Genomic DNA, 72,089 nt, shown 5'->3' on the forward strand with positions numbered 1-72,089 from the left:
ATTTTATTCAAAACATTGGAGACAAGATTGCTTCTGTCTACCGCTAAACTTAATAATGATGTTTACATTATTCGAATTCCTTCAAAACAATGGAATGATCGCAACATCAACCTAATATGATTATAATATCTTATTTAATTAGTTATCTAGAATTATAAATATTTAGTAATAATAGGAATCTAGTTAGAGTAGGTGTGAGAGTCCTATTCTTAATTAATTAGTTGGTTTGCAAAAAAAAAAAAAAAAAAAAAAAAAACTGTGTTGGTCCCAAGTAAGTAATAAAAATTTAGAGATGGTTAAATAGACTTTTAAAAACATTTATCTAAATAAAAAAAAAATTGATAAAAACTTGTGTGAGACCGCCTTATGTATCATTGTCACACTTTGTCCGTGTGACAGGTCAGTGTTAGACTTTAATATATATCACATGCATATAATATGTTATACAGGACCGACTAACCTCCAGTCATAGTTCTTGAGACGATCCGGACTGCTGCAGAGATAACACGAGTATCTTTTCTCTTACTTTACTCAGCTCTCTCAAGATAATGGTGTATGAGGTATGTAATGTGAGCAGTGAGAGGACTAATGACCTTATATAACCACTGGCCATCATTGTGGTTGTATGTCTTTAGGTCTCCTAAACCCTAACTAGACTTGTAATCATAATCGTAGTCTAGCTATTAGGTTATTAGTGTTGCTTATCCTAATGTTATAATAATAGTAACGGATAAAACGTTACAGTCAGGTCAAGATGAAGATGTAATACTTATACTGAAAAATGAAATACTTACACTGCATAGACTTTTAATGAGCAGTAGACTTTGCAACAAATTTTTAACAAGCACTAGATTTTGTAGTAGAGTTTTAACAAACAGTAGACTTTTGTTAAAACTCTTCTTCTAATTTAACAGAAGATCTTCCCAATCAAAATATATTTGTTCCAAACTTTTAAATAATATTTATAACACCACAACCCCAAATATTATTTATATTTCCTTTAAGAAAACATTTGAAAATTAATCACGATTACTATATGTTAGGAACAAGGCGCGACTTGTAGCTAAAGGCTATTGTCAAGAAGAAGGCATTGATTTTGATGAAACATTCGCTCCTGTTGCTAGGCTTGAAGCAATAAGAATGTTATTAGCCTATGCAGCTTATAAAGACTTCAAAGTATACCAGATGGACGTAAAAAGTGCATTCCTGAATGACCTTCTAGAAGAAGAAGTCTATGTGGAACAACTACCTGGTTTCGCCATAGATTGTGAGAATGAAAAGGTATATCATCTAAAGAAAGCTCTATATGGGCTTAAACAAGCTTCACGAGCCTGGTATGACACTCTATCATACTTTCTTATAAATTGTGGATTCACGAAAGGAGCTGTTGATAAAACACTCTTCCGAATCAAGAATGATGATCATGTGTTGCTTGTACAAATATATGTTGACGATATCATTTTTGGATGCACGAATCCAGATCTATGTGAAAAATTCACAAATCCCATGCAAGGGAAATTTGAAATGAGCATGATGGGAGAATTAAACTATTTCCTTGGATTACAAGTTAAACAGTGTCCCGATGGGATATTCATCAATCAAGCCAAATATACAAAAGACTTTGATTCGAAAGTTTGGGATTGATGGAAAATCCTCAGTTAAAATTCCTATGAGCACATCGCTACGAATGGAAATTGACAACGAAGGGAAGGATGCGGATCAAAAGAAATTCCGTGGAATAATTGGATCCTTCCTCTACCTAACAGCAAGTAGACCTGACATTTCTTTTGCTCTTGGGGTATGCGCAAGATTTCAGTCAAAACCGAAAGAAAGTCATTTGAGTGCTGCCAAAAAGATCCTAAGATACCTTAAAGGGACTCAAAGTGTAGGACTTTAGTACCCGAAAGGAGGTTCTTTTGATCTTGTTGGATATTCAGATGCTGATTTTGTTGGTTGCAGGATTGATCGAAAAAGTACCTCAGGAACCTGCCAGTTCCTAGGGGGAAGACTTGTATCATGGTTTAGCAAGAAACAAAATTCTATTGCAACTAGCACAGCTGAAGCCGAATACATTGCGGCTGGCAGCTGTTGTGCTCAGATTTTGTGGATGACACACTAATTGAGAGATTATGGTGTGATAGCACGAGAAGTGTGCATAAAATGTGACAACACAAGTGCTATAGCTATCCCACATAATCCGGTTCTACACTCTCGAACAAAACATATCGACACCAAGTATCACTTTATTCGTGATCACGTTGAGAAGAAGGACATCTCTCTTGAATATGTCAATACAGAAGATCAACTAGCCGATATACTCACCAAAGCACTATGTGAGAGTAGGTTTGCAACCCTACGTCATGAAATCGGAATGATCGAAATGATCTAGCACACAAGATTTATGTAAGGAATCCATCTGCAAGATTCCAAAAAGAAGATTTAGCACTTGAAGCTATAATCTTATGGAAACAACTTCACACCAACATTCATCTTTTTGCATCTATAAAAAGGTCCTCTTTCCAAACAAAAATTCACACTAACCCACTAAACATCTTCTAGTGTTTTATTAATTTTGATTGCAGGAATGAATCAAGATAGAGGGAAAGGGAAAATCGATGAAGCTGAGAGGCGTGCTGTTAGATGGGATCAACACCTAAAGGAAGCAAGCAAGTTGACGAAAGCTACTGTCATCAAGATAGTAGTAGTAGTAGTAGTAGTAGTAGTAGTAGTAGTAGTAGTAAGTACTACTACTACTACTACTACTACTACTACTACTAACTACTAAAAACTAGTATATATATATATATATATATATATATATATATATATATATATATATATATAGGCGAGTTCAGGTGCGGCAGTGTCTTACAGTGCGGCAACACCAATAGTTCAACAAATATGCACCATCAACGTTAGGAAAATACACCACAAAAAACAGAGTGAACAGAGCCCTGCATCACCAAACACACACCATTAGGTGTGAGTAAAAACACCATACACTGTTCAGAAATACACCATTGGGGGTGGTGAGTTATATGCTGTATTTTTTTGAGTTTGTTGTGTATTTTGTGATGTTTTATTGCATTTCATTGTGGTGTGTTTTTCTAATACTGTTGGTGCATATTGTTAACACTGTTGGTGTATTCTGGAATTCCGCCGCACCGCCGCACGGGAAGACCCCGCGGCATTTGAACTTTATTCTATATACTAGTTTTTTACGCGCATTGCGTGATTAGGATAATGCCCAATTCTTTTTTTTTTTAAATAACTACTTTAAAGTATATTCAGACAGGATTATATTGAAATTGTTCATGCATAGATAATTGAAGGTTGAATTTGCGTATTTAAATAGGTAATTCTTCTCCCAAAGGTTGAGTCCCCAACCCCAAGGGCCCCCCACACTCCGACCCGACAGAGCATTGTGTGAAGTTGTAAATCACGGTGACTCAATGGTTCAACAGACAGGGCCAAATGCTGTTACGCACAAGGAATCTGCCCACTTTGGACATAATTCCCGCACTGCCGCCGCCGAGGTTCAAACCTTCGTCTTTTCTCCCAAATACTACCCACTAAACCATTGAGCTAAGCCCGTGCGGGTTAAATAGGTAATTCTAAGTTTACAAATGCAAGATAATATAGTCAAGATTGATTATAATTGTCAATAAAATAATTATATAGGTATCGTTGAAACCAAATACGGGACATAAGGGAGAACAAATAAAAATTAGGACATAAAATATTAAATATATACTAATATTGTTTGAGGAGATTTCGACATTAGGATTTGTGATTAAGTTCTATTAAGACTTTAATATTAGAATTAGATTAATGGTGTAGTTATAATTCTATATTAGACTTTAATATTAGACTTAGACTAACGGTGAATTAACGGAAAAGTTAAATGGATAATCATATAATTAAGGATAAATTAGAAAATCTTAAAAGAAAAAATTAAAACCTGAACAATATGAACCATTCATTTGATTTAATAATTTGGCGGTCATTTTTCTACCCAATGTTAATAATTAAATAAATTCGCTGGTCAAATCCGCTAGTATAATCCGCTAACGTTAACCGCTAACTGCTGATTGTCAAACAAGGACATTGCGAGGTAGTTCTCACTTCAATTTGTTGTGTGATTTGAATACTCTCGTTGTCACAAAATCTCTCAAGTAGTTAATATGGTTGACTTTATTAATTATATTTTTTTAATTTTTTCATGGTATTAATAAAATACTTGGTAAATAAATATATATAGCATTATTTTCTATTATAACTTTGATATTTAATTATAAAAATAGTGCACAAAAAAGATAATAGATAATGTAGTGAATATAATCAATTGATGAATTTGAATGTAAAAATTTTTACATTTGAGAAAAATAAAGACAATATAACTAATGAAAATATTTCTTTTAATTAATTTATTGATAATTAATAAATTTTTTTTCACTGAATAAAGACATTGTAAGGATAATGTAGCGAATATAAACAATTAATAAATTTGAATATAAAGAATTTTTATATTGAAGAAAAAATAAAGACAATATAACTAATAAAATTATTTCTCTTATTTAATTGATTGATAATGAATAAATTTTTTTTTTTTGAATAAAGGCATTGTGGACACATAATTCTAAATTAAAGAAATGCATATGTATTATTTTTTTGTTGTAACTACTAAATTATTATTTATATGATTTAATAAGAGTAAAATAGAGTACTAATTATGCCAACTTTGATTGGGATGAGGTTCGAACCTAAGACATTTTTTTATTGAAATCAATAAGTAAGTTAACGGTGAACTAACGGCAATTCTTAAAATTTTAATGGCATGTTTGGTTCATGGAATAGGTCAGGAATGGAATAACATTCCTTGGAATAGACCTATTCCATCGTTTGGTTGGATCATTTTGCCAAGGGAATAGCATGCCTAGGAATGAGCTATTACCTTCGCAGGGGTAATAGCCATTCCTAGGGGGGGCCTTGGTATTAGCTATTCCCATGCCCTTGGGAATAGCTTTTATATCACAAATACCAAAAATACCCTTTGCACATTATATAATATTTATATTTATTTAATAAATATAGTGTATTATATAAATATATATATTTAATTAATTATAATTTTTATCCATCAATCCATCAATAAATATATATATATATATATATACACACACACACACACACACATTTTGTAGCGTTTGCAATGGGCATTTTGAGAAAAGAAAAATATTTTCTCAAAACACCGGCCTTGACAGTTTATATATATATATATATATATATATATATATATATATATATATGTAAATAAAAAAAATAACTGTATAAGACTCCTTAATTATGGAGCCTTGGCTCTTTTTTTTTTTGAATGCTACTAGCTCTATTACATTGTAGTATCTGTTCATATACTTTCTCAACCTACTGAAACACAAAGAGCTAATAACGCCTCCACTGAGGCTCGAACTTACAATCTTCCAAATGGAAGTCCAACCCGGGTACCATTAGACCACATAGTCCTGGTTGGAGCCTTGGCTCTTAAATTAAGTAGTCTGCTCATCTGCATGCCTAGCGGATGGGCATTGCAAGCTTACCTAGCGGATGAGCATTGCAATTGAAATTATGGAGCCTTGAGGCTCCTTTTATAGGAGCCTCAAGGCTCCATTCCTTACTTCTCCAACCGATGTGGGATAAGTGAGAAAATAAATATAAAAATAAATATGTATTTGTATAATAATAATAATAATAATAATAATAATAATAATTATTATTATTATTATTATTATTATTATTATTATTATTATGTATAAGGGTATTTATGTCTTTAAAACCTATTCCATTTCTATTCCTTTAACCAACCAAACACTGGAATACAATTACTAAAGTCTATTCCTTCAGCCAACCAAACAACAGAATACAATTCATATTCTATTCCTTACCTATTCCATCCCATGTGGAATAGCATTCCTATTCCCTCCAAATTCATTCCGTGAACCAAACGTGCTGTAACGGAATTAGTAACGGTGTGTGGGTATTTTAGGAAATTTTAGTGTAAAATTTAAATCTGATCAATCTTTTAATTAATCTGAGCCATTCATTTGATTAAAATCTGTGACCGCCATTTTTTCTACCCATTATAGGCCTAACTCTCTTGGGCTCTTATTAGTATATATATATATATAATATAATAGATATATATATATATATATATATATATATATATAAATAAAATTAAACGTATAGTATTCTATACTCATTATTCTTAGAAAAAAAAAAGAATAAAAAAAAAAAGGAGTATAAGGGAATTATATAGGTAGGTAGGGGAGAGTTGCCTAACACCACATCTATTGAACGCATTAGCTTTTATTTTGCTGTTCATGGAGATTGTTGGGATTTTTTGACGATTTTGATGGGATTAATAGGGACGAGAATCACCAAATTTTTTGTGCATTTTCAAAACTGAAAAGACGTTGATTAGAAATAGATGGCATGTCGTTTTGCACTAAGGGTTGCATTTTTATTTTTTATTTTTAATTACACGCAGCCGCTAAGCTACATTTATTTGTAGGTCATGACAAACAAACTAGGGGTCATATATAATATCAACAATTAGTTGAAGGTGAGGCTCATGTTGTTATGTGCCAACCTTAGTGGAGTTTGTCTGTTGTTGGGAGTTGATGTCTTTGAGATAGATCAGACAAACTTGCGTGTTTAAGCTTTTGTGTTGATGATGCTTTGTGGGATTATTGACTAGAGCTAGTTGCAGCTGCAGCAATTCAAGTTGATTTTCTTTTGCCTTAACCTATCTCAAGTGGGTTGACGGGTCTCATAATTATTGCTGTATTATATATATATATGAAGAAGCAAAAAATCTTGTGGTCAAGCGAGAGATTACAGATTCGAATTCCAATTAGGATATTGACTCTTTGTGCTTCAATATATAGGTGTGTCGAAATTCAAAATCATGTCATATGTAACCTAAAATAGGGTATCGAAAGTATGTCAAACTTTCTTCAGGAGTCAAACTTAGAGTCGTATATATACTCCGTAATTATTATCAAATTAATTGTGTGTCTCATTCGCTTGGGTTGCCCCAACCACACATGATATCTTGATAATATCTAATATCATCTAAAATAAGATCAGTAGAAGCTTAGTTAAAATGTTGTAAAAATCGCGCCTAGGCGCCGATTAATCGGCGCCTAGGCGCTAGGCGGTGGGAGGCCGCCGCGAGGAATGGCCTCGGCGGCCTCCTCCGCGGCTGGCCGCCTAGACAGCCTAACCGGCCGGTTCGGGGGATTTTTTTTTTTTTTTTTTTTTTGTTGAAAATGTGGGAAAAGTTTCGGAAGGTATAACTTTTGACTCGGTTGTCCGATTTGGACAAATTTTTTTTTCAAATTGCGTATTTCTTCGAGATCTATACACTGCCAAAGGCGGTTTGGTCCACTAATTTCTCAAAAAAAAATGCTTCTTTAGCTCTTAATTTTAGGGTTTTTTTTTTATGTATTTAGATGGTTTAAACAATCTTTTGAACAATTTTACAACCACTTTCGTAAATAGTTTCTAAGAAATAACACTGAAAACCTTATGTTTTATTACTAAATTTTAAAATTTTTTAATTTTTAATTTTATTTTTAATTAAAAAAAAAAAACAATCAACGCCTAGGCGCCCCCTTGTCGCCTAGGGGGCGCCTAACGTTTTTTGCCACATTGGTTAAATATCATCCCTTCTCTACCGTTAAATGCTGGAGCAAAGTCCATGTAGAATGTTTACCTTTCACCAAAAACCTGCTGTGCATAATATAAAAACTCGGTCGTTTTTTAATTTTTCAGTATTTGGTTATTTATTTAAAGAAAATAAAGCCAACAAAAAATGCACATGTTGGTCGACCTAGTTTTGACAGAGAATATATTTCGAATTTTTATTCGAAAGATATTTTCCTGATCTCTCTCTCTCAAGCTTAGCTCTGTCTCTCTCGTCTTTCTTTGAGTGGTGTTAAATAAATGGATCAATTAATTATTTGCCTAGTTATTATTTGGACTAAATCTCACTGGCCTAGTTAAATTCAAGCAGGTTGAGCCAACAAAACCAATATAATTGTCTTCCGCATTGTCTCAATATGTATCTCACAAAGGTTATCATAAAAACGCATAGAACAACTCATAGTCTTTGTTAATCGACTCACAGAAATCAAACAAAACTCAAACTTCGGCACACATAAAATGCCATGTAGAATAATATCATAAATTAATCATACTGAACTCATATGAAAGACTGGCATAATTCCCATTCGGTAATAAAACATGCATATCAGAAACTTCATGAAAATCCAAAAAATAATCAACACCATCAACAATATGATGAGTGGCACCAGTAAAATTACAATGACGGCAAATCGGTTTCCCCCCTACTTGCGATAAGATGAAATTGCCTTGCACACCCTCTCGCAAGAAAGGCACTCTTCCCCGTAGCCTCACTCTAACTAGTGCGCATGACCTCCTGTTCTTGTTGTTGCACTAAACACTACTGGAAATTTTGAAATTTCCGACCACCTGAAAATGATCTTAAATCACGTCAAAAAGCCTTGTTCTGACCACTTTTGGTATTCGGAAAAACCTTTGTTGCTATTTCCGACCACTTTTTACTTTCGAATTGATTTAAGATCACTTTCAGGTGGTCGGAAATTCCATAATTTCCAGCCGTGAAAGCACACGCTTTTCCAACGGTCGAGAGTGGTTTCATAAGCATGATTTGTGATTTTACAAAAGAATAACACTTGTTCAATCCTCTAAGGAAGGTAGTAACCTGCTCCATATGGTGATGCTCTTTTATTTTATCAAGGCATCCACAATTACAATTCGGATTGCACAGGCAATAAGGCAATGGTCTAAGTGTAAGTAACTCATCCTATAGATGTTTGGATTTTGTAAAATATTGACTAACAAACTGCTCGATACCCTGTTTAATACTTAAAATTTCTTGTTGAATACTAGTGATTCTAAATATATCACCATCATAAAAACGCTCCTTCAAGTCTTCCCATACATTATACGCGGTGTCAAGCCATAGCATGCTTTGGGCATTTTCAGGAACAACTGGCCGTAAAAGTCACGAAAGGACCATGTTTTCTGCCCTTTCCCACACCGTATAATGAGCTTCAGCTTTGTTAGGGACCTTAATGGTACCGTACACAAACCCAAGCTTATTTTTAGACAGCAACGCCATCTTCACTGCATGACTCCATGCATGGTAGTTTCCACCGTCTAATAGAGTCGAGACTAAAACCAAAGAGGGACTCTCCCCGGAGTGTACTTGTAGAAAATAAGGACTAGCCGATTCCGTTGCATCAATACGCGTAGGAGCTGCAGCTTGTAAGTTTCCTTCTTGTTGCTGTTATGAAGTTTGAGAACCTATTTCAGCCATTGTTTTAAGGGGGGACAGGAAGCAGTTTTAATGTTCTGATACCATATTAGAATTCTACAGGATAAAAAAATAGAAGAAGAAATAAATCTCTTATATTAACATGAAGAGAAGAACTGCTTCTAAAACATGAAAAAAGCTGAACATATATACTTGTCCAGCAAACAAAAAACACAACTAAAAATCTTGCATAATAAACTGAACCAAATAAATTCAAAATTAAAAAAAAAAAAGCTAAAATAATGTAACAACTACTACTTTGTCAACTTATGCGTTAATATAAAACATTTTCTATGTTGCCAAAGAAACTATTAGTCTCATTAATTTATGTGTCCTAAATTAACTTGTACCTAGATGAATGTTATAAGTGTATTGGTATATTTATTATACCATGATGTTGTATGTGTTAATATTGTCATACATATTGTTGAGCGAAGATTTAGAGGGTCAACTGTCAAATCTAGCATTCTACTATTAAAATATGGCATTGACAGTTATGCAATTATAAAAGAAATAAAATTACGTCTTCGTTACTAGTTCTAACTTTTAGCATAGTAGTAAAACATTTGATATTAATAATTGGTATATCAGAATAAAGAAAATTATATCTTCATTACTAGGTATAACTTTTGACATATTGGTAAGCGTTTAATTCTAATACTTATAGAGTTATAGTAATGAAAAACTTTCTTCTAAATTAAAAGCTAAAATGAAAATGGTAGAGGTATTAATTGGCAGTGACTAACTAGTCAAACTTATCGTAGAGATGTCAAGTAATAAAGTCAACCCCCAAGTACTACGTGTAATAAGATGAAACCATGTCTATACAAATTTCATTCAAATAGTAATACTCAATTATTAACTCACTAACGAGTAATTATTAAACCCCACTAACAATGGCTACAAAGCATTACATTCAAAACCAAAAGTCCAACCCTAAATTAAGTAAAACCATGCCCACTAAATACGAAACTTTTGTCCCAAAGGCCCCTCATCCTGATCTGATCAACAAGACGGTAGATGAGTACTTATGATAACTCAGCGGTTTCTTAAACAGGAGGACAAAGGGATCGTCACATTGTGTGTAATTCTCACAATGCAGCTGTTAAGTATTAATTTTACATCTTTGAATCTAATCTACCATTTAAGTATCAACGGAGTTGTCCGTACTGACAAATTACGCAAAACCTACTGATGATGGTGAAGAACTTGGACAAGTTTTGTCTGCATCGCCTACATAATTAATTAGTCATCGGTCAATCAAAGTGCCCTTTGTCTTGTGCGCGCGCCACTAACACATTACACTATAATCAGGAGGTTTAGTTTTATACTCCACAAATATTTACTTTGAACCGGCCTTAAGCACAATAATTCATAACACTTTTGTCCCGTAATGAATAGCAAACTAATTAGGTAAAACATAATTTTTATACTTAAATGTCAAAAGTTTGACTTTTTCCAACACCTTTTTAATCAAGCTCATCGCATGAGATCTTCCAAACACAGTTTAACTTTACAAAGAACCACACGAGGTACCTTTGCTGGCTAGGGTTTATCGTTAGGGTCACAAACAAGGACAGAGCCAAAGGGGGGCAGCTGCTCCCCTCACCCCACTCCCCCTCCATATATAATTTTTGTATGTATATATAGTATAGGTTTTAGTATTAGTGTAAAAAACTATTAAATGTCACAAGAGATGAGTTAGATTGGTTGGCAAGGCATATGTTTGACAATAACAAAGGTTAAGGCTTTGAATCCTTTGACATCAAAATAATTTTATAGTTTTTTTTAACTCCTTCCCCTATGGCTTCATAGCATTTTAAATGTAATATTTAACACACACACACAGACACACACACACATATTACTATATTTATAAAGTTTCGATGTATTTTAATTTTCGCTCATATCCAACAATATTTACAACTATATTTCTTAGGTAATTTATTACTTTTTCTTTTTAAATTATCACTTTTATTTTAATGTTTCACCTTTACTGGAAGGTAATTTATTACTTTTTTTTAAAAAAAAATTATCTCTTTTGTTTTAATGTTCGTTTTTACTGTCCGTCTGTACTTTTTCGCCCCCTCTCTCAATCGAATTTCTGACTCCATCACTGGTCACAAGATAAGATTTATCTCGTGTACACCCTTTAGTAATGACTACAAGCTTCCGATACCTCTCCACCAAAAAGAAAAATAAGGCATTATAAGTCATGGCATGGAAACGTTAGTGAGATTCGATGGAACAGCTAGCATGAAAACGGCCTTGGGAGATGAGGTTTGTTGTCCAGTGGTGGATGAGTTCGTACGATCCGAGGAAGTGAGAATTCTAGGACGAAGACACACGTAATATGGAGAGTGCATGCTTCACGGTCGGCACACATTCCTCCTACCATTGCACTGCTGATAGTGCACCAGTGCACCACATGCATGATAATATATGACAGTCAGCCGCGCATTACATACAACTCTTTCTTGTTTTAGAAAGCGACCTCAATTGCCTTTAATTTGCATTTTCATTTCGTTAATTATGTGTAGAACACACGTCGAACAAGACAAAATAACATATTTCTCGTGGAGAATATAGTTAATAAGCATATATGAAACAGGGATATGATGGACAAGCTAGCTAGCTACAACGTACTTTTGGTTATTAAAATAATGGTGTTTTGTAAATTTTAATTATTCCCTAAGTATGTTTGGAATTAGGTTTTTCACTTTTTCATAACTTTTGAGTGTAAATACGAAACTGGTTCAATGTATAATGGTCTAGTAACAATAATATGAGAAATAGTGAGATAAAATTAAGTATATATTATTGTTATGAGAAAATTAATGAGATACATAATCAACTCGGATGAATTTTTTTGAACCAAACCTACCATGAAACTTGGTATTTAAGGGTCAAATTAAAAGCAACATTGCCAAAAAATAAATAAATCAATCAATAAATAAATAAAAGGAATGTTGGGTTGTAGGCACGGTTGTAAAAATCGGCCTAGGCGGCGCCTAAGCGGCCACCTAGGCGCTAGGCACCCCTAGGCCGTTCCGCTTTCACTATTAGGAGTCCAAAAATCGACCGGACACCTAGGCAGTCGGCTAGGCGGTGAAATCAGTCAAAATCGGCCTAGTTGGTCAACTCGGCTGAGTCGGCCGATTTCGTCCGATGTCGTCTGGTCCAGCCGTCTGTAGACTAGTTTGATACTTTAAATCTTTGATGATTGAAGTATTTGAGTATTTTTATTTTTTAATATTATTTTGATGTTATGACTTATAAATTATCATTATTTCATTTATTTGGGTGTGTTATTAGATTGAATGTTGAAAATAGCCTCATTAAAATTGTCAAACTGCAAGTCTCCCACTATTTTTTTGGCGCCCGCCTAGCGCTGTCTAGATTCCGCCTAAACGCTAAGCGCTGCCCAGGCGCCCGACTAGCTCCTAGCGCCTACTGCAACCATGGTTGTAGGTGCTTTTGAATTTTATAACATACCTTCACGGGATTATTATATTGGACAATGTTTTCTTCTCAATATAATGGGTGTGTTTGGTTCGCACATAGGAATCAAAATCGGAATGGGTATCAAATACTTGGTAATGGTAATGGTAATGGGTTTTGGTGAAAGTACTTAACATGTTTGGTAGTATGGTGGAATGGAAATGGTTACTAATAGTAGTGCTTGAGAATGAATAAGGGAATGAAACCCTTATTTTATTTGGGTATGGGTTTTTCAATTGATGGGGTATTCGAAACCCATAGTAGTGTTCTATAAACCTATCAACCAAACAACAACAATCACTTTCATACCCATTCCTATGGGCAAAATCCACTGATGAAGGACTAAAATTAGTATAGAAGGACAATTTTGTAATTTCCTTTTCTTCTATTCTCTGGCAGTTATAACTGCTCTTTGCCTCTCTTGTCTATATGTACTGTTCTCTCTGCCTCTCTTCAATACAACAGTAACAACACTTCTTCTTCTCTTCGTTTTCCTTTCCATTAGAACCTCATGAACATACTTATCATCCAACCCTAGCTCAGCTCACTGATTCCTACATGGTATCAGAGCTTCCATTCAGCTACGCAGCCGCCGTAACTATGGATCGCAATGTCGCCGGAGGAAATCCTGCTGGCAGCACAGCAGGAGCAACAACTCCGATTAGTCAGATCCAAGCTAATCAGAGTCCAGTTTACAGAATAGATGAACTGGACGATCATTTGTATCTTCACGCAAAAGAGAATCCAAACACCATACTCGTCTCTCCTCCCCTCACTGAGAGCAATTATGCAACCTGGAGTAGGTCCATGAAGATAGCACTCGGCGTGAAGAACAAATTTGCCTTCGCCACTGGTACAATTCCTTGTCCAGCCCAATTAGATGCTAGATACGGGACTTGGAAGAGGTGCAATGATATTGTTTGCGCATGGATCTTACGTTCACTCAGTCCATCCATCGCTGAGAGCGTGCTATATTTTGAGATAGCAGAAGACATCTGGAGTGCTTTGAGGAAGAGGTATTCTCAGGCAGATCCACACAAGATCGCTGAGATTCAGAATGAGATCTACAGAAGTGTGCAAGGTAATCTATCAATTAATGAGTATTTCACCAAACGTAATGCTCTTTGGGAACAATTGAAAGCTGTTAGACCATTACCTGTCTGTGAGTGTACACCTAGATGCAATTGCACACTTTTGAGCAAAGTTAAAAAGGATAGGGATGATGATCAAGTGATTAGGTTTTTAGATGGCTTAAATGATGAATATGAAAGCATAAAATATGGTGCACTTGTTATGGATCCCTTGCCTAGTATGGAAAAAGCTCTTAATATGGCTTTGAAGCTGGAAAGAAAGCTCAATAGTTCCAGTAGCTACAAGGCCTCTGAAATTGTTCAATCTAATGCTGTTCAAAACCAAATTGGGGAGGATCAGAATGTTGTGGCAATGACCAGCTCAAATAATAATTAAGAAGAAATTTAATGGTTATGGAGGGAAAAATGTGCCTAAGTGTACATATTGTGGAATGAATGGCCATACCATAGATAAGTGCTTTAAGAAACATGGGTACCCCCCCTGGTTGGATACCTGGTTATAAATCTAAGTACAAGCAGAACCAAAACAATCAGGACAGTCAGCATGGTTTCAACCCCTCTGTGAATCAAGTTGCAGATGTAGGATTGTTTGCTGACCAGTTTCAGAAGCTGGTTTCTCTCTTGCAAAACCAGAACCAAGGAAGCCAAGTTAACCAAGCATCCACCAATGCTGCCATCACCATGAGTAAGACTGGAATGAGGCAAGAGTTCACCAATTCATCTGCTGATACAGAAGAAGGCAGGTTTACTCTAAAATTAGTATAGAAGGACAATTTTGTAATTTCCTTTTCTTCTATTCTCTGGCAGTTATAACTGCTCTTTGCCTCTCTTGTCTATATGTACTGTTCTCTCTGCCTCTCTCAATACAACAGTAACAACACTTCTTCTTCTCTTCGTTTTCAATTCCTTTCCATTAGAACCTTCATGAACATACTTATCATCCAACCCTAGCTCAGCTCACTGATTCCTACACCCACCAACTAAACACACCCAATATTTTATTGTATATTTTGCTAAAAATTTAAACTTTTAGTTTAAGTTAATCAACCACATCTTTTCAAAAAAAAAAAAAAAAAGTTAATCAACCACGTGTTTTTATACTTTAAATAAAAGATCAGAAATATGACGTCAAGAGAAAATGAGAACTTTTTGATGTTATTAAATGCAAAGACTTGAACATTTAGCATAATTATATTGTAGCACAATAAGTGCTGAAGTTTGATGCTGCATTTAATTTAATTTTCTAGCTTGTTTTATACAAAACTCCAACTACTATACAATATTATCTTAAGAACCATGCATTCTAGACACCTCTATATAATCCACTCCTTTACCATTAGTCACTCTCCGTTTTTATTAGATACGTAGAATTTATTATTAACTCAATTTTATTGTCAGTTAATTCACATGTAATCTATGACAATACAAAAATTTTCTTCTTCTCTTTTTTTTTTTTTAAAAAAAAAAAAAAATTAAAGAGTGACTACTGCTAGTAATAGGGAGTGGTAATTTTAGATTTGTAGCAATGAAAAGTATTACCCTCATCCCATACCAATTAATAAACATACAAATTATAAGTACAAGACAAAATAATGTTGATCACTCGAGTTGGTCGGATGATTAGCTTGATAATCGCAAGGTTCTAAGAGCATCTTTATCCGTGGGGAGAATGTAAGAGTGATTAGGAAAGAGAATGTGGGAGGGGAGAAAAAAAAAATAAAAATAAAAAAAATAATAAAAAAAAATTGAAGTTTATATATATATATATATATATATATATATATATATATATATATATATATATATATATATATATATATATAAGGTATGGTTAGGCGCGCCTAACGCGCCCGTGTGGGCGGCTGCTCTGCGCGAAACGCGCACAACAGCCAATGCTCTCTGATATTTTTCTTCCCTGGGAAGAGAAATATCTCAACAACTTGGAGACGAATTCTCTTTCAATTATCTCCTTCCCACATTATCTTTGCTCCTTATTGTTTGGGAAGAATTCATTCTGAACAATTTGGAATAATCTATTATAGTGGATGCTCTAATCTCCATTTGAATCGATTAAGTATGAACAATCTACGTTGATTTTGTGGTCCAGCACGCATCTTCGGGTTTACAGCAATTAAATAACAATATAGAAATATGCAACCATCCAGGTGTACCACCCGACATCAAATCAAAATATTCCAAAGCATACTACTATATATCGGCATCGAATAGAAATATGCCAAATTACGCCCAAAATTATTATTATCCAAAATCTTCAAAGATGGCACTTGACAAGTATCATATTTTATTTATTTTATCCAATGGACAAACGTCGCCATAATCTGTAGAAAATAAAAACCCTTACGAAATATATATACATATTATGTGCGACTAAAACTCAATCTCAGGAGTTGCCAATGATAATGACTACCACCTCACAGCACACAGCTTCAGAGAAAGTGACACAAAAACAAGTCAAAAAAGATGCATACAAACCTTTTTTTGGTCTGCAGAGAACCTTAACTTCACACCTAAGACTTTGACAGCTGTTGGAACAATGTTGCTGGACGCGTGTCCTCGTTGTTCGATTGTATTCTTGAAAAATGATAAGTATATTCACACCTTCGAAAGGTCAAGTTCATTGCCCTCTTAGACCCCGCTTTCTAACTTGAAGAATTGTAAATAAGTTGTTTGCTCGTGTTTAGCTCAATGGTTCAATAAACAATATTTGGAAGAAGAGATTAAGATTCGAATTTTGATAGTGAGAATATATAATTGTTATGCTGTGAGCATGTATTCATTTTGCATGGTGCACACGAATTTATATCCATAATTTCTATATTATAGATCCATAATTTCTATAATGTAGATTCATAATTTTTATACTGTAGATCCATAATTTCTATACTGTAGATTTATAATTTTTATACTGTAGATCCATAATTTCTATATTGTAGATTCATAATTTTTATACTGTAAATCCATAATTTCTACATTCTCGGTGAGCTAAAAGTTATACTTATTCATAATTTCTAAAACTGTAGGATCCATAATTTAAATACAGTAGATCCATAATTTCTATACTGCACTGATTTGTGAAAACATGGTTCAACAATTAGAATCTAAAGTATATATAAATTTAGCTCACCGAGATTCTAGAAATTATGGATCTACAGTATAGAAATTATGGATATAAATTCGTGCGCACCCTGTGCATGGTGAGCACGTGCTCACTGCATAATTTGCCGAGAGTATAGAGATTATGTTTAAAGTGAGCAAATCTGTGTGCACCAGCATTTGGCCCGGTCTGTTGAGCAATTCAGCCAATAAAATTTTATCATTTCATTATAAAATTTAAATTTACTAATATGAGTTAATTCAATTTTTGGTCCTGGATTTATAGGTGATAATTCACTTTTAGTCCTTTTTTATTAGAACAGCATCATTTAGTCTTATAGTATTATTGTGGCATGACCATTTTTAGTTCTCCTTCAACAAAATTGTTGAAATATCGATAAATACAAAGATATTTCAATCTTTTTTATACAAAGTAGGTTGAACATCTATATTTTTTATGTTTATTTATTTTAAATAATCTATAATTGAAGGACGAAATACCCTTGTATTTAACGATATTTAAACTGTTTTGTTGATAAATGACCAAAAATGATCATGTAACAATAATACTAGGACTAAAAGTAGATGTTCTAATAAAAAATGACTTAAATTTGATTGCCACCTGTAAATCTAGGACAAAAATGAAATTAACTCTTACTAATATTTATAACATCAATAACGCTCAAAATAAAAACAATGACAATAGCACCAACAAAGGGCATTTGGTCTAGTGGTATGATTCTCGCTTAGGGTGCGAGAGGTCCCGAGTTCAATTCTCGGAATGCCCCAAATATTTTATTTCATTTAAACTAGAATTTTATTTTCTATATAAAAAACGAAAGACTATAACAATCGTGGGCATTTGGTCTAGTGGTATGATTCTCGCTTTGGGTGCGAGAGGTCCCGAGTTCGATTCTCGGAATGCCCCTTTCCATGAATTTTGAACCTCTAGACAACCGGGACTATGGAGCATTGGGTTTCCCGTTTGGGGGAAGATTTATGGTAATTTATCAACCTATTTTAGAAGTAAGTAAATTCACGTTTATATACATTTCGAATTATACGAGTTGGTACTATTCGAATAGATCTGTTAACTTTTTTTTTCTTTGTATTCTTTTTTTTTTTTAGAAAGGAATTTTTTTTTAGTTTTACAATAAAATAAGTTATAAATTACATAAAATTTATAATGATATTAGGTTAATATAAATATAAATTCTAGCTTCATATTAGTATGAGTAATATAATTATTGTTGTTGTTGTTATTTAACAGCTTAAATGTCCTTTCAAAAAAAAAAAAAAACAGCTTATATGTATTAATTAAAAGTTTTTATTAATTATTAAAAGTTTAAAAGGTTATTTGATAAATACAAAGTAAAAATTTTAGTTTTTAATAATATGAATAATTTCTAGTCTACTACGGCAAATTACCATTACACCATGGACTATGGTCTATTTTACATTGTGGATCCTAATCCAAAACGATATTCAAGTTATATACATACTTACAGTTTACATATTATATACATTTAGTTAATAGATTATTTATCTGTAAATAAACTAAATGTACATAATATGTTATATGCATGTACATAATCTAAATGACATTTTGTACCAGAAACCCTAGTCCATGGTATAACAATTGGTCTACTACTGATATAACTATTAGTATTACTCAATATTTAGATATAGACAATAATTTTAACATAGTTAAATAATTCTATAAATGTCCTAATGGGCACCATAAAACTAAACTGAGCTTGAACACGTTATTATCATTTTCGATGTAAAAAATTGACATATCTAAATTTGTAATGCCTCAAATTAAAAAACATTAATTAATGATATAACAAACTAATTACTCATGCTTATCACTAGTCAGCGTATCTTATAAATTTTTAATGACAAGACTTTCCTTTGCTTTTCCTTTTCCTTTTTCCTTTTACTTTTATATATTTTTAAAATCACTACAAATACCGAGTCCAATTTACTATTTCTTGTGTTATCTGTGCACCCGACAACTATATTCGTGATAAATATAAACTTATAAATAATCATTAAAGAAATATTTATATTGTTTAGAGTTCAATAATTATGGTAGATCTTTTGAATTGAAATTTTTATAGTTTAATATCAAAATTTAAAACCTTAGTATAAAGTTTAGTCCATTTTAAAAATTCATTCAAATAATTTACAGTTCAATTTGAATTGACATACAATTTCGTACAGAATTGATCAAATTCATTAAAATATCTCATTTACTTCTATATTGTCAAGATCTAACACTTATTGCCCACACGGGTTTAGCTCATTGATTCAGTAGACAGAATTTGAGAGAAGAGATCAAACAAAGATTTGAACTTCGGCAACAGCAGTATGAGATTTGTCCAAAGTACGAAATTTTCAATCATTTAATTGAAATTTTTGGATTTTCAATTCTGAACTAATAAATCAATCATTTTCACTTATATTTTAATTGAAATTTTTGGATTTTGTTTTCGAAAAATTGTATCAATCTTTAAATCTGAATACGAAATCTTTTAAAATTTAATATTAAATTATCAAAGTTTAAAGATATATCTATAATTGTCAGAACACTCGAAGGTTTCAACTTTTACACAAACAAGAAAATGCCAATAAAATGTATATTTTTACAGCATAATAATTCAAACGTTTAATAATGATAAAACATGGATTTTAATATATAATTAAAAAATAAAAAAAATTACATTTGCATTTCACCGTCATGTATATCATGTTTTGCCAGCTTTTTTTAATAGTTATCCCATGAAAGAATGGAGAAAAGGCAGCTTTCCGTGATTGAAAATTACTTAGAAAGAGGAGAGTGGACTTGGGATAATTTATTATATTTCACCATCATATGATGGGTAAAGGTAATTAATCGCTACCTCAATACACACTCTAAAATAATAATTGTGTCTACGTCATCTTAAAAAAATGTACTCTGTAATTAATTACTTATACCTTGCAGTTACTATTTGCACTGACAAATTCTGCTCCTATATAATTGTAGAGGTAAATTGCTCTAATGAAGACCCTGTGTAATAAAATTGAATTGGTAAAAATCAAATTCGTAACTTTTTAGTATAAAATTATGTGCAACTCACTCATACATTCCTTTCAGGGTGGAGTTTTTAAATCTTTAACATGCTCAATCATGTCACATACAAACAAGATAACAAAGTAAGTGTATGTATATAGTTTATACATTCCTAGTTACATTGAGAAAGGTATCTACAGGTCAGCCTTACGCTGTAGTTTGGAATAACTTTTTTTACATGGAATCAAAGCACTCTCAATTATGGTAATATATAACTTCCTTACATTAAAATTGTCGGAAGAATTTGAACTTTTCTTATTACTAAACTGTCCTTAGATCAGAAATTTTTGTATATCATTTTTTACTCAATGTCTAAGGTAAACAATGATGGATGAAAATGATAAATTTATGAGTAACCAACGAACAAGACTTGGACCTCGCTCTCAAATTAGTTAATAATAACATGATAAATAAAAAAAATTCATACAATTTTGGATAAAATCTTTTGTGAATCAAATTGATAAAGGTTCCCATAAATTAAGTACATAAAAGATAATTAAGAAGGCGCAAATTATGCTGTGCAACCGTGTGTACCATGTATGGTGCACACAGTTGCAAAAACGACGTCATTTTGATTAAAAACGCGCGTCTCACTTTAAAAAAAAAAAAAAATTAGGTTCAATTTCCGGTAATAGTATTTTTTTTTTTTTTGTGCATAATTTGAATTATATATCCACAAATTCATAACTATATATTCACAAATTCATAACTATATATCCACAGTGAATGAATAACACAAAATCCAGAATGAATGAACTAAATACCCACAATGAATGAACTAAATATCCACAATGAATGAACTGAATATCCATAAATTCATAACTATATATCCACAAATTCATAACTATATATCCACAATAATGCTGTTAAGGAGAATCGAAACTGAAATTTTTTTTTTAAATAGGATGCGCGTTTTTAGTCAAAACGACATCGTTTTGCAACCGTGTGCACCATACATGGTGCACACGGTTGCACAGCATAACTATTGTTAAGAAGGTGTCCCTTAATTGGGCCAGCCCAATGCGATAGGGATTAATCTGATTATGGTACGGGGTTAAAGGTGTCTCCTACAGTTAGGGCCTGCTCAGGACACCTCCAATAGTTATTGGTCCACACAGATGTGTGGATCACGGTCTAAAAACGATGTTTAATTTTATTTTTTTGCGCGCCCAGTTACGCTATACATTTTTATAATTCATAATTTACATTATTCTAAAATATAATGTACATTATTCTAAAGCATAACATACATTATTTTAAAACATAATGTACATTATATTACTCCAAATGTTTCATTATTCTAACACGTAATGTATATTATCTAACACATAATGTACATTATTCTAATTGGTAATGTATATTATTTTACACATAATACACATTATTTTTACTCATAACATTTACGACGATATTTTTAGACTGTGATTCACACAGTTATGTGTACTATCGTCCACACAATAAATAGCCGGACACCTTATGGCATGAGAAAAAAAAAAAAAGATAATTAAGAAGGTGGAAGAATTCTTTTGCAGACAAATGGAGCCCACTGCCCACGTGCTGATTTGAAACCCCTCATAGTTTATGTTATTTTAATTATTTTTTTGAGAAAATGTTATTTGAATTATAATCCTTCGAGAAGCATTGATATGTATGACACTAAGGCATTTCCATGTTTAGGTAGTATGCGTATCTTAAACTTTCCAAATAAGAACACACAAACTTCATTACGTGTTCGGCAAAGGGAAAAGTTTAAGGTTTTCGGGTTAGATTTGTTCTAGAGACTAGCTACCTTTCCCTTACTATACCAAAACCAAGTGTAATTCCTTTTAAAAGAGGCGGATTCGATTAGCTAGTAAGAAATTAAAGTGAATTTAGTGTTTATTTCTTGAAGAGCAGGTCTTGCCAGAACCATTCATTGATCTTTTAACTTCATATTAAGATTAGGACAATTGTCCCAAAAGAGGTGGGTGAATGGATTGAACATGAGTCTTGTATATAATGGTTACGAGTTTGATTTTTACAAATATCTTCTCGATTGAGTTTGTTGCACATGATCTTTCTAGTGTGATTTGTCTCTTCTGTGTAATTTGCGGACTAATATACAAAAAAGAGTTTACTTAGTGCACACTCTCGAATAATAGTTGTATATTTCTCTCATAAAAAAAATGTTTTTTTTCTTTTTTTTTTTTTTTTTTTCGCTCATGGCCTAGTCTATCTTCTTCCTATTTTATATTCTAGTCTTCCTTTAGCTTTCTTTTTATTTCATTTTAAAAAGAAAATGACACTTTAGTCTTTTTTTTTTGGGAGGTAGGGAAGGGGTTACTTAACAAGACTAGCGTCGCGCTCTATCGACACCCTTTTGGAGTGCCACCATCGCTCTATCAACCTCAAGTTATCTCATAATTTTCATCGGAGCTGAGGGTCTTGAAACTCAATCCAACCACAATTCCTTCGATGAGCCACCTTAGCAAGCCTATCAGCCACTACATTAAGGTTACGGGAAATAATGTGGTTGACGGTTAAGTTATAAGGAAATAGCTAACATAGTCATTAAGTTATTGGTGTCAAAACTTTTAATTCTTAAGTTTTTCTCAAAGTGATACTTTTGAAATATAATGATATGAAATTACAATTTTAGTTAATTGTCTAGTTAAGAAGACTATTTGATAAAAACTTAATTAATGGATAAGTAAAAGTGACAACACACTAAAACCTAAAGTCCGGCGAACTAGAACAATCGGTGAACACTCCGTACAATTTACGAAAATGTTGACAAAATTTTCTTTGTAATGAAAGAGTTGAGAGAAGAGAGGAAAACAGAGATTTTGCAAGTTCAAAATCAGCAGCAAAACATTCTGCCCCACACCAAGCTTTTATAGGAGATGAAGAAATTAATAGCATAATCCACGGCATTAACATCTGAAATAAATCAGATATGTAACCCCCATAACGTGCAACTTTAATCTGGAATTCAATTCTAAAAAATAATTTGGAATTAACTCATAATTAATTCCTAACGGATCAGAATTAACACTGCCAGAACGGTACTCTGAGCAGTACCCACGAATAGTTGTCTGAAGGTTACGAGTGGTCAACCATTCAACATAACTGAGCCGTCCGAATGTAAACTAAGTTTACTCTTCAGATTTACTACTCAGACAGTGGCTCTGAGTTGGAAAAAATTATACAAAAATTTGGCATAACATAACTCATAAGGCCGCTCTTCGGATTTACTACTCAGATAGTGGCTCTGAGTTGGAAAAAATTATACGAAAATTTGGCATAACATAGCTCATAAGGCCAGCCAAACCTTTTCTGACTCATTTTGAGATTTGATTTGCACACCCTCTGTGCGCGAGAGAGAACATCTATGCTATACAATTCAATTTGCCTTTAAAAGACTCTATATATATAGGGGTGCAAACCTACTTCCCAAACTAATGTGGGACAGGTGCTTTTACAAAACCTTTCCACTTTCATTTTCCAACTCAAATGAGTCTACTTTGAGAATAAATTTCTTATTCACTCATTACCCATTTTGAGCGTACAATATATCAATCTCTTCGTCTCGCTCCAAAGAACCGGCCTAAATCCACTATGATCCGACCCAAATTAGAAGTGGACCCCACATATATTTGTACCACAAAATAGCCACTTAAATGTCAATGTCTTCCCAGATCGATAGATATGGTCAATTCTCAGTATTCTATTGGGCACCAATACTCACTTAAACATGCTCATATGTGTGGTTGTGTGTATTGTTATAATTCCATCTCAATTTCGTTAAAAAAAAATGAGTTAATACTCAAGAAATAGGGTCCTAATGGTATTACTCCAATGAAGTTGATTTGGGTACAAAGATTAACATTTTTTTGTGGATCTTAATAAGGGGAAGAAGAATAAGGAACCATCCCAAATGGGATGAAGGATGAGAAATTACCATTACGATCCTATTTCTAATAGTCAACTAACATAATTTTTAACAAATGACTAAATGGTGTAAAATCATCAAAATCAATGACTAAATTGAGCACAAAAAGTCATTTAAGACTAAATTGAGTAAAACCAGTATAATCGAGGACTATATTAAGTATTAACTCAAAATATATATATATATATATATATATATATATATATATATATATATATATATATATATATATATATATAAAACGACACTTAAACTTAAAAGATTCTCTCGCTTAATAAGTCAATCTTTTGGTTGAGTTGGTACATAGTAGAGATATGGTACCTAGAAGAGGCAAACCCAATTACATCAAGTTTTTAAAGAATGGTCAATGTAACGATTCTAAACAAAAATTGTGAAAGCTAAGATATTTTCTTACTCTAATATTGAACTTATCTTGATTTGAAAATTGAATTGTCGATCCAAATGGCCACCATTCATTTCATGTTGGGCATGCAAAGGCAGGCAGACATGCATGTCCTTGATTCTATAACAGATATTGGGGAAACAATTGGAATTGAATGTCGTGCGTGTAATTATAAGTGATGAGATTTACAAGGCACATCAATATGAATGTTGTGGGTGGGTTGTTTGTGATTTGAAGCTGTGCATTTCCGAGGAATTAAGGTGTGTTTGGTTCGTACATGGAAATCAGAATCGTAATGAGAATAAAATACTTAGTAATGGTAATGGTAATAGGTTTTGGTAAAAGTATTTTGCATATTTGGTTATCAATATTGTTGTTTGTTTATGTATGATCCTATCATGAGAATAAAAGTTTTAAAAATACAAGAACAAAAAAATCAAGACAATTTATTCTAGGAATAAGGTTCAAATTGGCCACTGAACGTAACCTGAAAATGCAATTAGGCCACTGAAAGAAAAAAAGTGCAATTAGGCCACTGAACACTCCAAAAACGTGTAATTAAGCCACTAAACACTCCAAATGTATGCAATTTCACCGGATAGCAGGTTACCTGCTTAAGTGGCAGCTGAGGTGGCATTTTTAATAATTTTTAAATAATTTTTAATAAATTTTAATAATAAATTTAAAAATAATAATAATAAATAAACCCCGTCGTTTTTTTTTTTTAAAAATTATTATTAAAATTTATTAAAAATTATTTAAAATGCCAACTCATCTGCCACGTAAGCAAGTAACCTGCTAAAATTGATGGTAACTTGCTATTAAGTGAAATTGTATACATTTGGAGTGCTCAGTGGCCTAATTGCACTTTTTTTTTTCATTCAGTGGCCTAATTGCATTTTCAGGTTACGTTCAGTGGTCAATTTGAATCTTATTCCTTTATTCTAATATAAAGACATCCAAAGAACCAATATGAACAAAAATAAAAATAAAAACAAAAATTTAAAAGCATTAATTCAAACTAAAAAATCAAATTACTCATTAGGAGGGAGAATAATGGAATGAAATCTAATAGATTTTCTAATTAAGGAAGTAATTAAATATCATGGTAGTGCTCTAGAAACCTGTAAATCAAACAATAACAATGACTTTGATTCTCATTTCTGATAGCTATATACCCATGAACGACCAAACACATCCTAAGAGTTTTCTTTCCTTTTTGATCATCTGCTCTTCCAATGTTTCCCACTTGTTTCCTAGGATCTTTCCGATATTTCTTCTCTCTTTAATGTAAGAATATGGTTTCGTGGCTGTTTTGGGCAAATCAGTAGCTATTAACATATCACAAGTTTTGGTATGCTTCATTCCACTTGCGTATTTGACTCTAAAAACTTAATTAAATTGCATATTGTTCTAAGGATTATCGGATGAAATGTTTACTATTCCACCAAAAATTATAATTACTAGTGAATATACAATTTTATTTTTTTTTATATTTGCAGAGCTGTTAACATCACATTTCAATAGCAAAATCAAGCATTTATTGCTATGCGGCAAAAAATTATAACTAGTAGCAAATGTGTAATTTTATTTCTTTACAATTGTGTAACAACCACTACAACGTTTTGATATCATGATGTTGGACTTGATCCTCTAAATCAATGCTCAATAATAATTAAATTAATTATGTTTCAATAGGTTGAGAAAATATGTTTAAACAGATACTACAATTAATAGAGTCAATAGTATTTAAAAAAAAATTAATAATTGAATTTAATTAAGACAAATTCAAGCATTATATCAACCTCGTTTTGGAAACAAGTTGAGGTTCGGAGAGACTTTAATGTCTTTATATGTATGTATAAAAGCAATCACAGGTAAAGTATCTTCAATTTTTACTCGGTACAAGGATCGGAATTGGTCAGGTAGTTAGTTTGGTAACCATAATGTTTTAAGTTTGACTTATAGTGAGAGCTGTGTTTATTTATTAGGACTATTAGGACTCTATTATCCATATTAGACTAGGACTATATTATTCGTGTTAGACTAGGATTCTATCTAGCATCTCTATATATTCGCTCCCTGTACTCTCAGACATTATTATTGAATACAACACAATTATATTCTCATCTGGTATCAGTTAGTCAGGGTTTTCTTTTCCAACATCCATGTTCCTCACTTCGTAGCAGTAGCCGATGGCATCAAACCAAGATACACCGTATCAGAAGCAGTCCGGTCAACGACGTGACGTTGATGATCCGTGTCAAATTTGTAAAGGTTCCGGCCACACGGGAGCCAATTGTGTATGGCGTTATGATGATCCGTGTCAAATTTGTAACCGTTTTGGTCACGCGGGAGCCAATTGTTTTTGGCGCTATGATGATCCGTGTCAAATTTGTAACCGTTTTGGTCACACGAGAGCCAACTGTTTTCGGCGTTATTTAGGGGCTCCGGGTTTTCAAGCTAATGTGGTCGTCTCTGGTGATAATGGTGATTCCAACGGTCCTCATCAGTGGTTCCCTGACACTGGTGCTACAAATCATGCTACGCCTGATTCTTCTTTGATGACTTCTGCGACAAGTTATGATGGCCCGGAGACTCTGCGAGTCGGCAATGGTACAGGTTTGCCTATTGTTAATGTTGGTTCTGCTTCGTTAGCCACTGATTCTATGTCTTTTAAGTTACATGATGTTTTGCATGTCCCTGGTCTCTCTTCTTCTCTATTATCTGTCCAGCGTTTTGCAAAGGACAATAATGTTTTCTTTGAGTTCCACCCTCTTTGTTTCTATGTGAAAGACATTTTGACCAAGAAGGTTCTTTTTAAGGGACATGCGTCTAGGGGTCTCTACACATGGCTTGCGTCTTCTGCTTCCCCTGCTGCATTTGTTACTGCACGGTCCTCTTACGTTTGGCACATGCGGTTGGGGCATCCTCATTCTCGAGTCTTACGTAAAATTCTAGCGTCTTCGTCTGTTGGTACATTTAATTCTAGTGATCTTCCCAATGTCTGTTCCTCTTGTCAATTAGGAAAATCTTCTCGTTTTCCTTTGTCTCGTGTCGAAACTACTAGTACGCATCCTTTGGAATTAATTTATTCAGATATTTGGGGGCACTGCGCCATTACTTTCTGCGTCTGGCTTTAAACATTTTGTGTTGTTTGTGGATGATTACACTCGTTATATGTGGTATTATCCCATGCGTGCTAAATCTGATTTGTATGCTATATTTGATAAGTTTCGGTCACTAGTTGAACGTTCCTTTTCTCGCAAGATTATTTCTTTTCAATCTGATTTAGGGGGAGAATATAAAAAGCTTGGTTCCGCTCTTGCGTCCTTAGGTATTCGTCACAGGCAATCATGTGCGTATACTCATGAACAAAATGGCAGGGTAGAACGTAAGCATAGGCATGTTGTTGAAACGGGACTAGCATTAATGGCTCAATCCTCTGTTCCGTCTCGTTTTTGAGATTATGCTTTTGAAACTGCGGTTTATCTAATCAATAAAATGCCCACTCCTGTCTTATCTGATAAATCTCCTCATTATCTTTTGCATCGGTCTCCTCCATCTTATTCATATATGCGTGTTTTTGGGTGTTTATGCTTTCCAAATCTGCGTCCCTATAATCGCAACAAACTACAGTTTCGGTCATCCCCTTGTGTCTTTCTAGGATATCCTCCGTCTTTTCGTGGCTATCGTTGTTTAGACACTAACACTAACAAGGTTTTTATCTGTCGCCATGTAAGATTCGATGAGGCTGTCTTTCCTTTTGTTGCTTCTGTGGATTCGCAGGTTCCAAAACCACGCCCGGAGCCGTGGGGTGTTGCACCAATTGTTTCTGGTGGTGATCCGACTATTGTCATGGCTCGTGACCCTCCTGCCGCGCCCATAGCCGCTTCTGACCATCACCGCCAGCAGCCTGCTACTGCCGAGCCCGTGACCGAGTCCGAGCGGACAGTCACGGACCAGCCGGCTCCTCGGCCAAGAGGCCGGCCTCGTGGTCGGTCTCGTCCCGCGCCCTCACCCGTTCGCTCTCATGGAATGAATACGAGAAGTTCGGGACCACATGATCATGTTGCTTTATCTGCTGCTGCTGTTACTCCTAAACCTACATGTTTTACTCAAGCGGTTAAATTTCCTGAATGGCGGGATGCAATGGATTTGGAATTTAATGCCTTGGTGCACAACAATACATGGAGGCTTATTCCCTTTAAATCAGGTATGAATGTAGTTGGATGTTAGTGGGTGTTTAGAACCAAGAGAAAGGCTGATGGTTTGATTGAGCGTTACAAGGCTCAGTTAGTTGCCAAGGGATTCAATCAGATTGCCGGCGAGGATTTCTTTGAGACCTTTAGTCCCGTTGTTAAACCGACTACGGTACGTCTTCTTTTATCCTTAGCTATTTCTCGTGGATGGACTATTCGACAGTTGGACATACACAATGCTTTTCTAAATGGCAATCTCGCTGAGACGGTTTATATGCGCCAGCCCCCTGGTTATGAAGACAAACGATGCCCGGGCACGTTTGTCTCCTTCAACGTTCTTTATATGGGCTTAAGCAAGCTCCCCGTGCTTGGTTCACTCGTTTGCATGATTTTCTGGTTTCTGCTGGTTTCTCACCTTCCAAGACGGATGTCTCTCTATTTATATATTCACATGGCAATACTCGTCTATATTTTCTGGTTTATGTGGATGATATTTTGGTTATGGGATCTGATCCAGCTCATGTGACTGCTCTTATAGACAAGTTGGCTCTTGAGTTTAAAGTTCGTGATATGGGTGTGCCCTCGTTCTTTCTGGGTATTGAGACCATTCCGTTGCCTGATGGCATACTTCTGTCTCAACAACGGTACATGAAGGATATTCTAAAACGAGCAGGTATGGTTGATTGCAAGCCCGTGGCTACTCCGGTTTCAACCACGAAGGCCGAGACTGATGCCGTGGTACCATACGCTGATCCCACTCAGTATCGCAGCTTTGCAGGTGCTCTGCAATATCTTACGGTAACTCGGCCTGATCTTTCCTATGCAGTCAATCGTTTGTGTCAACACATGCACTCTCCCTCTACTCCGGATTGGGCGGCTCTCAAGAGGGTGTTACGGTATGTAAATGGGACACTACATCTTGGTCTTAAGATTACGTCTTCTCCTTCTCTAGATATTCATGCATATTCTGATTCGGATTGGGCTGGCAATCCTGATGATCGCAAATCTACTAGTGGTTTTGCTGTATTTTTGGGGACCAATCTTGTCTCATGGGTTTGTCGAAAACAACGTACTGTGGCTCGTTAATCAACTGAGGCTGAATACAAAGGACTGGCTGATGTCTCTGCAGAGGTTACCTGGCTCGTCTCTTTGATGAAGGAAATCGGGTTTGCGCCACCTTCTGTGCCCAAACTCTGGTGTGACAATCTGGGAGCTACTTATCTGTGTGCTAATCCGGTGTTTCATGCTCGCACCAAGCACATTGAGATCGACTACCACTTTGTTCGTGATAAAGTCGCGAAGAAGGAATTACAAGTCAATTTTATTTCTACCAAAGATCAGATAGCGGATATTTTTACTAAGTCTCTTTCGTCTGTACGTTTTAATTTACTCCGTTGCAAGCTCAATGTTTTGGCTGACCAACCTTGTGCTTGAGGGGGAGTATTAGGACTATTAGGACTCTATTATCCATATTAGACTAAGACTATATTATTCGTGTTAGACTAGGATTCTATCTAGCATCTCTATATATTCGCTCCCTGTACTCTCAGACATTATTATTAAATACAACACAATTATATTTTCATCCTATTAACCTTCTCAGTTTGAATCGACAAATTATGAACAACTTAAGTTAATTTACTTCTTTATAATTATTTATCTACTAATATTACAAAATGAACTTTACTTATAGCGCACATTCAAATAAAACATCTTATCCTTAATTAGTGAGCTTTTTGTCACACCAGTTACCCTAGATTTTGAGATCTCAAAATCCACCCCACCAAGAAGTCAACAGCCTCGAATAATCAACTATTAATTTGTAGACATAGAGTCTAGTAATTTGGTTCATATATATAGACTCTGTTTGGCTGAGCTTATAATTTATTTTAACCTACTAATAATTTATAAGCTCTGTTTGGTAATGTTCTCAAAATAGAGTTTATTTTGAAGCTTCATAATTTTTTTTCCATCTTTATTTTTATTATTTTAAATAAATGACATTTCTTACCCTTCCCAATTAAAACCCTTTTGACCTTTTTCATTCTCCTATATTTTTACTCATCATCTTCCGCAACTCTTCCTTAAAGTTCTAACTCCCATCGTCAGTTCATAAATAAATGACATCATTTACCCTTACCAATTAGCATCTTATATTTTCTTCTTCTTTTTTTTTTAAAAAAAAATTTAATATATATCTCATATATATTAACAAAACAATTTTTTTTATAAATTAAATATATCTCATATATTTAATAATATAATTTTACCAAACACTTTTAAGCATAATCAACTAGTTAATAACTTTTCAGTTTTCAGCTTCTAAATTATAGTTTTTCAGCTTCTAACTTATAGTTTTTCAACTTTCAGCTACCTATTCAGCTAGGTTTGCCAAACATAGCCATAAGTACATGTTGAAGTTAGAACAAGTTCTCAGGTAAAAGGTGTAAGTATAGTTAATTTTATCCGTCAATCAAAAATGATCAAGCGTTAAAATTTAAGGAAAAAATGTTGTGGTCTTTCCGTAATTGTTGCGTGCATTTAGAATCACTTGATAGTGCATTTACAAATAATAGACAGTACACTCAGTTATCCATGATACACAAACAAGCATTTCTCAATCTATTATAATAATTATGAAAATGTCATCGCGTTTTATCCCATTTTTTTCTTATTTTCTAACTGTTGATCAACCTATATAGATGGATGAGATTAATCCTTTTAGTTAAGAACTGAGCTTGTCTCATATAATCATGGCCCTATATATTTAACATTCTTGCTTATCGGTCCTCTGCAAAAAATATATGAATAAATCTTATCCATTTCCCACAAAATAATGAATGGATAAAATCTATACTTAAAAAATAATAGAAAATGCGGTGACATTTTTTAAAAAATATGAAAAGCTTTCATTAAATCATTTAGTTGTAAAACAACATCACTTTGGGGTCAAACAGGCAACAATTTGGGAAAACTAGCATTGTTTTGAAAAGATCTTATAAAAGTATATAGAAATTTAAACAAAAGGTAGAATGAATTTTTTTGTAAACATGCAAATTTTGACACATATATGTGCGTGTGTGTGCAGATGACAGAGATTTTGGTGCAAAAGATTTCTAGTATGAAAATGCGTAAATATACATAAAATTAGTAGACTCTATCCTCTGATTATTTTAGGAATAAGCGTTAAATCTCAGATTATCTTCGATCGTTTTTTCAGAGAAGGCGTCAGAGACTCTCCAGATCTGACAGGTTTTCTATCATCTTTTCTATTTATTTTGTTTTCTTTTGGGTCTATGTTATCCCTTTATTCCTTTGACTAGTTTATTTTCTCTCGTCTCTCTGCGAGTGTTTCCATCTCGTTTCTTTGGCGAGTTTTCCTCTCGTTTCTTTGGCGAGTTCTCCTCATAAGCGTGGAATGATAAAATGGTCACATCAGAATCAGGCTTGGCTATGTTTGACCAGATCTGTGAAGAAGCGCCAAGTTCATCCAACAACTTCAGCTTCAAATTTATAAAACAGTCCGCGATCCAAGTTTTCTATAACATTGCTAGAAAATTTGTTTCTATGTCTGACTGTAAAGAATGCACTGTCATTCTAACGATCTGTATTGTAAACATTTCTGTTTATGATTAATGAATTAGCCTTTTATTTTCAAAAAAAAAAAAATGCGTAAATATACTTTACATCAATGTACTTACACTTTTACGTGATAAAATTATACTCTTTAATACTAAACTTTTATCGTTAACAACAACAAACAAACAAACAAACAACAAAAACAACAACAATAATAATATATTTTTTTTGAGTACTACTTACTCTGTTACAATGTAGTATATATTTTCGATGGTGTGAGATATCACCCATCAAAGGTTCCCCAGCCAATCGATCATGTACTTATGATGGCGGTGTGTTATGCCTTCCCGCCAACTGAGTGATGACAGGCCGACCTGGTATGGGTGACGACAGGCCCTGTGTTGGGAATGACAGGCCCTGCATTGAGAACGACAGTTTGTTATGCCTTGGCCAAACTAGGGGACGACAGAACCTGCTATGGGTGATGACAAGCCCTGTGTTGGGGGGAACAACAGGCCCTGTGTTGGGGAAGACAGTCTGTCGTCGCCCATAGCAGGTTATGTCGTCCCCTAGTTGGGCCAAGGCATAGCACACCGTTGTTCTCAAGACAGGGCATGTTGTTCCCAACGCAGGGCCGGAAGTCGGGTTACGATGCAGTGCCCAATTGCGTGCTAACCTAGATCCCACAAAGGGTGTTGGTCGATTAAGACAGCAGGATGGTGGTCATGGAAGTCGAAATCCACTAAGGAGTGTGTAACAACTCACTTGCCGAATGAACTAGCCCCGAAAATGGATGACGCTTAAGCGCTCAACCTATACTCGGTCGTCAGGGTAAGAGCTAGCTTGCTTTGAGCACTTTAATTTCTTCAAAGTAACAACGCCGGAGGCACAACTGGCAATGCGCCCTGGTCGGATGTGGAACGGTAACATTATTCAGTATATATAATTTTCGGTCTCCACGACCTTACAGCGACACCGTTTTGTCTATTCACTTATCCATTTCCTATTTACATTATTTATCAGATTAATTGATTCGGTCTATCCGGATTAATTAAATCCTATCTATTATCATATATTGTTATTGTTATTATATTGTTATTATTATTATTATCATTATTATCATCATCATCAATGATTCATTTATTCATTCATTCATTCTCTCTCTATGCACTCACTGACCAACGTAGATGATGACGTTTTCATAACAAGAATCAGTAGATGATACTGTGCCACATGTCACCAAATAAGTAATATAGTATAGCATTTTTGAATAGTATATATATATATATATATATATATATATATATATATATATATATATACATTTGCCAAAATATCAAAACTTTGACCCAATATTAAATCAAAGATTAGAGATTACCTCAAATTTATAATAAACGTATTACAATTTTATTCCATTAAAAATATAAAAAATATTTTTTTTCTTCTCCATATTTTGGTAATGATGACACAAAGTGAGGAACTCCATACTCTCCAAACTATTAAAGTATTAATAATAATTAATAATAACTCCATTATATCAATGCTTTGCTGTCACTAAAAGGTTCACAGTTCTTTTAATTAATTATTATATAATTTATTTATCAAAATAATTAAAAGATCATTAATTATTTCCACAAGTTATTAAAGAATCACATTCCAATACTATATATAGGCATAGATTATTCGAATCCCGTTAAAGCCATTGGTGCACCAACTTTAGGCATGAAGTAGTTGTCAATGATTTTTTTTTAAGGGGAAAAAGTTAAGATTAATTTTTTTTAATTATAAATTTTTTAAAATTGAGGTCAAAAACTCAATTATTAATAAATAAATAAATAAGCTTATAACTATAATGTTATAAGTTTAACTCGCAAAGAGAACGGTCTATTGACCTTCTTAGTTTGATTGTTTGAATCGACAAGCTATGAGTAGCCTACACTGATTTACCTTATTATAATTATTTGCTAGCTAGGTTTATAAGACGAGATTTTCAATATACACTCTAAAATAATAATTACAAATTTTTCTTGTTACTCAACAAATAATAATAAACAATTAATTAAATAAATAATAGTCCCATCCTCCCATACTCCTATCATCAATGGAAGGGAAGAAATTAAAGAGAAGCATGATGTAGCAAAGCTTAAAAACAAAGCATTATTATTTACACTTGTCAGTCAGATAGCCATAACACCACACCACTAGCTACTTTTTTTGTTACTTTTATTTATTTATTTATTTTTTGGTGGGTGCTTGAAATTATCGAACCCACTGTCTCGTGGCACACGGACAAAGATATTCTTTAATTTTGAATTTTCCGAATTTATGTTTAAGCTAAGCATCCAAGGTTTATTCTTTCTTTCTTTCGTTTCTTTAAGGATGATGTTACATACATGTATTCAAACGAGTTTAAATATTATTATTCTAGGGAAAATAAGCTAGGTTCCGTCCTTGTATTTATAGAAATTACGATTTTAATGCTTCAATTAATGACGTCAATATTATAAATAATTTTAATTTTTCATAAGGTGCCAGATTTTTATTCCTTTCACCTGCAAATTAAACCACATAGCTAGGGGGAAGTAAACCGCGCTAAAAAGATTCTATCTAACAGGTCTGATCGAGAAAATTTTAATAATAATTGAATTCGTAATTTTCTAGTACAAGAATTATACCCTACCCACTCAGTCACCCCTTTTGAAAAAATGGTCTGTCACATTTCATTACAAGTGTGGAGATCGTCAGTTGAGATTGGGACAAAACTATAATGGATAATTATAAATCATTAAAGTTTCAATTAATGAGTCGATGAACCAAAATCGTTACAACGTGCTACTATCTTGTGAAACAGACAGAAACACAGAGTGAAGTGCAGTGCTTTGCCACCTTTTAAAGTCGTACCCGGCATAAACATTATTAGTTTTAGTGTACATGTGGGGTCCCTCACTGAGGAAAACCGGTTGTTTGGCCCAAAAAAGAAAAATTATAAAAAACTTCAATAATTTTTTGGTGATACACTGATACTCTTGTCAAATTGGATTATGAAAGATGAGGATAACCCTTGCTTGTGTGTAACAAGTATTTCTTAATTTTTGAAGAATATGCTAAATATAGCAAATAAGTTGGCCAAATAATGTTGTAAAATTATAAGATGTGGCAAAAAGTTGAGGATACACAATCATAGACTATATTATTTAGAATAAATTTTTTTGGTCATGTTAAACTTTCTTTAAAAAAATAAAAATAAATTTAACATATAAGGTAATTGATTGGTGCAATGGGTGGATTCTGGTTCAATGTATGCTAATTAAGGTCATCATTCATTCATTTGGTATATAAATTGTTTCAAAATATCTCTTTTGTGCATCTAGAATAAGAAAAATTCGGAGAACTTTTACCTAGAATCTTATTATTATTATTATTATTATTATTATTATTATTATTAGGGAAAATGACACTTTTTCCCACTGTGTTGTTTACTAATAGCACATTTTCTCCCTGTGTTGTTTATGTAACCACTTTATCCCCCTTAATTGTTTTTGAAGTGGCTATTTTCCCCCCTCTCCGTTAAGTAAGTGTTAGGGCGGTTAAATATGAGGGTAAAAATGACATTTCACTTATTATTATTATTATTATTATTATTATTATTATTATTATTATTATTATTATTATTATTATTACTATTATTACTATTATTACTACTACTATTATTATTATTATTATTATTATAATAATAATAATAAATAAATAAATAAATAAATAAAATAAAATAAGATAGCACCACATCACCTCGCAATGTCCTTGTTTAGAGTATAATTATAACAATTATAACAATACAGATAAAAATAAATGTAAGATGGTAAATCATGAATTTAACCTAAGAAAAGTCAAGGGTTTGAACCTCATCTTCTATTGTGTCCCATAATTTTGTTATGAATACTTTTTGTGAAGTTTTGATGTATTTTATTTTTCACCCATATTCAACCATTATCCTTCTTTTATATATTAATAAACTAGATAACTAGATGTGTGATTTATAATGTGTTTTATATTCAAATTATTTTATTAAAATAATTATGTTTCATATTTTGTTATGAATATTTTTATAAAATTTTGATGTATTTTATTTTTTCGTTCATTAAAACAATATTTATGGCTATGCTTCCTAAGTACGTGTTTCATTTTTTGTTTCAAACTATCTCTTTTGTTTTACTATATTTGTCTCCACTTGAAAAATTTCTAAGTCTAACCCTATATATATATATATATATACACCAAGATTATGTGGTCTAATGGTATTTGGGTTGGACTTCTATTTGGAAGGTTGTGAGTTTAAGTCTCAGTGGAGGTGTTATTTTGGGTTCTTTGTGTTTTAGTAGGTTGTATATGAACAGATACTACATTGTAATAGAGAGGGATCAGGTGCGGGAATAGATTCCACATAACAAAGCACCTTAAAACACAAACCACGCACCTAAGGTTTTAAAAATGGTTTACTTTTAAGTTTCACATAACTGATGCACCTTAAGCATACAAATCACGCACCTTAAGGATGAAAACAACGCACATTAAGAAGGAAATTCACGCGCCTAAGTTTTAGCAACTACTCACATTAAACACAAACCCACGAACCTTAAGTATAAAACTCAAGCACCTTAAGCACAAAACTCATGCATCTTAAGCACAAAACCCACGCATCTTAAGCACAAAACTCAAGTATCTTAAGTTTCATCAACTACTACCATTAAGTACACAACCCACGAATCTTAAGCACAAATCTCACGCACCTTAAACACAAACTCACGCACCTTACTCACAAAAATCATGCACCTTTCATTGACCTAAATGCAAAAAATTATCAAAATGCCACCGCATTTTTTTTTTTTTAAATTTTGGTAATCTAAACGTTGATTTAAGCAAAATTAATGGTTCTCTTTTCACCGCACAACTGCACCTGCTAGCACCCTCAACCGCACAGGAACCCATATATATATATATATATATATATATATATATATATATATATATATATATATATATATATATATATATATATATATATATATATATATATATATATATATATATATATATATATAGACTTGCACTCGGGTGCGAACGGCTCGCCCAGGCGCGAAATAGGAATGGATTCTGTTCGTCCACGTGTCCAGATCTAATGGATGAGAAACACTGATTTTTTAAAAAAACGCGGTGGCATTTTCGTAAATAATTGAACATCGAGGTGCAAGTAAAATGTATTACAAGTGCATGTAAAATGTATCATAGGTGCAAGTAAAAATTTACACTGAGCATCAATACTTAGTTGCACTTATAGTTCTAAGTAGTTGCACCCCAATAGTTCTAAGTAGTTGCACACATAGGTATAAGTAGTTGCATCTAGGTGTATGAATGTTTGTGAGTGGTTTTCAAGAGTATTACTACCCGCGAACTCAGATCAATGAATGTTAACAAGGCAAAATTAAATGCACTTATAGGTGAAAGTAGGTGCACATACAGTTATATGTAGTTGCACCTATAGTTATAAATAGTTGCACATATAGTTATAAGCACACCCAGGTGCATGAATGTTTGCGGGAAGTGAATGCTAACAAGGCAAAATTACATGCACTTATAGGTGAAAGTAGGTGCACTTATAAGAGGTTTTACTTGCACTTCGATGTTCAATTATTTACGAAAATGCCACCGCGTTTTTTTTTTAAGTTATTAGATCTGGACACGTGTCCCGCGCTGATTCGTTCGCATTTCCTTCCTGGGCACTTATTCGCACCTGAGTGCGTCCCTATATATATATATATATATATATATATATATATATATATATATAGGGTTGAGTTCAGATGAGGACAACAATATATAGAGGACTGTGAGGACAAATAATAGGCACACAACAAATTAATACCAGGCACACAACTTAATACATAATGGCACACAAGAATAAATATAAACATCGGGTTTCGAACCCAGGCTCTATAAATTAACAAATCTAGCACGCGGCATACAAACTGTGGCACACGACTACATTCAGCCATGCACACAACATACCGGCTAATGGCACACACTACATCTGTCCTCACAGTCCTCTATAATATACTTGTCCTCATTCGAATACACATCTATATATATATATATATATATATATATATATATATATATATATATATATATATATATATATATATATATATAAATGGAAGTTTAATTTAGAAGTTTTTGTCGTATGAAAGATGGAGTAAACGATTTTATTGTTTCATATTTAAATAATTTGTGCTAAGTTAACTATTATAATTAGATTTAATTGTTACAAGATACAAAATTTTATACTCCGTATTAAATTCTCAAATTTTAAAAGTTTGAATATAACTATAATATGACACAAACGTTTAATATTATGTTGCTAAAACTTAGAGGTTTTGATGTCATTATCATAGGATATGAATATTTTAACTTTTTTTTTTTTTATCACCATTAAGCATTTATGAAATTGTTTCAAAATGTCTCTTTAATTACTCTCATTTCTTTGAAAAGTAAAATAAATGAAAATAAAAATAAAAGAGAGGATATTTTAGTCATTTTCACTAGGTTGAAAATAATAGGTAAAGTGGTATATGACAAAAAATGTTCCCTACTTTTTTTTTTTTTTTTTGAGAAAGACATTAATTAAAGTAAAATAAAATTAAAATTAAGAAGTTATCTATATATTGAAAAAAGTTGTTTTTCCTTCTAGAAATTAATTTCAATTCTAATGTTTACCTTGTAACACTAATAAAACTCTTTATATCTATTAATTGGTTGATCCCATGATGCATAAAAAATAAATTTCATTAAAATGAAATTTAAAAAAAAAATCATTCGAATAATACCATATAGAAAGTGAATGGTAAGGCATGAATTCAAAAGGTAAATGTAAAATAACTCTCATATATTCATGTTGTGATTTAAAAATTTGCACCTTATAATGGGAATGTTTTACAATTAACGAATAATTGATAACTAATTGTGTTACTTAACTATTTTGATCACTTATAGTATTAACATTTATAGACAATTATTTGATAAGTTTTTACTATTAATATGTATGGAGTAATATGTAAGGATGACTTATAAGCATACGAGTTTATTGTTTTATTTATTGAATTAATCTTAAATTATTTTTAATTTTAAGTCTAATTTTTATTAAAAATATATTAATAATTATTATTAGTATTGTTGCTTGTTGTTTACTAAAATAATTATTATCACTGATGATGCAATAACCCTGAAAAAAGGAGGCAAGCAGGCAACCCCCTTTCGAGGATATATGGTGATTACAGCAAACTTTTATATATATATATATATATATATATATATATATAAATTATTTAGTAAATAACAACACAATCTTAATCTCATCTATCCACCATTTTTGGCTTATGGAATGGGCATTTGCCACATAGAAAGGCACGAAGAAGCAGCACTTTGCCAACCTTTTATTTTTCTCCCTCCCTCATAATAGCCATGAAATAAAGGAGAGATACTAAATTAAAGCCACTGTATTGCACCTCTGTCATCACGTACCCATAAAGCTACAACAAAAGAAAGAGGGGAAAAAGACCCAAAAATGGGGACGATAATCATCCATTTTAATCCAACTTATGATTAGTTGTTTATATATATATATATATATATATATATATATATATATATATATATATATATATATATATATATATATATATATATATATATATATATAATTGCACTCAGGTGCGAATGAAGTGCCCAGGAAGGAATATGCGAACGAATCAACGCGCGACACGTGTCCAGATCTAATGGATTAAAAAAAATGCGGTGGCATTTTCGTAAATAATTGAACATCGAAGTGCAAGTAAAATGTATTACAAGTGCATGTAAAATATATTATAGGTGCAAGTAAAATTTACATTGAGCATCAATACTAAGTGCACCTATAGTTACAAGTAGTTGCACGTATAGTTATAACTTATAAGTAGGTACCAAGTGGCTTGTGGTCCACTGGTATCGGATTGCTCCCCTATGTGGGAGGTCTAGGTTTTAAGCCTCAAAGTAGGTGTAGATTGTATGGGTATCCCCTTCCTTAAATAACTTATAAGTGAATGTTTGCAGGAAGTGAATCTTAACAAGACAAAATTACATGCACTTATAGGTGAAAGTAGTTGCACCTATAGTTATAAGTAGGTGCATGAATGTTAACAAGGCAAAATTACATGCACTTGTAAGTGATTTTACTTGCACTTCGATGTTCAATTATTTACGAAAATGCCACCGTGTTTTTTTTTTAAGTTATTAGATCTGGACACGTGTCGCGCGCTGATTCGTTCGCATTTCCTTCCTGGGCACTTATTCGCACCTGAGTGCATCCCTATATGTGTGTGTATATATATATATATATATATATATATATACACACATATAGGGATGCACTCAGGTGCGAATAAGTGCCCAGGAGGGAATATGCGAACGAATCAGTGCGCGACACGTGTCCAGATCTAATAGATTAAAAAAACGCGGTAGCATTTTCATAAATAATTGAACATCGAAGTGCAAGTAAAATCTCTTATAAGTGCACCTATTTTCACCTATAAGTGCATGTAATTTTGCCTTGTTAGCATTCACTTTCCGCAACCATTCATGCACCTGGGTGTGCTTATAACTATATATGCAACTATTTATAACTATAGGTGCAACTACTTATAACTATAGGTGCAACTACTTATAACTATAGGTGCAACTACTTATAACTATATATATAAAAGTGCGCGCTTAGGTGAGAAAAGGAGTCCCGGAGAGAACTAAGAACCAATCGCAGCCGTCCATGTGTCTAGATTCAACGAATCATATATAATATTTAAAAACGGTGCGGTGGTATTTTCGTAAATAACTCAAACTTGTCTCTATACATACATAATTACGATCAAATGAGAACTAGTATCTATGTGAAACATGTGGATTAAATTTGTGCGTTCTTTTTTTTTTGTCTTTTTTTTTTGGATGGCCTAGATTTGATTTCACAAGATCACACAAATTGATTTTTTTTTTTTTTTTAACATATTGATTTGTTTTAAAGTAGTAGTGTAAAGTATACGTGAATGAATGATTATTATTGAGCTTTGAGTGCAAATATATAGTACATCAGAGGAGAAGATCACATATGAAATAGCATGCAGTTACAACAAAAAGAAGACCTACTCTAAAGGAACCACAAATAGTTAGAGAATAATTGAAGTAATTAACTAAATATTAAACTACTGCCTTAATATGCCCCCGCAAGATAGAGGATCCATTGGAGACACCAATCTTGGAACGAAAGAACAAAAACATAGCTCGACCAAGTGGCTTGTGAGGACATCAGCAACCTGCTCCTTCGAGCTGATATGGCACACACGAAGTTCACCAGCGGCAACGCGTTCACAAACAAAAAAGTAATCTGACGCTAGGTGCTTCATGCGGGAGTGGAACACTGGATTCTTACAAACGGGTACGTTGCACTCAGATTGTCACAAAACAACGTAGGACATTGGCGCAAACCAGCACGCAGCTCCCGTAGTAATCCTTGTATCCACATAACCTCAGCTGCTACATTCGCCAAGGCTCGATACTCAACTTCTATTGATGAACGAGAAACTGACTTCTGCCTAACAGACTTCCAAGACACGACATTCGAGCAAAAATAAACAACATATGCGGTTGTGGACCGTCCACCATCTCTAGCACCTCCCTAATCAGAATCTGAAAAAGCAATCAAACTAAGAGGCGTGCCACCCTTAAGAAATAAACCATGGTGAATCGTGCCTTTTAAGTAACGCAAAACACGTTTGGCAGCTTTCCATTGAGAGTCAGTAGGGGCATGCATGGAGTGAGACAACCGGTTTATAGCAAAAGCAACATCAGGGCGAGTGATTGTGAGATACGGAGCATACCAACCAACTGGCGATAACTCGTTGCATCAACAATAGCCGAAGAAACAGACAACATTTCCGGCACAGAGCTCATTGGCGTGGAAACCACCTTAGCACCATCCATTTTGTATTGACTCAAAATATTAGTAATATATTGAGCCTATGATAAAAACAAACCAGAACCTGTAGAAATCAGCTCAACACCCAAAAAATGATGCAAGGGCCCTAAATCCTTTAACGCAAACAATTGTGCCAAGAGCATCACAAAATGATCCAAAAAACAAGAGTCAGACCCGGTTAAAATAACATCGTCCACGTAAACTAGAAAATATGCAATAACACCATTCAAAGAGTAAACAAATAAAGAGGTATCATGTTGTGTTTGTCTCATATAAGGATTAGGAATATGAGTTTGTCTCATATAAGGAATAGGAGTGAAAGGGAGATTATATGCCTATAAATATAATCAATGTATCTCATCACAGGGATCACCATCACAAATAATAAGAGAATACTTTCACTCCCGTGGATGTAGGCACATTGCCGAACCACGTAAATCTTGTCTTCTTTACCTTTTTGTCATTATTATTTTTCTTGTTCTTGTTAATCTCAACAAATTGGTATCAGAGCTCTGTTGAGATGACCAGTTCAAGTACAAAATTCGAGGTATCAAAATTTGATGGTACAGGGAATTTTGGGTTATGGCAATCTAGGGTAAAGGATTTGTTGGCACAACAGGGTCTTCTGAAAACTTTGAAGGCGGATAAGCCAGCTAATCTGGAAGAGGAAGATTGGGAAGATTTGAAGGAGCGTGCGGCAGGGACCATTCGGTTATGCCTAGACGATGGAATTGTGTATCACGTTATGGCCCTGGAAGCCCCAAAAGAAATTTGGGATAAATTGGAAACTCAGTTCATGGAAAAATCTCTAACGAACAAACTGTATCTAAAGCAAAGGCTTTATGGGCTTAAGATGGAGGAGGGTTCAGACTTGGTGCATCATATTAATGTCTTCAACCAGATAATCTCAGATCTGGCCAGGCTTGATGTCAAGATTGAAGATGAAGACAAGGCGATGATCTTGCTATGTTCATTACCTTTTTCCTTTGAACATCTAGTGACTACTCTAACATACGGGAAAACCACGATTAAATACAGCGAGATCTCTGCGGCCCTGCAGGCTCATAATAAGCGCTTGCAGAGTGGATCGTCTGTTGGTGAAAGTTTGTATGCTAGAGAGGGTCAGGATCGTGGAAGGAAACAAGAGAAGGGTAATTCTGGGAGGAGAAATCTAGGTCTAAATCCAGAAATAGCAGGAAAATCCGGTGCTACAAGTGTTATGAGATTGGGCACATAAAGAGAGATTGTCCAAAGTTGAAAAAACAACAAGAGGCGGCGAACGTGGTGCATGCTGATGACTCAGATTATAGTGAAGGTGATGTTCTAGCAGTTTCATCGAGTAAGTTGTCAGATGCTTGGATTCTAGATTCAGGATGCTCTTATCATATTACACCTAACAGGGAGTGGTTCACAACCTATAAGTCAGGTACTTTCGGTTCTGTTTTTCTGGGTGATGATAGATGTCATAATATCATAGGTATTGGTGATGTTAACATCCAGATGTATGATGGTATTGTCAGAACTTTGCATGATGTTAGACATATACCGGGATTAACTAAGAACCTGATTTCTCTTGGCAGTTTGCATGCTAATGGTTTTATTCATAAGTCTGAGAGTGATAAGGAAACCATTAAAATTAGTAAGGGTGCTTTAACTGTGATGAAAGGGAAAAAGGACCACAGGGAACATTTATAGGTTGTTGGGTAGTACTGTTGTAGGTGGAGCACATTCTGTTGAGTCTAGTGATGATACTACTAGGTTGTGGCATTTACGTTTGGGTCACCTTGGTGAACGTGGTCTGTCTGATTTGCACAAAAGGAATTTGTTAAAAGGAGTTAAATGTTGTAAGCTAGATTTCTGTGAGTTCTGTGTCCTTGGGAAACAGACTAGAGTCAGTTTTTCTACTGGGCAGCATAAAACTAAAGGGATTATGGATTATGTGCATTCTGATGTTTGGGGACCTACCAGGGAACCTTCAATGGGTGGCTCTCGATATTATGTTACATTTACTGACGATTTTTCTAGGAAAGTCTGGGTGTATTTCTTGAAACATAAATCTGAAGTGTTTGAGAAATTTAAGTTGTGGAAAGCCGAGGTTGAGAACCAGACTGGAAGAAAAATCAAGTACCTGAGGTCTGACAACGAGACAGAATATACTGAGAAAGAATTTCAGAAATTCTGTGCAGAACATGGAATTCAAAGGCACTATACAGTGCGTAAGACACCACAACAGAATGGTGTTGCTGAGCGACTGAATAGAACCATTGCTGAGAGAGCAAGGTGTCTCAGATTGAATGCTGGGCTCTCTAAGTGTTTTTGGGCAGAAGCAGTGAACATGGCATGTTACTTGATCAATAGATCGCCACGGACATCACTTGGTGGCAAGGTTCCTGAGGAGGTTTGGTTAGGTAATCCTGTAAGTTTTGATCACTTACGAGTTTTTGGTTGTCCTAGCTATGTTCTTATTCCAGGTGATGAGAGATCAAAGTTGGATCCCAAGTCGAAGAAGTGCATCTTTTTGGGTTACAAGAAAGGTGTAAAAGGATATAAGTTTTGGGATCCTACAACCAAAAAGGTGGTGATTAGCAGAGATGCAGTGTTTGATGAGAATTTCATGTTCCAACCAAAGAAAGAAGATACACTAGTTGATGGTTCTAGCACAGTAGAAGTGGATATGGATCGTGTACCTTTGAGTGAGAAAGTAGTTAATCCACCTACGGTTGAGACTCAAGAAGTTGCAGATTCTACATCTGCAGCAGGTTCGGGTTCAGAAAATTTACAAGATTACAGTTTGGCTAGAGATAGACCGAGACGCACCAATGTCAAACCACCTAGTAGGTATGGGTTTGAGGATATGGTTTCTTTTGCACTTCTTGTTTCTAATAATGATCCAGTTACCTTTCAAGAGGCTATTTCTAGCCAGGAGAAAGATAAATTGATGGCAGGTATGATTGAGGAGATGGAGTCTTTACATCATAATCATACTTGGGAGTTAGCTCAACTTCCTCAAGGAAAGAAGGCTATAGGGTGCAAGTGGGTCTATAGAAAGAAGCCACCAGTATCAGAAAAAGAAGGGGAAAGGTTTAAGGCTAGGTTAGTTGCGAAGGGGTTTTCTCAACAGAAGGGGATAGATTATGATGAGGTTTTCTCTCCTGTTGTTAGACATACTTCTATCAGATTAGTACTTGCTTTGGTAGCCATTTGGGATTTGCATTTGGAACAAATGGATGTGAAAACTGTTTTTTTACATGGTGATCTAGATGAGCAAATTTACATGAAGCAACCTGAAGGGTTTGTTAAACCCGGAAGTGAGCATCTGGTTTGTCGACTCAAGAGGTCTTTGTATGGGCTGAAACAGGCTCCACGGCAGTGGTACAAGCGGTTCGATGCTTACATGATTCAAATTGGCTATACACGTTGTGAGTATGATTGTTGTGTCTATGTTAAAAGCTTTGGTGATGGTTCTTTTATTTTTCTGTTACTGTATGTGGATGATATGTTGATTGCTGCTAAGAGTATGAATGATATTACTGCATTGAAAGTGTTGTTGGGTCAGGAATTTGATATGAAAGACTTAGGAGTTGCACAGAAAATTCTTGGCATGGAAATTCACAGGGATAGAGGTGCAAGAAAGTTGTGGCTAACTCAACAGAGTTATATAGAGAAAATTCTTGACAGGTTTGGGATGAGTAAGTCTAAACCGGTTAGTACCCCTTTGGCTAATCATTTTAAACTCTCATCCAGTCAGTGTCCCCAAACAGTTAGTGAGATTGAAAATATGGCAAAGGTTCCTTATGCTAGTGCAGTTGGCTGTTTAATGTATGCAATGGTTTGTACTCGACCTGATTTGGCTCATGCTGTTAGCCAAGTTAGTAAGTACATGTCTAAACCTGGGAAGCAGCATTGGGAAGCAGTTAAATGGATTCTCCGGTACTTAAGGGGCACTATGGAGCATGGTATTGTATTTGGGAGTCAACAGAATGAGCATGTACTCATGGGATATGTGGATTTTGATTATGCTGGTGACATGGATAATAGACGTTTTACAACAGGGTATGTTTTTACTCTTGGGGGTGGTCCTATTTGCTGGAGATCATCAGTTCAGTCTATTGTAGCTTTGTCTACAACTGAAGCAGAATACATGGCTGTGACTGAGGCAGCTAAAGAGGCTTTGTGGCTTTCAGGTTTGATTAAAGAGCTGGGTATTGAGCAAGATGGAGTTCAATTACACTGTGACAATCAAAGTGCCATTTTCTTAGCTAAAAATCAAGTATACCATGCCAGAACCAAACATATTGATGTAAGGTTTCATAAGGTCAGAGAGTTGGTTGCTTCTGGTGAGATTTTGTTGCAGAAAATTCATACAAGTGAGAATGCAGCAGACATGTTGACAAAGGCAGTTACTAGTGACAAGTTCAAACATTGTTTGGACTTGTTGGGTGTTTCCAGATGTTAAATGAACATGGTGGTCCTAATCCAGGGAGACTATGAGATGAGTTTGTTTTCTCCTAAAGGGCTTATTTGCGAAGGTGGAGATGGTTAGATAAGTATTTTCTCCTGAAGGGCTTATTCGCCAAGGTGGAGATTTGTTGAGTTATCTTTTCTCCTAGAGAGCATATTCGCCAAGGTGGAGATTTGTTGTGTTTGTCTCATATAAGGATTAGGAATATGAGTTTGTCTTATATAAGGAATAGGAGTGAAAGGGAGATTATATGCCTATAAATATAATCAATGTATCTCATCACCGGGATCACCATCACAAATAATAAGAGAATACTTTCACTCCCGTGGATGTAGGCACATTGCCGAACCACGTAAATCTTGTCTTCTTTACCTTTTTGTCATTATTATTTTTCTTGTTCTTGTTAATCTCAACATATCAGCCACCGACTTCTGGAAACCAAAATCTAGTAGAAAATGAGATAGCTCCAAATACCAAGTCCGGGGAGCTTGTTTAAGGCCATATAAGGCCTTCTGTAACCGACAGACATGAGATGATCATTGCTGATCAACATACCCTGGAGGCTGCTCCATGTAAACCTCTTCACGTAACATGCCATTTAAAAACGGGTTATTCACATCTAACTGCCTCAAATACCACTTTTGACTCAACGCAATGGTAAGAACAATGCGAATGGTAACAGGTTTCATTATGGGACTAAACGTTTCAAAATAATCCCGACCATGTTCTTGTAGATATCCTTTCGTTATAAGCCAGGCTTTATACCGCTCCACTGTCCCATCAGATTTTCGTTTGATGCGATAAATCCATCTACAACCTACAGTAGTGTGACCTTGTCTTGGAACAAGCTCCCACGTATTATTATTTTTAAGCGTTGTAAACTCTTCATCCATAGCTCGACGCCACAAGGGATCCTTAAGAGCTTGAGCAACGATTGCAGGTTCAAGGGTAGACAGTATAGGGTGATTGGTTGTACAGTTAATGTATGCATCCCCAAAATACTTAGGATTGGGGCGGCGAGTCCGAGTAGGACGGATAGGAGGTGCTTGACACTGTTCTGATAATGGCGGTGGCTGTGGAGGAGAGGATAAAGGCTTAGGAGATATTACAGGTGAGGAGGTCGCAGATTGAGGTGAACCGGAATACTGGTAAGGTTGAGTAGTATATGGATTGGAATTGCATGTGGAGAGTGGAGGTGTGTGAGTAGAAGAAATAGGATGTTGAGGAGGATTTGTGATAGCATAGTCTGAATTTGCATTTTGGTGAGAAGCCTGAGGTGTTTATGAAGGAGATAATGGTGAAGGGTGATTGTGAGTTGCTGTACGTGAAGACACATGCGTAACCTGAGAGGGAAAATAATTAATTAATTAATGCAGAGGATGGCCACCAGATGATGCATGGGAGACTCCTTTGGATGTATGATTTTTATCAAACACGGGAAATGTGAACTCGTGCTCGACAAAGCGAACATGACGAGACAAATATAAATGATTATTAGCAACATCTAGACACTTATAAGCTGATTGGGACGCAGAGTAGCCTAGAAAAATACATGGAATATACCTTGGCTGTAACTTTGACGTTGTATAAGGACGGAGCCACGGATAACAGAGACATCCGAAATGTTTGAGCTTTTTGTAGTTGGGAAGTTTATTAAACAAAACTTGAAATGGTGATCGGTTACCCAAAACTGGTTTCGGCAGTCAGTTTATTAAATAGACAGCTGTCAGAAAAGAATAAGACCAATAAGAGTTAGGTAACGACGCAGAATGTAGCAAAGCTAGACCAAATTTTACAACGTGCCTGTGACGCCGTTCAACTGTACCATTATGTTCAGGGGTATGGGGTGGAGAAGTAAAATGAGAAATAAAGAAAGGAATAAGTTTATGAAATTCCCCCCATTGTCTAAAAAGATAGAGATAATTTTATGACCAAAATATTTTTCCACCAATCGTTTAAACTGTGTGAAAATAACAAAAACATTAGACTTCTTTCGCAGCGGATATAGCCATATATATATTTAGAGAAAAAAATCAACAAAGATAACATAACATAAATACCCATCAATAGATTGGTGTTTGGTGCCCCAAACATTAGTATATATTAGCTCTAGTGGTTTGTGACTAACTATGGTATTGTCTGAAAAAGGTAATTTATGGATTTTATTAATATTACAAGAAGAACAATGGAAACTGCGAAGAGAGGACAACCCAGTTGAGACATTATTTTGACGTAGGAGATCACCCAAGATTTTATTTGATGGGTGTCCTAACCGATGATGCCAGTCAGACACAGATGACACGGTTGCAACATGAACTTGGGGCTGACGAGACAAGGTAGCATAATAAACGTCATTGACATTCTCCCCCCGCATTAGAGACTCCTGTGTTTGCAGATCCTTAACAAGAAAGAAAGATGGAAAAAATTTCACAGAGACACGATTAGTTTTGCACAATTTTGATATAGAAATCAAATTGTTGCGTAATTTTGGAACACAAAGAACATTAGCTAATGAAAGATTTCATTTTGGTGTGGGGAGAGTAGTATGACTAGTATGTGATATAATAATATTTTTACCGTCACCCAAGTGTATTTCATCTGGACCTCCGTAATTAGCAAATGTTTGTAATGAAGAGGGAGTTGATGTGGCGTGATGAGATGCGCCGTTGTCAAATAACCAAGGTTGTTGCGTTGGAACAGAAGCCATAGTAGGATTAGGCGCAGGAAAATGAGTAGAAGTGGGAGCTGGGGAGGGACAAACATTATTGTCCTTTAAAAATCTTGCTAGTTTACGGCAAAACCGTGTCTCATGTCCTGGATAGTTACAGAACTTGCAAAACAGTGCATTTCTACCATTGTTTGAATTTTTCCAAGATGAACGATTGTTCTGTCAATTAAAGCCTCCACGAGATCGCCGTGAAAATTGACCACTCTGGTCGCGACTAGAATTATTAGTCTTGCTAGTAGTACTCGGACCACCCTTCTGAGCAATATTGGCTGTCGCGAGCATGGTTTGGCATTGATCACCTGTTGCTCTCATCAGCCTTTCATGATCAGTCAGCGAAGGAGATTGGATTCTCCCGAATCCGAATGGCTGAAAAACATGGATTGTATTCATCGCCTAATTGGGTAATGACATATACAACTAAATCATCTTCAGATACCGGACTTGCAACCAAAGCTAGATCATCTGCAATGGCCCGCATTCCATTAAGATATTCAACAATAGTCCTATTTCCTTTTGGATTTTTTGCCGGTTTGGCTTTAAGGGAGATAACTCGACCTCGTGAAGCATTAGCATAGCTTGTTGTGAGGCGCTTCCATGCATCAGAAGCAGTCGCAGCAGACGAGATAATGGGTTGAATTGTGTCGGAGCAACATCCGAGAAGGGCACTAACAATAATTTGATCCTGGCGATACCACGTTGTGTATGCCGGATTAGTTACTGTATGTGCGTCATCAGAAAATTGGTCTGGGACAGTTACCGTTCTATCAACATATCCAATTAGATCAAGTCCTATCAGTGTGGACTGAACTTGTCTTCTCCAAACAGAAAAGTTGGAGGCAGTAAGTTTGATTGGAAAATGTGTTGGAGCATTGAGTTGAATAATGGCAGTTTCTGTGGTGATGGCCATGACGGAATGGGAAAATTTTTTTCTCGTTGGAGTATTTAGGCTCTGAATACCATGTAAAGTATAAGCGAATGAATGATTATTATTGAGCTTTGAGTGCAAATATATAGTACATCAGAGGAGAAGATCACAGAAGAAATAGCATGTAGTTACAACAAGAAGAAGACAAACTCTAAAGGAACCATAAACAGTTAGAGAATAATTGAAGTAACTAAATACTAAACCACTGCCTTAATAGTAGTGTCTTTTTTTTGTTCGTTTTGTGTGTTTGTAATTGGCGGTTGGAGATTTTCATGATTTTGTTTCCTATTTTTTTTTTTATCATCACTGCTATAAATTGGAGCCCGCAATTTCTTCATCATCGATCGAGTGTTCGCTCATGAAAATTTATTAGTATTTTTTAATTTTTACGCTTATTTTTTTAGTATAATATTACCTATGTTTGGATGTCGGTGTATATGTATGCATTCTGGGTACGGTTGTGTTGGTTGTGCAACCCAGTGTTGTGAGTTATGCAACCTAGTGTTGTGAGTTGTGCAACCCGTTGTTGTGATTTGTACAACCTATGTGTGTGAGTTGTGCAACGTATTTTGATTTTATTTGTTCTCTGACCCGTTGGTTGAAAGATCACGAAAAATATCAATGGGTTCAATAGACCCATGGGTCCAACGAAACTACTTAGCGAATGTATTGAACCCGCTTGGGAGCCTGTGCTCGCTTGTGTTGTTTTGCAACTCGTTGTGGTGCGGTGTATATGCCGTTATTGTGGATTGTGTAACCTGTGGTGTAGGTTGTGTAATGTATTTTGATTTTATTTATTTCATGTCCTGCTGGTTGAATATATAGAGGATTGTGCGGACAAATAATGGGCACACAACAAATTAATAGCAGACACACAATTTAATACATAATGGCACACAGGAATACATGTAAACATCAGGTTTCGAACCCAGACTCTATTAATTAACAAATCTATGCACGCGACATACAAACTGTGGCACACGACTACATTCGGCCATGCACACGACATACAGGCTAATGGCACACACTCCATATGTCCTCACAGTCCTCTATAATATACTTGTCTTCATTTGAACTCAACTATATATATATATATATATATATATATATATATATATATATATATATATATATATATATATATATATATATATATATATATAAAGATTTAGGTTCTGGTGCGGTTAGGGTGCTCAGGTGCGGTTATGCGGTTTAATTTGGGCCTTTCATCTCGTTTAAATCAACGTTCAGGATTATCAAAGTTTTTAAAAAAAATGCGGTGGCAATTTTGTAATTTTTGCATCTAGGTCAAAATTAAGGTGAGCGGATCTGTGATTAATGTGCGTGAGTTTTGTGCTTAATGTGCGTGGGGATGTGCTTAACGTGATTAGTTGTAAAAACTTAAAGTCTGTGAGTTAATACTTAAAGTGCGTGGGTTTTGTGCTTAATGTGTGTGATGTTTGTGCTTAATGTGCGTGTGTTTTGTATTTAATGTGCGTGAGTTTTGTACTTAATGTCAGTAGTTGTTGAAACTTAAAGTCTGTGAGTTAATATTTAAAGTGCGTGGGTTTTGTGCTTAATGTGCGTGAGGTTGTGCTTAATGTGTGTGGGTTTTGTACTTAAAGTGCGTGAGTTTGTGATTAAGATCTAACACTTAAGGTGCACCGTAGCTTATACTTCTTTGTTCCAGGCACGCGTTTTTTTTTTTTTTTTAATTTTCATTCATTTGAGCCGTTGATCTAAATTTGATCAACTGCTCAGATTTAACCGCACAACCGCACGGGAAGCTATACCCGCACGGCCGCACCTGAAGCCTTCCCTCTATATATATATATATATATATATATATATATATATATATATTCTTATTTTAAATAAATTTAAAGCATTCGTTTTAGGAGCATAACTCAACTGGTTAGCAGAATCAAGCTAAGAACAAGCTCTGTTTTCACTGAATGGTGCAGAGTGCAAACTTTCTAAGAGAATATATGGAACTAATCCTATTGTGAGTATTAGTGTATAAATTCTTTGAATAACTTGTATGTTGTTTCCCTTCAAAAAAAAAAAAAAAAAAAAAAAAAAACAAAGAAACAAACTTGTATGTTGTTGAGCTACATCTTACAATTACCTCCCCCAACAAAACTCCAAACTATTTGCACAATTCATAAGCCACAAGACTCCAAACTAATTGCACAATTCATAAGCCTGTTTTCTCAGAAAAGTAATAATAATACAATTATCGTTGAGGCACAACTTAACTCATTGACTAATTCAAAGAAAATCGGTGGCTCTTTTTATTTAGTAGTTACAAGGTGTAGAGTATAAAAATATATATGAAATTGACTCTATTATTGTTGGTATCAATGCACAAACACTTTATGAATTAGAATTAATTAATTCTTTTAGACATACCTTACAATTTATTTCGTGTACCAAAATTTTAAGAGAGGGACATATGGCAACCACCCAAACTCAAACAATGTGCCTAGTCTAGTCCAACACTATTCTATGTGGTCGGTATATATATAGGGATTATTCTATAAATTATAGATGTGAAAATAAGAATAAATTTATGAATTGAGGTGGAGATTTAAAACTTGAGAATTTTGGTGGATAAAAGAAGGGCATGATCTGCTTAGTATAAAGCCAAGTAGACCAGATGTGGATTTGTACGGCTATAAGCTAGATGCAAATATGCAATATAATCTTGTATAGTCAAAATGACAACAAATGTATATATACTCGACTGGTGACTGTTCTTCAAATCCTCAGCACTGTTTGGAACTGTAAATACATCCAGGAATTGTTCCAAGATTGGATATTTTTCTTTCAAAAATAAAAATAAAAATAAAAATAAAAGAAGAGAAGAAGAAGAGGATCAGAAACTGGAATCTACGCATAAATTTTTTTAATAATAAAATAAAATAAGAGGACGAGATAATTTTTCAACATTCACGACTGAATTTATATATATATATATATATATATATATATATATATATATATATATATATATATATATAGGGAAGGGATCAGGTGCATTTGTGGCTTCCCGTGCGATTGTGCGGTTGATTAATGTGCGTGAGTTATGTACTTAATGTGCCTAAGTATTGGGCTTAATGTGCGCGAGTTGAGTTCAGAATTACGAGCTCAGAAAGAAGCAGAATAGAAAGAGAAGGTGGGTGAACCTTTTCTGATTGTGTGTGAATAGATGGATATATGTAAACGCACATATGACTGTTCTGATTTTATGTTTTATCTGTACATGAGAGAGAGAAAAGATTGAGAAAGAAGGAAAGAAAGAAGGATGGTGGCAGCGAAGCTGCTAATGAGAGCGAAAATGTTCCAATCTGTGAGAGCATAAAAGACATTGTGAATGAGGCTGAAACAAAGGAGACTGAGGAGGGTGGTAAGAAAACTCAAAAGGCCCCTCAGTATGCAAAGCAAAACAAGACAAAATTCATTCCTCCACCACTTCGAAACAAAAACAAGAAGAAAATGCAGCAGTGGATGCGCATAATTTTCACAGCAGTGGATGAAGAACACACTAACGCACAACATTAAGCACACAACTCACGCACCTTAGGCACAAGACTCACACACCTCAAGTACAAAACTCACGCACATTAACATTACACACTCACGCACATTAATCAACCGCACAACCGCACGGGAAGCATTCAACTGCACTGGAACCTTTCACTATATATATATATATATATATATATATATATATATATATATGTGTGTGTGTGTGTGTGTGTGTGTGTGTGTGTGTGTGTGTGTGTGTGTGTGTGTGTGTGTGTGTGTAGAAAGAGAGAAAATTGTAATTTATGTCCATCCATAATATATCAATTATCAATGTCACCCCTTAATTTATAGTGATGTATGTTGCCCCTTAATATTTATAGTTTTGTACCATTTTGTGGTAAAAATTGTTAGTAATCGCGGATTGTCTTGGTCAGCCAAATTTTTTACTTCTTTGTTGGTGCCAGTGTTACCACTACTTTTAGATGGTAGAAAAAAAATAATGACTAAAATTTTTTCGAATTCCCAAAGTGGTCAAGAAGATCATTTTTACTGAAAAAACTCAATATGTGAACTTGTAAATGCATTGTCAAACATTTATATATATATATATATATATATATATATATATATATATATATATATATATATATATATATATATATTATACGGATCAAATGTGGATGGTGTGCTCAAGTGCAAACGTGGGGTGAGATTAGAGCCAAGATCAACGTTCAGGATTAACAAGGATTAAATAAACGCGGTTGGAATTGTTCTTTTTGCATCTCTGTCAAATTTAAGGTGCGTGATTTTTCTTCTTAAGGTGTGTGGTTTTTCCTTCTTAAGGTGCGTGATTTTTGTACTTAAGTGCACGATTTCTGTGCTGTGTGCTTAAGGTGCGTGGTTTCTATGTTGTGTGCTTAAGGTGCGTCAGTTGTTGAAACTTAAAGTGCGTCGATCTAAAACTTTAGGTGCGTGGTCTGTGTTCTTAAGGTGCGTTAGTTTTTGAAACTTAAGGTGCGTCAGCCTAAATCTTTAGGTGCGTTGTTTTCCTTTTTAAAATGTGTTGTTTGCCTTTTTATGGTGCGTTGTTTGCCTTCTTAACGTGCGTTATTTTCCTTCTTTAGGTGCGAATGTCTAAAGTTTTAGGTGCGTGGTTTTTCTTCTTAAAGTGCGTTGTTTTATACCTTAAGGTGCGTGGTTTTATATCTTAAGGTGCGTAGTTTTATATCTTGAAGTGTTTGGTTTGACGCCATTTGTCTGCATATTCAACCTCTTTTAGTTGGCAAGCCCTGCCTAATGTATGAATCGGGGCATTATAGAAAAGTGTATTAGGTTTACAACCAACCAATTTCAACCCCGTCAGAAATCTGCAACACTTCCTCAAACTTCACCTTATTGTAAACATGATGTCCATGTTGAAGTTGTGCTTTAGAGATGGGAAGACCGATAACGCGTTTTTTTAAATAATTTTTCTTGATTTAAGCCGTTGATCTAGATTAGATCAATGGTTTATATTTCACCACATCTTTCACCTAGCTAGGAGATTCTTCGCATGCACTTGAATTGATCCCTATATATATATATATATATATATATATATATATATATATATATATATATGTATTCATCATGACATGTCATTATATAATTAGTTTCTTTAGTATTTAGTTATAAATAGATAAGGTCAATAAATTCATGACACCTAATTAATATAAGTCATCGAAGGAATTATTAGGGAAAACGTAGAGGGAAAAATAACATTTTCCTAATTGAAATGATCATTAGACATTTTTAATATGCTATTGGCTCTTAAAGTTCGAACTCACAACCTTCCAAATGAAAGTCTAACTCAGGTACCATTAAACCACATAGTCTTGGTCAAAGCTCACATATAATTCAAGTAAAATGCCACAATATCACCCATGGAGCGCGACTGAGATGACACAAATTTCTTTCACCTTAATCAAATGTGTCAGGTTTGAGATCCTATTCGTAATTAGTCTCAATTTTTTCATGGCATTTGAGAGCAAAATTCAGCTTAGTCGGACTAAATTATTCATATATAACGTGGTTGTATTAACTTAGAGGGTGTGATTGAGTGGAATGGACTCATCCATCCTTATAACCAAAGGTCAATGGTTTGATTCTCGATTTTGAGAATGGACATCCTTAAATCTCCAAGCCATTTGTCTTATTTTTTAGCATAGTTTAGATATGAAAGTTATAAAATAATGCTTATTTAAATATTTATTAACTTATTATAATTAAATATATAATGATAATAATTTAATTTAATTTTTGAATTTATTGTGAGAGGGTCTATTTTAGTCATCTTAATTTGAATCGTCAACCTAAACTAATTTATTTACTTCTAATTTTTTTGTTGACTAAAATCAGACTTTATCCACTAGAAACTTTTCTATAAATTAAATTATGCACAAACTTAATTACAACAAAAAGAGAGTGGAAAGTGACACTTGTATACCCCAATTTCATTTCATTCAATTTTATACATCTCCCCTTCACTCCAACAAAATATAATGTACACTTTTTGCCCCTCTCTCTCTCTCCTTCTTTCTCTCTCTGCTGACGCCTATATCTTTAGTCCCAGCACTATCTCCTTCTTCTCGTGCCCAGAAAACTCTCACACATAACTCCCTCTCTTTTTCCACCTTTCTTTTGCATGTGATTCTTGTAACAACTATTTCCCCTTCATCTCTCCTCTCTCTCTCTCTCTGATCTGATCTCCCTCACTTTCATCATCTTCTTCACCTTAGTTCCTGGGTTAATTAACCAAAATGTTGCATCCTGATCGAGAGGATAGTGTTCATGGCGGCTCTTCTAATGTTCTTGTGTGTTCTAGGATGGAGAGTGTTAAACTCCAGATTGATCCTCCTATAATTAGTTCCTCCAAAAGTAATGTAAGTCCCTGCTCCAATAATGAAATCCCAGATCAAGACCACTCCCCTCCTGGCCAGTTTTCAGTTCTACGTGCCTCCTCGCACCCCGTCACACTCAAGGTATTATGTAATGTATGAATTTCTTATCTTCTTTTTTTTGGGTCACGAGAGAAACCCTAAGCCACTTTCTCAAACCAAACACTGGGTAAACCCTATCTTGAGATTTAAGCTGGCAAAGAATCACAAAAAAGTTTACTGAGAGTGTTCACTGATAAACTCTGTTGTGATTCTAGTCAGCAAAAAACTTAAATTAGAATTAATTAGATTAGCTAAAGCTAATAGCTGATCTGTTCAAACTAAGAAGGTCAATTGGGTGGGCTACTCTTATATTATGTGTTGTTTGAAAGTTTAAATATTGAAACATCCTTAAACGTTGCAGTTTGAGGATGTTACGTATTCTATCAAGATAGAGAGCAATGGAGGGAGCTGTTTAGCGTCGTCTAAACGGAATCAAACTCGAGTTTTGCTTAACGGTGTGAGTGGGACGGCGAGGCCGGGCGAGCTTCTGGCGATGTTGGGGCCGTCCGGGAGCGGGAAGACGACGCTGCTGACGGCGCTGGCCGGACGGTTGCCGGGGAAATTCTCCGGCTCCGTGACGTACAACGGCCAACCGATTTCCAGCTCGGTGAAGCGGAGGATAGGATTCGTGACCCAAGACGAGGTTTTGTATCCTCATTTAACGGTCCTCGAGACGCTAACCTACGCTGCTTTGTTAAGGTTGCCGGAGAAGCTGACGAAAGCAGAGAAGGCTGAGCAGGCGGAGATGGTGATCATGGAGCTGGGGTTAACGCGGTGCCGGAACAGCATGATCGGCGGGACCTTGTTCCGGGGGGTTTCCGGCGGGGAGAGGAAAAGGGTGAGTATTGGTCAAGAAATGTTGGTGAATCCAAGCTTGTTACTTCTAGACGAGCCCACTTCAGGCCTCGACTCCACCACGGCCCACCGCATCGTCGCCACCTTGCGCTGGCTGGCCCGCGGCGGCCGCACCGTCGTCACCACCATCCACCAGCCCTCCAGCCGCCTGTACCGAATGTTTGACGAGGTTTTGGTGCTGTCCGAAGGTTGTCCCATTTATGGTGGAAAGGGCAGCTCTGTCATGGACTATTTTGCAGCCATTGGATACGTTCCTGCTTTCAACTTCATGAATCCTGCAGATTTTCTCCTCGATCTTGCAAATGGTATGAAAATTCTCTCCTCCTTAATCTCCTTATCTGTTTAGTTTCAAGAAAATCGTAACTTTCTAATTACCAAGTTAATAACCTGACTAACTTGGCTGGATTGCGGTTTAATTTCACAATTTTGTGAGTAATAATGATGATATGTCCATATTTATCTATAACTAAAAAGTGTTTATTGGTAATTCCACATGTTATATCAAGGACAGACAGAGGTTAACAATTACTTATAGTTATAATGATATTTCGGGTGGTAAGTTAAAATCAACACAAAATCTTAATATAGAACAAGTATTTAGTATGTGTTGGTTAAAATCAACACAAATTTTTGACATAGATTGAGGATTTAATTAATATCTTAGTGTACAATCATGATAATAAGTGAGTGAAAATTTAAGGATCTGACAGTTAAAACTGATATTAGATATTGATGATATTTAGATTAAGTTATTTTACAAATAGTGTCAGAAGGTTATGTACCGACGATATACACCCTGATTTTTGGGGGTGAGTACTCCTTGCAAGATTAGATTGGTACGGAGACTTAAATTCTTCATGGATTTTCTTCAAGGTTTCAAACTTTCCTATCTTCCTGGAGGCTAGGGAGGGGGCAAGTATGTGGGTGGGTGGGTGGATTTGTGTGTTCTGTCATACACTATAATATGACTTTCAATCAATCTAGATTGGCTCCATTCTACACTGTAAAGACAGCTCAATTGATTACTAAGTCGACTGTAACTCTGTAAACAAGGATACAGAATCGAGTCTTGTCAACAGCAGTGTATGAGTTAGTTACACTGAATGCCTGGACTCTTTATGAACACTAGGCACCAGTCCTCCTAACTAATGAGTTGTTAAATTACAATGATTTATCACTCAACTATCTTATTGAGTCGGAGTGTGGGTCCTATGGACGAGGGAATTTCGGAAAGATGGGCTTAGCTTCACTCCCAGTCTCTCACATGTCAATGTCTGATCAGTAACGGTGGGCTAAGAGGGCAAATTAAATGATTGGACATTCTACCTAACTACAAAACACAAGTCAAGCTCACACAAGACTCTCACAAAAACCACACAATAAAAGTCAAGAAAATTATGGGTTTCCATTTCAAGATCCAGACAGCAGTGAATGTAGATTGCTGATGAGATCTGGCACCATTTTGATTGAGCAAAATTGCTAAATGTTTGCTCATTTCTAAAATACAAGTCAAAATGGGTCTGTTTGGCATTAATGACAGCCAACTATGTACAAAGAGCAAGTTGGTACTTACATGGACAGGACCAGCAGACAGGAAACAATGGAATTCTATTTAAGGACTGTTGGGGTTGTCTTCTAGCTTTGTTTGGGCTTCTTTAGTTCTAATTTGATATGATCTCTGAGTGTGATTAGGAAGAATTGATATCCCTGACATGATTTTTCAAATCAGATCAATTATGTAATCATACTGTTACCAACAAAACATTTGGGTAACAATGAAACACGCAGTTATTACTGAGTAAATCCCGTCTTGTGACCCTAGTCAGGACCATAAAGAGGTAAACTAGCTTAGATTGTCTGTAGCTGACTGGCTCAAACCAAGAAGTCCAATAGGTCGTTCCCAATAGGGCACACGGGTGGCTTTTTTTTTTTTCCCCCTAAAAATAATTGTAATAATAAAACCATACTTTATTTCATCTTTTGCTTTACAATTGTGGCCACTTGTTTAATCAAAAGTTAGTCAATTATGAAATAATGAGCAAAAGTTAATTGACTGCTTTTCTGCTTTCTTCATGTTATTACAGCTTTTCTACTTTGGTTTCTCTTTTTCTCCTTTTCTTTCAGGTCCCATTAGGGAAACATATTGACCTGTGTAGATTACAGCTAATCTGTGCATTTTGATTTGATTCTGTGCTAATCATTCATGTTTTGTTCAATACTTTTCTCAAAAAAGGGATTTTTGAGTTCATGGCAATAAGTGTACGTTGCAGGTATAGCCCCTGATACAAGGCAGGATGATCAACATGAATTGGTTGGAAGGGCAGAGAATGCTGACAACCAAACTTCAACTAAGCAGTTCTTGATTTCCTGTTACAAGAAGAGTGTTAAGAAGGAGGAGGTGGAGAGGAGCTCTCATGATTCAATTCCAGCAGGCAGGCGAAATTCGCCATTGAGAAGTATGTTAATATCTCTGTATTGCTGCATTTTAGGTGGAAGAGGAAACCCGTAGTCATTATTTATTGGGTAAACTCGTCTTGTGACCCTAACAGGCAAATGATCACAACAAGGTAAACTAGCCTAGGTTACCCATAACCGATTCAAATCGAGAATGTTAATAAGCCATTCTCGTTGAGAATCGAACTTGTAATCGACTCAAACTAAGAAGACCAATAAGCTGCTCCTGGTCGGTGCAACCGACTCAAACCAACAAGGCCAATGTTGCCTATAGGTTGCCCATAGCTGATTTAAACTAAGAAGGCCAATAGGCCGTTCTTGTTAGGAGTCAAACTTGTAACTGATTCAAACCAAGAAGACTAATGTTACTTATAGGTTATCCATAGCTGGCCGACTCAAACTAAAAACGCTAATAGGTCGCTTCTGCTTAAGGTTGAACTTGTACCCGACTCAAAACAAGAAGGCTAATGTTATCCATACTTAATTAGCTCAAACTAAAAGAACTAATAGGTCAGTCAAGTCGAACTGGTAACCGGTTCAAATTTAGAAGGTCAATGTTGTCAACAAGCCCAAACCAAGAAAGTCAATTAGTTTTGGTTTTCTGTCTATCGCTCTCACTTAGAATTGAATTTGTAACTTTGTGATTATCAAGTAAATAGCAGAACCAACATAGGTGTGGGAGGTTTTTGTTGCCCAAATGGGAATTCATTACATAGGTTTTTTGTTATGTTTTTTAAGGTTCTGAAGAACAATGGACAACAAGCTGGTGGCTGCAGTTCAGTGTGTTGTTGAGCAGAGGCCTGAAGGAAAGAAGACATGAATCCTTTTCTGGGCTGAGGATTTTCCAGGTGGTGTCTGTCTCATTTCTGTCAGGGCTTCTATGGTGGCACTGTGACACAAACCACATTCAAGATCAGGTACTCATCATAACTTATAACCTCTGGAAATATTCTGCATTTTCTTTCCCAACTTCACATAACCATTATTTCTCCCCTAATTCTCCCAGGTGGGACTACTCTTTTTCTTCTCAATCTTCTGGGGATTCTTCCCAATGTTCAACTCCATCTTCGCCTTCCCACAAGAACGCCCAATGCTCATCCGGGAACGCTCCTCGGGAATGTACCGCCTCTCGTCCTACTACTTTGCCCGAACCGCAGGAGATTTGCCAATGGAGCTCATCCTCCCCACCATCTTCGTCACCGTTACTTACTGGATGGGCGGGCTAAAGCCCTCCCTCCTCACCTTCTCCTTAACCCTCCTGATCATCCTCTTCAACGTGCTCGTCTCCCAGAGCCTCGGCCTCGCCCTCGGGGCCATCCTGATGGACGTTAAGCAGGCCGCCACGCTCTCATCGGTCACCATGCTCGTGTTCTTGTTGGTGAGTGGGTACTACATTCAACACATCCCTGCTTTCCTCACCTGGATGAAATACACATCTTTTAGCCACTTCAGTTATAAGCTTCTTGTGGGGGTTCAGTACCCTGCAAATGAGGTTTATGAGTGTGGGGTTGGGAGGCAGTGTAGGGTGAGGGATTTTGAAGGGATTAAGTGTCTTGACATTGGTAACATGATGTTTGATGTTGCTGCTTTGGGTGCCATGCTTGTTGGGTTTAGGATCTTGGCCTATGTTGCCTTGAGGGTTCGATAGTTTTAAGGATGTTTATGGGAGCTGATTATAATAATCTGAACACAACAGAGGTTATTAGGAGGGAGTAATATTGATTAAGAGATGTCTTCTGGAATCTCATCAGTCACTCTGAGAATTAAAGTGTAAATTTGATATGTATTTACTCTAAGCAATTAATTTATAATGAGTTTATTAGTTTCCAGTAATTCTACTTCCACTTCCAGTTATTACTCACTACTTACATGACATACTCTGATTCATCCAAAAAAACAAAAAAAGTTCCAAGTCAATTGTTATACAATGGACCAAGATCCACGACACATTCAGATGATGTACTTGCAGTTAACATATTATGTACTTTCAGTTAATAAATCATGTTACAAGTTGGTTGGGTTGTTGGCTTGGTAATCACAAGATTTTAAGTTCGACTCACAGAGAGCCGTCTATTGGCCTTCTTGGTTTGAGTCGATTAACTATGGACAATCTATGCTAGTTTACCTTTTTGTGGTCATTTGCCAGCTAGGAGGGTGACCTATGACCTTCTTGGTTTGAGCCGTAGACAATCTAAACTGATTTATCTCCTTGTGATCCCCGTCCGCTAAGATAAAAAAAAAAAAAAAGAGTTTACTCAATGCACACTTTTCGAGAGTAATTGCCGGAGTAGATATGATTTTCATTTTTCTTTTTCTTTTATCAATAAAATCAGGATACTATGCGTGACAGTCTTACAATCTCGGGGTCCATAAATCTTATTCCTTTAGTTTTTGATACATCTGATTGGGAACCAGGGGTAATAAGCTACTGATGATTTGAACTCAAATCTGCTATCTGAAAAACAGTGTACAAAAAACTTATTATTCTTCAAATGATATTCTTTTTTTTCTAGTGGGATGTAACATCTTTCCTCTGTATCTGTCTATCTGAGTTCCCATTTTCTGTGAGCTACTTAAAATAGTAAAATGCCAAGCTATGATGCCAAAGGCAAGTAGGCAAATTATTGCAAGTAGGCAACTAGCTGTGTGAATCACGGTCCAAAAATATCGTCATGAATATTATGAGTAAAAATAATATACATTATGTGTTAAAATAATGTATATTATTTGTTAAGAATAATGTACATTACGTATTAGAATAATGAAACATCTGGGATAATATAATTTATATTATGTTTTAAAATAATATACATTATGTCTTAGAATAATATACATTATATTTTAGAATAATGTACAGTATGAGCTATAAAAATATATATTGCAGCTGAGCGTGTGAAAAAATAAAATTAAATAAAATGACGTCATTTTTGAGCCATGGTCCACATAGCTGTGTGAACTACGGTCCACGCAATAACTATTGCAACTAGCATAGGACAATCATTATTGTGTGGACCATGGTCCATACGAGTTGCGTGAACCATATTTTGTATATTGTAAAATAATGTACATTCAGTATATTAAAAATGTACATTGTATTAAGAGAATGTACATTATTTGAGTAACAGTAAATTATTTTGTATAATGTACATTCATTATATGAATAATATACATTTAGTATATTAAAAATGTACTTTTTGTTATGGTCAACACAACACTGTGTGGACCATAATTTGCCAACGTACGAGGAGCGTTATGCTGTGCAACCGTGTGCACCATGCAAGGGGCACACGGAATTGGGTCCATGATTTCTATACCATAGATTCATAATTTCTATACTATAGATTCATAATTTCTAAACTGTAGATTAATAATTTTCTATACTATAGATTCATAATTTTTAAACTGTATATTTATCAAATTATGAATATATAGTTCAGTGATTTGGATGAGAAGAGGAAATTCAAACTGTATTCATCATATAGGATTAGGAGATGGTGGCCGGCGGGCACGGTGTCTCACCGGTGACGAACCCAAGGAGCTCCTGACCACGTAAAAAGGGCACCAACTGCGTACGCCAAAATAAGAAATTCTGGGACGTAAGCTTGATCGACACAAAGTGGTGTGCCGACGAGAGGGGGTTGGAGGTGGTGGCCGAGGAGGGGGTGGTGGTGGTTACGGTTCTTTCCGATGAGTTGGTAGACATTTTAGGAGGTGGGAGGGAAAAAAGGAGGATCTAACGTAAGGCTAACTGATACCAAATGAGAAGAGGAAATTCAAACTGTATTCATCAGATAGGATTACAATACTAAAGAGGTAGAAATAACGTAAAGTTCTCCTACATACTAGGCTAGTCTAAGTCAAACAACTAGCACCACAAACTAATCCTATTACATTATAGAAAATAACATATTAAATAATAACATTATTCACAATTTGTGAATACAGATTTCAATAATTTGGAATATAAACATTGAAAATTATGAACATAAAGTTTTTTAATTGTAAATATAGAGTTTAATAATTATGAATATATAATATAGAAATTATAAATCTATAATATAAAAATTATAAATTTATAATAAAAAATTATGAATCAAATTCTATGTGCACAATGCATGGTACACACGGTTGCGCGACATAATTTCCCAGCATAGGAGGGCCAGGCTAGACCGACAATCGAAAATGTAAATTCGAGTCTATTTGTATTACATTTTAAGGTGAACTGGTACGATATGACCCATAATAATACCAAGCCCATGTGAATCTGACCCAAATCAACACAACACACTCACTTGATATATATATATATATATATATATATATATATATATATATAGACATTCTAGAAAACAACATACTTTTTTCATCCCGATATAATAAAAATTTACCAAGTAATCTACACAATTGTTCCCGGCCTTTCGAAATTTATTACACCCAGCAACCAACCCTCAAGTATCAAGCAACTTCAAGCAAATCAGAATAGCATTTGGCATATATTTGAGATAAGCATATTTGGTGTGCCAGGCCAATTGCAAAGGCCTAGAAATTAGCCTCCATTTCATGAGGATATATTCTAAATACACTACTCAACTAACAACAGGCCAAATCAAATTTTATTTAAGGAAAAAAAAAAACAAGCCAAGCTATACCTGTTAAAGGACATTGGTACATAAGAATTGATCCTCTAAATAATGGCAGTTAAATTATATGCTAAGCATCAGATGCAGTACTTAACTTTTGAAAGGGCTTCTAGTTCAGTGGTTCCATTGAATCCACTTGCCCAGAGAGTGGTATAAATAGGTGTCTTCACAGGGAGCTGAAGCTCATCATCATCACTACCATCAAGCTAGCAATTAGCTACTATTTGTGAAGAAGAACTCAGAAGATGGCCTCCATGAAGGTTGAGAAACCTGCTGGCTCCCAGCCTGCTGCCCCTTCCAAGAAGGAGGCCAAAGCTCCGGCCTCCAAATCGACCCCCAAGAAGCCCCGGGAGCCCAGGAAGAAGGTAAAAGTCACTGCTAGAAATCCTGTGATCATTCAGAAGTATCAAGTGCGTGGTTGGAAATTGAGGGTTTCTGTTTAAAAAACACCTTTTTTCCAACCACTCTTGATACTAGTTAAAGTGATCACTCGTCATTTTTTCTAGTAGTCAAAAAATTTAATCAGTTAGGTTGTTATTGTGAACTCGAATTTTATGGGTTCGAAGTTTCTTGTTTTTGTAAATTCATTTAGTTAATTTGGTGAATAATTTTATGAAGCCCCTGAAACTTAAAAATAGGTAAAAGTCACGGCTGGAAATCCTATAATTTTCATCCGATCACCAAAAAGTGGTTAAAAATTAAAGGTTTTTAATTTGGTTAAAAACACATTTTTCAACCACTCTCATACCAACCAAAGTGATCATCATTGGTCACTTTTTTCCTAAAATTTAGCCATTTAGGTTATTTTTTGGATTTGGATTATTATTTACGCAAATTAATTTGTTTGGTTAATTTGGTGAATATTATAATGAGTTGTGCTCTTTGTTTTGCATGCAGACATCAGGTAGCAAGTCATCTGCTGCTAAAAACTAAGGATCGGAGAAGGATGAATGAAAAGTTTTAAGACTTAAAGACTCTATATGTATGATGTTTGTATCTGTGTGATTTTCATATAAAGCAGATGTGGCTGCTGATTTTACTTTTTGCATGATGTAATTAAAGCACTTACTGGCTTGTAAGCTTGATTGCATCTGCCTTATAATGTTATATTTGCCTTAATGGTTTTTATTCTCTATTTCAATATCTATTCCTTTTTTTTTTTTTTAATAATTATATTGTTTTGAATACTATTGACGACTCTATTACAAAGATAGTATCTGTTCTATACTTTCTCTATCTATTGCAGTAGTCTTTTGATCTTATGAGTCTATGACCTTCCCTCAAGGAGAGTTACAAAGGTATTATCTGAGCACAAGGTACTTGACATCTCTATTCCTTTTTGATATAATGAATGAAGAGTGATACTGTTTTTTTTTTTTTTTGGTCAAAATAATAATTGATTATATGTCTGATGATGAGGAAGTAAAAGTATGAGGGAGTAGAAATAGGGATCGGAGTACATGTAATAGAACTCCCTAATTTAATTGTAAATCAATTAAAACTTGTCATATTAACTATATTTCATAGATTAACTGGAACAATAATATTTAAACATACTCTCTTAAGCATATTAAAAACAATTAGACGAACACAAAATTTTATGTTTTACTTAATTTTCATATGATAGAAGCTAAGCAGACTTTTTGTGTTTTTAAACACTCCATGAAAATCCTCAAAATCCTCAAAAACCTTTAAAACACATGATTCTTAACAAGGTAACGTAATATCTATTTTATACTTTCTTAATCTTTTTAGCTCAAAGAATCAATATCTCACCATCAAAGTTCGATTCTTTGGCCACCTATTTGGAATGGTAAGTAGATTTAAACATCATACCGAACAAAAATAAATAAATAAATAAATAAATAAATAAATAAATAGTCCATAATTTTTTTTTATATTTTATTATACTTAATATATCACATAAGACAATCAAAGGAAATTAAAGTAACTTTTAGCTACAAAGATGGAATAATAATTGCCTGGAAAGGGTGTCTGTCTGTCTGAATAGGTGGAATACAATTCTCATACAACGTTTTGAGTGAGTTTATCTAGTATACACTGTCGTACAGTAGATTTTCTGCTCAGCTCATTTATTTATTTGATAATAATTTATATATAATATATATATATATATATATATATATATATCCTTAGCCCGGTCGCAGGTTACATGCTTGATTTAATTGCAGTTGCGTCTGTAAGGATTGCATGGTGGCTTTTTTGGGGGGGAAGGAAGACAGGTTCTGTACCTTGTACCATAACATATGGGTTTTTTCTTCAAAGGATTGTAACCAATATGGCCTTTTGCCGGCGGCCCCGAGTCTCCTGACCCCGAGACTGAAATAAAGTAAAAGATAACACGGAGATGTGATAACTTGTTATAAAGTTGATCAATTTAAAGACGACGAATAGATCAAAACAAAAAATATGAATGATGTTGGCAAGAGAAATAAGTTACCTTGAGTTTCAGAAAAGAGTTTCCTAGCAGATGTTAGGGGCGAAACAATCAAGAGAAGGAGTATGAGAACAAGAGAAAAGGGCTTGGTATTCATGGCTGCTGATATATATGTAGTTGTAGTGTATGTGTGGATTGTGTATACACACAACTGAGCTATATATGGCTCCTTTTATAGGCATATTGTGCACGGATTCAAGACTATTACATAAGTATAAGGAAATAATAGATTTTGCCCTACGGAGCTAGCTTAAGTGGTAGACCACCTGACCTAAAGTCACCACACCAACAACAAGGAGACATTTTGGAGGTAGGGTTGCCGGATTGAAGATTGAACTCCTCAAGTCGATGGAAGTGTGAAAATAGATCATTTGAGTTAATAATAGGAACTGACTGAGAGACTGTTTGTGCGACATAAATGCTGATAGTTGTGAATGTTGTCCTACAATCCATACATTATTTTTGCAACTTGCAAGTCAATGTATAAGTCTTTACACTAGACATACATGCTCACGTAGTCACGTGGAAGGACTAAGACAGTTGAAAAGCCGTCGGTTTTGACAAGTCCACGTAAATTCCTGGCTTCAAATTTGTGCTAAGAATATCTTGCGTCGTTGTAACACATTATGATTGATTACATGTCTAAATTTAGTGTCCCATAATTTAACATTTAATAATAAATCAATCGTAACGTTTTGTATCAGACTATACTAAGCAAATTAATAGAAATAATGAGGCAATCCCAGTAAAGTTGGTCGAGTTTGTTAGCTTAGTAACTATAAGATTTCAAATTCGACTTAAAACAAAGTGACCTATTGACCTTTTCGATTTGAGTCAGTTGGCTATAAAAAAATCTATGATAGTTAGTTTACCTCATTATGATCATTTATAAATTAAGATAACCGGACAAGTTTTACCAAAAATACACATTCTGGTAGGGCTATTTGATTTTCGGGCCTCATCCGGGTTTAGTCAAGTGATATTTTTATTTTGAAGTGTATGGAAGTTCATTTCCTACTACAAAAGTTCCTTCATTTGCATTTCGCATGATATCGACTACCCAATTATCAATTCATATAAAATACAACAAGAAGACTTGTAAACGCAAAAATTATAGGTTGGTCGATTTGCGAATATATAATCAATAAATATTTAGAAAATACCATATCTAAATTTGTAATTGATAATCATTATCTAAAATCTTATCTTGTTATTATTAAATAAAAAATATAATAAAAGTTATTAATAGCAAGATTATAACAGGAATAACAAATTTGTTGTATAGTTAATTTTAATGTCAATATCACCCACTAAAACTTGAATTCATGATGACCTCACATATAAAAAAGTCACTTTGTGCCATTAAACTACAAGGTCATCGATAATGATACTTCCTTAAGTTGTTAACACTTCTAAATAATACTGTTGAATATAATTACATGTAAATTGTGCTTATTTTATTAGACTCACAAATTCTTTCTTATTTTATATTTTTTTATTTAAACATAATATATTAATTATTTTATGATCTTTTATAATTTTTTTGTAATAATAGTCATAAGATCATGCAGTATATAATTTCACCATCATTTTTTTCATTGAATAACTTTTTTTGTCAAGCGTGTTTATAAATAATAGTGTAATAATTGTGTTAAGATTTAATTACCATGCTTTACCCATTCAATCCCTTCTTTCAAGGTAACTTCTCTGATTATTGACTTAATGTCAACAAATTAAAATTGTACTCATCAATCCAAAAAGATATAGGGATTTATATTGACTGTTTGTACTTCAGTAGTGTGAGAAAGTAATTATGAACATATACTATATTGTAATAGAGTCAGTAGTACTTAAAAAATGATCAAAACGATTAGTTGTACTCAATTTATGAACAAAAATACAAATTTTCTAATAATAATAATAATAATAATAATAATAATAATAATAATAATAATAATAATACATATATGGGGCAATATATGACCATATTTTGACAATGCAGGGACAATATTTCTACCATTTAGAATTGAAGGGTGACATTTATAATTGTGCTATACATGAAAGACATAAATTATAAATTTTCATGTATATTATGTAATGATTTTAATAGAGAAGATGGAATAACTAACATTTTTAATTTGTTGAAATAATTGTGTTTATTAAGATTTAATTATCATGCCTATTAAGTATTAACAAATTAAACAAAAATAAATACTAATTTTATATTTTTTATTAGATGACAAGATAAACTCATAACCATTAACGGATGAATGTACTCCATATATTCTTACATTAGCAAAGAAGAGTAGCTAATGAAAATTAGGTAGAAAGAAAGATAGATGGGAATTGAAGTACAATTGTGTAAGAGCTGAATGGGACATGTTTATTCATCTCAAGACATCAGAATATATAGAATACAAACCACAGGAAGAGGAAGCTAGTTACAACCAACCAAAAGAATAGGCCTACTATTAACAATAAACTACTAAGTCTTAACACGCCCCCGCAAGATTGGCGCACCATTAGTGAGACCAATCTTGTTACGAAAACCAGCAAACAAGCGGTGGCGCAATGGCTTTGTCACAGGGATGGTTGTTACGCCAACTGGATGTCAACAACGCCTTCTTGAATGGTACTTTGTATGAAGAGGTCTATATGGAGCAGCCCAAAGGTTTTGTTGATTTGGTTTTGCCCAACCATGTATGCAAGTTAAAAAAGGCAATTTACGGTTTAAAGCAAGCCCAGCGGGCTTGGTACTTAGAGCTATCTAATTTTCTTATTGCCTATGGCTTCAAGAAGTCTATAGCTTCTTTCATTGCTTCGTATGTGCGGTGCCTAGCTGATCGGTTTTCACTTAAGGACTTGGGTCCGCTCCATCACTTTCTTGGTGTTGAGGTGGTTCCTACGTTTGACGGATTATTCTTGTCATAGAGTCAGTACGTGATTGATATTTTGGACCAGTTCGGTATGACGGGGCCGAAGGAAGTTTCAACGCCAATGTCACCCTCGGTGGACTTATGTGCTGATACTTCTCCAGCCTTTGATGTGACGATGTATCGCCAGGCTATAGGTCTGTTGCAGTATTTGGTCATTACCAGACCAGAGATTTCCTTTGCAGTGAATCGTCTAGCTCAATTTATGGCGTCCCCAGCTGAGGTGCATTGGTAGTCTGTGAAGCGAATTTTGCGTTATTTGAAAGGTACTGTTCACTATGGCTTGCACTTTCGCGGAGGTCCTTCTGGTTCTCTTTTGGCTTATTCTGACTTGGACTGGAGAGGTCTTCATGATGGGGGTCGCTCCACGACGGCATATGTTGTGTTTTTTGGTGCCAATGTTGTCTCCTGGAGATCTGCTAAAGAACGATCTGTGTCTCGGTCTTCTACGCAAGCTGAGTTTCGGGCACTTGCTAACTGTGCTGCTGAGGTCATGTAGATTCAAAATTTGTTAAAAGAGCTTGGGGTTCGGTTACAACGTTCACATGTGCTGGTTACTAATAATTTAAGTGCTTCGTATGTGTGCAAGAATCCAGTTTTTCACTCCCGAATGAAACACTTGGCACTCGATTATTTTTTTGTTCGTGAGCAAGTTAGTGCAGGCTCTCTACGGGTCAAACATGTCCAGACTTCTGAATAGGTTGCTGATATCTTGAATTGTAGCGGCTCTCCGTATGCGGGCTGACACCATCTCATATACGATGAATTGCACGATGTCTTCACTGATTATGAACAATTGTTGATGGATAATGAGGCTGCCACACAACTCTACATGCCCACTGCTAATGCTACACAACGAAGGTTCAATGGTCAACGGTCATCATCCAACGCTGGTGTAGCTGAAGGTCAATGGCAGAATAATAATCGTCGTGGCAAAGGATGTTTGACGGCGTCCAATGGAAGACAGAATCAGTCGCGAAACACGGGAAATCGTTCCACCCGATTTTGCAATTATTGTGATTATCCCGGGCATGATACCAAGTTCTGTCGTAAACTTGCCAGGTTTTTGAAAGATAATAATATTAATGTTCTTGAACCATAATGGTGGACGTGCGTCTCCTATGGTGAATACTACGAATACCACTCAATGCCGACACAGTCATGGATTATGGATTCTGGGGCCTCACATCATACTGTTACTGATCCTACGTCTCTACAGACCTGCTCAGATTATACAGGACCTGACGAGATTGTTTTGGGAGATGGTAAGTCATTAAATATTTCACATACTGGTGTGTCTCTCTACCGTCTACAAATCGGTCGCTTGTCTTGTCCGATGTTTTGTGCGTGCCTAAGTTACAAAAGAACTTAATTTCTGTTTCCAAACTTTGCAAATCTAATCTCGTTTCGGTTGAATTCTTTGCCTCTCATTTTGTTGTTAAGGATCGTCGGTCGGGAACACACCTAGTACGAGGTCCGGTCGTGAATGAGGTTTACAGCCTTCCAGTCCAGCGTTCTGAAGTCAATGTGACTTCCAAGTCCTCAATTCCAAGGTGGCATCATCAATTTGGTCATCCATCCCATAAAGTTTTAGTCTCTATTCTAAAAAATAATAATATAAGTTTTGATCGCCAGACACTTGACTCATTTACTTGTACTTCGTGTCATATGCATAAGAGTCATAAATTGTCATTTTCTTTTAATTCCA

At 34.9% G+C, this 72,089-nt stretch overlaps 2 protein-coding genes, 3 long non-coding RNA genes and 2 other non-coding genes across 7 annotated transcripts; 4 read left to right on the plus strand and 3 right to left on the minus strand.

Moving 5' to 3' along the window:
* The first annotated feature begins 17,846 nt into the window (after positions 1-17,846).
* TRNAP-AGG lies at positions 17,847-17,918 on the plus strand. Its single transcript has one exon. It is a non-coding gene; the product is annotated as a tRNA-Pro (tRNA).
* Positions 17,919-17,986: 68 nt separating this feature from the next.
* On the plus strand, positions 17,987-18,058 carry TRNAP-UGG. The gene has a single exon. It is a non-coding gene; the product is annotated as a tRNA-Pro (tRNA).
* Positions 17,998-31,071, minus strand: LOC109172448. The gene is made up of 3 exons (XR_002052751.1): positions 31,060-31,071; positions 29,822-29,825; positions 17,998-18,057 (listed from the first exon to the last, which is right to left on the minus strand). It is a non-coding gene; the product is annotated as an uncharacterized LOC109172448 (long non-coding RNA).
* An 18,861-nt stretch (positions 31,072-49,932) lies between these two features.
* LOC109172244 lies at positions 49,933-50,514 on the minus strand. The gene has a single exon (XM_019321399.1). It carries the CDS (start codon positions 50,512-50,514, stop codon positions 49,933-49,935), a length of 582 nt encoding a protein of 193 aa, XP_019176944.1.
* A 6,103-nt stretch (positions 50,515-56,617) lies between these two features.
* On the plus strand, positions 56,618-62,183 carry LOC109171719 (ABC transporter G family member 21). Its single transcript, XM_019320777.1, has 5 exons — positions 56,618-57,083; positions 57,403-58,201; positions 60,167-60,352; positions 61,089-61,267; positions 61,357-62,183. The coding sequence occupies exons 1-5, from the start codon at positions 56,862-56,864 to the stop codon at positions 61,996-61,998; spliced, it is 2,028 nt and encodes a 675-aa protein (XP_019176322.1). The 5' UTR covers positions 56,618-56,861; the 3' UTR covers positions 61,999-62,183.
* Positions 62,184-64,715: 2,532 nt separating this feature from the next.
* Positions 64,716-66,125, plus strand: LOC109171727. The gene is made up of 2 exons (XR_002052647.1): positions 64,716-65,355; positions 65,888-66,125. It is a non-coding gene; the product is annotated as an uncharacterized LOC109171727 (long non-coding RNA).
* A 733-nt stretch (positions 66,126-66,858) lies between these two features.
* Positions 66,859-67,610, minus strand: LOC109171735. The gene is made up of 2 exons (XR_002052648.1): positions 67,452-67,610; positions 66,859-67,330 (listed from the first exon to the last, which is right to left on the minus strand). It is a non-coding gene; the product is annotated as an uncharacterized LOC109171735 (long non-coding RNA).
* Positions 67,611-72,089: the final 4,479 nt, after the last annotated feature.

The sequence above is a fragment of the Ipomoea nil genome, unplaced genomic scaffold (genome assembly GCF_001879475.1).
Source record: "Ipomoea nil cultivar Tokyo-kokei standard unplaced genomic scaffold, Asagao_1.1 scaffold0143, whole genome shotgun sequence".
NCBI lineage: Eukaryota > Viridiplantae > Streptophyta > Magnoliopsida > Solanales > Convolvulaceae > Ipomoea > Ipomoea nil.

What these genes read in the sequence shown, in the direction of transcription:
- LOC109171719 (XM_019320777.1), top strand. Translation starts at nt 56,862, where the DNA reads ATGTTGCATCCTGATCGAGAGGATAGTGTTCATGGCGGCTCTTCTAAT. An exon ending in GCGAAATTCGCCATTGAGAA is followed by an intron (nt 60,353 to 61,088) that starts GTATGTTAATAT and finishes ATGTTTTTTAAG; the next exon opens with GTTCTGAAGAACAATGGACA. An exon ending in CAAACCACATTCAAGATCAG is followed by an intron (nt 61,268 to 61,356) that starts GTACTCATCATA and finishes TAATTCTCCCAG; the next exon opens with GTGGGACTACTCTTTTTCTT.
- LOC109172244 (XM_019321399.1), bottom strand. Translation starts at nt 50,514, where the DNA reads ATGGCCATCACCACAGAAACTGCCATTATTCAACTCAATGCTCCAACA.